The 55,670-nt window shown below is 36.5% G+C and overlaps 3 protein-coding genes across 4 annotated transcripts; 2 read left to right on the top strand and 1 right to left on the bottom strand.

Moving 5' to 3' along the window:
* Window positions 1–718: 718 nt before the first annotated feature.
* Window positions 719–7,568, top strand: fam89a (family with sequence similarity 89 member A). The gene is made up of 2 exons (XM_007229965.4): window positions 719–1,151; window positions 2,465–7,568. Exons 1-2 carry the CDS (start codon window positions 912–914, stop codon window positions 2,738–2,740), a joined length of 516 nt encoding a protein of 171 aa, XP_007230027.1. The 5' UTR covers window positions 719–911; the 3' UTR covers window positions 2,741–7,568.
* An 11,867-nt stretch (window positions 7,569–19,435) lies between these two features.
* arv1 (ARV1 homolog, fatty acid homeostasis modulator) lies at window positions 19,436–24,884 on the bottom strand. The gene is made up of 5 exons (XM_007229964.4): window positions 24,736–24,884; window positions 23,954–24,073; window positions 23,687–23,840; window positions 22,887–23,108; window positions 19,436–20,715 (listed from the first exon to the last, which is right to left on the bottom strand). Exons 1-5 carry the CDS (start codon window positions 24,829–24,831, stop codon window positions 20,582–20,584), a joined length of 726 nt encoding a protein of 241 aa, XP_007230026.1. The 5' UTR covers window positions 24,832–24,884; the 3' UTR covers window positions 19,436–20,581.
* Window positions 24,885–25,083: 199 nt separating this feature from the next.
* ttc13 (tetratricopeptide repeat domain 13) lies at window positions 25,084–52,765 on the top strand. Of its 2 annotated transcripts, none has more exons than XM_007229962.4 (23): window positions 25,084–25,252; window positions 28,752–28,846; window positions 30,914–30,989; window positions 31,090–31,160; window positions 32,714–32,779; window positions 34,662–34,754; window positions 35,469–35,585; window positions 36,470–36,580; window positions 37,516–37,598; window positions 37,693–37,834; window positions 38,910–39,084; window positions 40,265–40,421; window positions 42,062–42,192; window positions 42,816–42,948; window positions 43,067–43,159; window positions 44,172–44,255; window positions 44,397–44,481; window positions 47,605–47,711; window positions 49,302–49,437; window positions 50,178–50,257; window positions 50,837–50,915; window positions 51,242–51,321; window positions 51,630–52,765. In XM_007229962.4, exons 1-23 carry the CDS (start codon window positions 25,084–25,086, stop codon window positions 51,742–51,744), a joined length of 2,478 nt encoding a protein of 825 aa, XP_007230024.1. In that variant the 3' UTR covers window positions 51,745–52,765. The 2 variants fall into 2 exon arrangements, with proteins under 2 accessions (XP_007230024.1, XP_007230023.1); XM_007229961.4 differs by having other exon boundaries at window positions 47,602–47,711.
* The last annotated feature ends 2,905 nt before the right edge of the window (window positions 52,766–55,670 follow it).

Here is a 55,670-nt window from a genome sequence, read left to right as displayed (position 1 = left end):
ATAAAATGCAAATGTTCAACAGAGAGATAACAATAACCTCAGATCACAATTCAATTAAACAGAATTCATGATATTTTTTGTGGCGAACAAATTTACTTATTCATTTATCTAATATGAGTAATCAGTCTAATGATGTTTAAATACTTATTTATTCTGTTTAGAAATTCAGCTTCTTTTTTTATTTTTTGTTATTTTTTATTTTTGCGCATTTATTAATTTATTAATTGACCAAAAATGTGTATTTTTAATTATTTTTGATAATGCTTTTATCCTTAGATTTTAATACGTTTATACATATAAAAGTGGCATTGTTTTTTTTTTTTTTACTTTAAGAAAATATTTTTCTAATTAAAAAAAACAAATGTTTGTTTATTCACATATTTAGTGGAACTTATTTGTTAGATAGAGATATATAACCTGCCTTGTTTAGTTCACAAACATTAAAACATCGTATATATGGTACACTTCGTATTAGGGTTGCCACTTTTTTTTTGTAATGATCTATTTATTTGGTTGGCGTCCCTTATTTTTATTTCTGAAAGGTGGCAACCCTACTTCGTACACTTTGATATGTATTTATGTGTTTATTTATTTGTATTAAAATACCAATAAACAAAGCCAAGTAATAAGTAATAAAAAAAATAAAAACAGTGCAGGTTGATGAATATTCATGAGTTCTGCGTCACGGGCGGCCTGGTGCTCTTAAAGGGGCCGCGGCGGGCAGTGTTGAGGCTCTGGATCTGGATCTGCTCTGATTTGATTTTCAGCTCCTCGGGGGTGGTTTGGTCGGGAGAGCTCGGCTCTTCTGTGCCGTTGTGTTTCAGCCGCTGGGCGTCGGTTGTCCTCCTCCGTGTTTCCGCCTCGGTTAATGTGTGTTTACGGCCTGAACTCGGTGAAGTATCGGAGATAAGATGAACGGGAAATCAGCGAGCGGAACGCCGGCCTGTATCGAGGGTCTCCCGCCGCTGCCGAAGAGCCTGAGCGGCTTGCTGAACTCGAGCGGCGGCTCCTGGAGGGACATGGAGCGGGTCTACGTGAAGAAGACCATGATCCAGGACGACCTGAGCCGAGGCCGGGCCAACGCAGACGGCCTGCTCGCCAACAAACCCGCCAACCTGGACGCCGCCTTGGCTCTCCTCAGAAAGGAAATGGTGAGCCGGGCTGGGTGAACCGTGGAGCTGAACCCGGAGAGAAAAAAGAAAGAAGGGGAAAAAAGAAAGGAAAAAGCAACAGCTGCTGTATATCTCTCCCAGTGTAAACACTGTATACTGTAACTACTAATATTATTACTGCTACCGGTTCAGCTCTAATCTCTCACATAAAACCAGCACTGTCCTCAGGTTTAAACAGCTCTCTATAGACCTGACTACTGAGACAAACCTGTCAGAAAACTGGGATTTACTCTCTCAGGCTGCTCAAAGTATAATTTATTTAATGTTATTATTATTTATATCGCAGCTAAAAGCACCTTCAGACTGTCTTGAAGTGCCCGGTGCATGTAGGTTATTAATTATTGATTCTTCTGTGTCTATCAGAAGTTTTAAATATATGTTAAACGGTATTATAAACACTAGATTGAAGGTATGATATTGTTTTTTTTAATAATTTGCTTTAATTAGAAGAGAATAATGTATATGGTATGTTTTAAGGAGAACAGTTTTTACAAGAAATAAATACAAGTAAAAGAGATTTTAACAGTAATATTGATCTGCTATACAGGTTACTATCTGTATGTAATTTAATTCTAAAAAAAAAAAAAGGAAAAACGTACATGGATATTTTTTTTTTGTGTGTGTAAATTTCTTGTCTTGTTAAAATTTTTCAATAGAAACATTGCAATTAAGAAGCAGCATAATTACTTTATTTCGTCATCTCAAACAACATAACCCACGGCAGTTTGCTGAGTCAGTGTGAAACCATAAAAAGTGCAGTTCTATGTTTTTGTTATTGGAAAATGTATTTGCATACATAGATATTTACTATGTAAATATACAGCATGCTTAGTTTTTGGAGTTGCACATTTTCATACACGCTTTAGCTTTCTACTTTTGTTTAGGCTTTAATTATATCGTATAATCTTCTGTATATCGACCTTTGTCTTCATATCATATATCATATAATTTAAGACGTATCGCCCAGCCCTACTGTGTAACATGTGACTCATTTTAAAATTACTTATTTGTTTGTCTGTATTAGGGGTGGGCAGTGTGGTAAAGAAATTAATCTCTATCCTTTGAATATCAGTGTTTTTTGTTTACAATTTAGATTTAAAGATTTAGAATTACAACTTCAGGTTTTTATATTACAACTTCAGTTTTTTATATATATATATATATATATATTCATTTTCAATTTGAAAAATGAAAATTGTATTAAAACAGTAATTTAATAAACCTCACAGCCCCAGTGTGTGCATATATGTTTATGAATATTCATGTGCTCCTGTTTCTGCCTCTTCTCTTAGGTGGGCTTGCGACAGCAGGATATGTCTTTGCTCTGCCAGCTCTGGTCCCTCCACGAGTCCATCCAGGAGTACAAGGGCAGCTGCCAGGACCTCTCTGCCGGCTCCAGTGCCGACGGCCCGTATGGAATGGAGAACGGCTACTTTGACGAAGATGACGAGTACTACACAGAATCTGGAGTGACCCCCACAGAGACGCCAGAAGGGCCCGAGTTGTCACCCCAGAACGGGACGGCCCAGGGCAAGTGGCTTCACGACTCCCTTCATGTCACAATATGAGAGACTGTGCTGCTTTTCTGGCTGCAACCCGGAGCCGGCTCGGCCACGGCTGAGGCAGGACCCTGCTCTCTTTGAGACAGAGCTGTGACGCTGCTTCTGTTTTGCTGGCTTTTTTTTTTATCTTGTTTTTTTTTTTTTATCTTGCAGAATTTTTTTTCTATAGAAAATATAAATCAAGATTATTTATTATATAATACAGTATAGTTTGTTCTGATTTAATGGACTATTTAATTTTTTTTGTATGACTTGTATACGAGGAGTGAAGCACATCACTTAATCACGTTTACACTAAAAACAGTTAAAATATTCCAAATTGACCTCTCCACACACTGCCCACAAATGCAGTCCTCCACAGCAACTGTGCCACAGTCCTTCCACCTGCCCCCTATTTTCACTTAAATTTTGTATATTTTATGTGACAAATTATTAAAAACTAATGCATAATTGTGAATTTATTCAGAGATTAAATTTACTATTTAAAATTGTTATGCTGGAGTGTCCTGTTGTAGCTTATCAAATTTGGACTGATTAAAAACCAGAATGAATTTGGCACATTTTCAGCCTCTAGTTTTCTCTTTCATTTTTTTAATATTTATACACAAGTTCTGTAAAGCTTGTCCAACCTAGTAACAGTTGCTATAAACTACAGGCGCATTTATGGGCAAAGTGTGGAAGAATCGATTATGCTGTGGGATAGAATTGTGACTGTAGATGGAACAGCAACGGACAAGTCAAATCTGGCGGAGATGCTTGTTGCTATAGTGAATGAAAAATGTGAATGAATTATAATGCTGGAAATGCTACCTATATTTCTCCAGCGTATAATCCAGGGTATGACCCCAAGCAGGCACTCCTCCCTGTACTAGCTTATATATGCCGGAGTTCAGCTATAGTAATCAACGGCTCCTCTGGTCTTATTATATCCAGCAACATTTTTAAAGCTCTTCTTTTCTTGCTACAACCTTTTAGCTGAAACCACAGGAAAGACTATGCTTACAGGTTCTAAACCAGCCAGTCATGTTTTAATGGCATTCCTTACCATGGTGGGAATTATTTATGCAGCCTGCATGTTGAAGGAGTAGTTTGGTCAAAAAAATGGAATAAGTGAGTTATAACTGACCTCAAGAACAGTCGAACAATTTAGACATGTTTGGTACCTAATGTTGCTAACAAACACTGGACTTGGACTGTCCCCAATCTTATCTCTATAAATACAATGTAAAAAATGTACATTAACTTAATCATAATACAGCCTGTTTTAGTTTATTTGAAGAAGTCTGTAAACACAATCTATCGGTTTATGATTTTGAGTTACGCAGACAAGATTGTGTGTGCAAGTCCAGTGTTTATTAGCTTCATTGTTTTGATGCAGAACTCTTGATTTTATATGTATTTTTTTTGCCAAGCTTCACCTTTAAAACAACATGAAATACCCCTGTAATTAATCTTAAAAGCAATGGCAGTAGTATGCACATTAGAATGAGTCATTGTAAACTAAATCAAGCATCAGGGTTTATATTATTACCATGCTATAATATAATATGCATATTAATATGGGTGCTAACATGCAGTCTTCCATTATCTTTTGATTTCCCCTTTATGTTGAGTAATTAGCAAGCTACATTGGACCATAACTTCCCTATTGAGAGGGAGTGTTCTACATTATCATATTTTTCTCTTATTCTGTTCTGTTTCCTACAAACTGATCACTGCTCAGGCACGCAAACCAAAGACACATGCTGTGCTTATATCCTTCATGAAGCTGCATATCAGTTCTACTCATTCAGGAGGTTATGATATCGTAGATGTTTCTTAAGATGACTTTGTTGATTATATTGTTGGACGGTTGGTTGTGTGCTGTGTTTCTCTGGTACTGTTTGAGGTGGACCATGTGTATGGTGAAGCAACTTGGCAGTCCTTGGCATCATGTCTTAAAGCAGAAAGGTTCAGTTAGCTCCAGAAACTGGAGTAGAGTTTATCGCAAGCCGGGTGAGTTGTGTATTTGTTTTGGGTGTCTGATTTATTTGTCAGACTGAGGCAGACCTGGGACATTGAGTTAAATTAGATGTTCTACAGCAAGAAACCCACTAAACTCTGTGCTGGCTGTGGGCCTGCCTGGAATTTGAGAGCTAAAGTTGAAAAATCAGGTTTATGCAGCCCTCTCCCCTCCATCCCAAATATAATCAAACAGCCAATATTTGTTGTGGTGTCTGAATAGTTTTTTTCATTGGTATTTTGTCTATTGTCTCATACATAAAACGTACTAGAAGTTAATACCCCATCAAATATTGGGGATAACTGCATGCCTGATTTGTCACTCGCTTGCATTAAATAAAGTGGGTAACTTTATGTAGCAGAAACCACATAAGCAACTTTATTTAATGGCTTGGACTACGTTCACATTACAAGTTGCATTACATTGTGTTTAAGTAAAGTAATGTTTATCTGCTCCATGAAATTATCCACATGTGCATATCAAAATCAGTAGAGTAATGGGAATTAACTACATGCATCATTAACATCAAACTAACCTGAATCCCAAATGGCTTCCTGCTCCCTAACGTGATTCAGTAGTTATGAGTAATGTAGCACACTAAATGAATCCCACTTTAACCTGGTAATGTGAACGTAGACATAATAATGCAGTTTTGAGCACGCATGTGAAGATTCAGCTGTGCAGTTTGCACAGTATTTAATATTGTTACTTAGCTCCAGTGCACCAGACACCAAGCATGTTTTGGCTGGTTGATTGGGAGAAAATTGTGTAAATCTGAATTTTGGTCCCATTGTTCCTTCAATAGGTACAACACAGGCCAGGAGGGCGAATACCAGGCTACTCTCCATTATGGACCGTGAGGAAATCAACCGGGAGAACTGTTTGTTCTACCTCTGCTCCAAACTGTGTACTGTATCTTTTTGAATAACCTGGTGGCTCATTTCCACACATCAGCAGACAAATGAATGGCTCTTTTGTAAAGGAGACTTCCATCAACTTTTCAAAATTTTAGAACAGTTCAGAATGGTTCAGTTGTTGATGTAATTGTTCATGTGAAATTCAAGTCGGAATTGAATTTTCGATGCATACAAAACCAACTGTGTGAATCTCGCCTAAGTGCCGATTCTAAAACATCAGCTAACATTGACTGACTGATGCTCACTGTGCAGAGTGATGGGGAAGATGAAAGGGCATTCTGCTGAACCAGAGAGAGCGGGTCAGTTCTGCTGTCTTGTGCTCCTGGGTACTGGTGGCTTTGGCATCACCGGGGACCAAAAGTGTGACCTCCAGATGATTGAGCCCAGCTAATTCTGTTTGTGAAGTTGATGGTAAAATGGTGCTACATCTGAAAAGTTTTCTTTGAGGATTTTTTTTTTTGCTGCACAGCGTCTTGCATGTACTCTTTCACCACCAATAGATTATTTTTAAAACATTTTAGGCCAAGGTTTCAGTCAGCATATGTATAAATATTTTGTGTAAATTCTTGTAACATGAATTGAAAATTCTTAATACCAAAATTTCATTCCATTTACCACCATTCTAAACACAAGATTTGTAGCTGTTTATTTTATTTAGTTACAATGAAGCATTTTATACCAAATCATGTTAAATCACTTTGATTAATTCTTTTCTATCTTAGATCTTTTATCTTTAATTTTGAAAAATTCATGGAATTCTTCAGGATTTCTCAGAGAATCAACTCTGCCATATCTTTAAAAACAATGTTGTGCTGCACAAGTTGCAAGTAATGTTGTCTTTTCAGCAAAAAGGATTTCTATCCTTGTTCCACCCACAGATGTGTTCTTTTGTAGCTACTGTTGATGTTGACAGGTTGGACAAGGTTTAAAGATGTAACAAGCTAAAATTTTATTTTTCCCTAATGAGATCCTAATGGGATGTAATATAATATAATGTTGTAAAATAATATAATGATTCCAGTTCAGTATTATTACTCCACTTTGATTCTTAGTAAAGGGGTTGAAGGAAATGTTCGCTAAGATTCTGTGAAAACTCGCCTGACCATGCATATAGTAGCTACAAAATAATTGTATTTTTAAGCACATCTTTACTGGTAAAGAGCGTGTTCAGTGTCCAGATGCTTGCACAGCCATTTAATAATCATCTTTGTGCTAAGATACATTTTCAGGGAAAGCCAGCCCACAACATTGGCCACAATATGTCTGCAGCCAGACTTTGTGTGTTCACCTAAAAACATCACTGACCGTACCTCACGTAGTGCCTTCTTAACAGCCTGGGCCTGAACCCCAGACTTCTTCATCTGTTCTGGATGTGCAGCCGTCTCCGTGAACCATTTCTGATGTCAGTATCTGCATGTACCATGTGTTCAGCTGGTAGAAAGTTCTAGAGAAACATCATGAATGTCTCCTCACCCCATCAACTGTGTTTTATCGTTAATTACTGCTTTTTTTTCTTATTCCTATGTGGAAATCCCATTTTTTCAGAGCGATGTGCAAAAAATAAAAATAAAAACATTGATTGTTGCTTGCGAAGATGTCCATCAGTGTTTGGTCATGAGATGCTTTCCTACATACATTATTTGTGTGCCGTGATGGTAAATGTCTGTTGGATAAATATGCTGGCTGGGTTGGCCATGTGTATGGTGTTTTAGTTCTGTTTATTCCATTTTTTAATCTGTTAAAATCCTATCAAATTTTGTTTTTGAGATCGAACAAAAAGGCTTGTTCAGAGTGATGTTCTTATGTGTGCGTTCTACAGAATGACCTTACTACTGTAAGTTTTGGAAGGATTGTTTTTGTATGCTTTTTTGTATATGTAATAATTATATTAAACGAATAAATCACATCAGTGAAAGACTGAGTCTGAGCTTTTATGTGTAGTCCCCTAAAAATACATCAGACCTATTTATGTAGTGGTTTTTAAATGTTTTTAACAATGAAATTGGGAACTAAATAGCAAGTATATACAGCTCTGAGGGAAAAAAATGAGTCCACTTCAAAATTATAAGTTTCTCTGATTTTGCTATTTATAGGTATATATTTGAGTAAAATTAACATTATTGTTTTATTCTATAAACTAAAAATGTCTCCTAAAATAAAAAAATAAAAAAAAATATATATATATATATATATATATATATACGTATATATATGTATATATATATTGTCATTTAGAGCATTTATTTGCAGATAATATGAAATGTCTGAAATAACAAAAGAGATGCAGAGCTTTCAGACCTCAAATAATGCAAAGAAAACAAGTTCATGTTCATAAAGTTTAAAGAGTTCAGAAATCAAAATTTGGTGGAATAATCCTGCTTTTTAATCACCATTTTCATGCACCTTGGCATGTTCTCCTCCACTAGTCTTACACACTTTCTGGATAACTTTATGCCACTCCTGGTGTAAAACTTCAAGCAGTTTAGCTTGGTTTATTCTATAAACTACTGACATTTACAGCATTTGTTTGCTAAAATTGTCAACAGCTTTAATGCACCTTGCCATGCTCTTCACCAGTTTTTCACACTGCTTTTGGGTGACCTTATGCTGCTTGTGGCAGCTTTGTTTGATGGCTTGTAACCACCCACCTTCCTCTTGATTAGCTACATTCCAGAGGTTTTCAATAGGGTAATATGGATGTACTGATTTCTGAAACAAATATTGTTTCTAAATGAATATGAACTTGTTTTCTTTGCATTATTTGAAGTCTGGAAGCACTGTATTTTTTGTTATTTTAGCCATTTCTCATTTTCTGCAAATAAATGCTTTAAATTACTATTTTTATTTGGAATTTGGGAGAAATGTTGTCCATATTTTCTAGAATTAAACAACAATGTTCAAATATAAACCTATAAATAGCAAAATCAGAGAACTTTTCAGTTTTCTAAAACTGTATTTGAGGTGTTTTCTTGTCTCCAAGGAAGAACTTAGCATAGCCTATTCTCCAGTCAGTGGGCTTGATCACATCAGAGTAATCTGTATTTAAAAATCTACCTTCGACCAGTTTCCAGCTATGTTGGGTGCACTGGTTGTTTATCTTGGACAGGTTGGTCATGCCTGTGAACCATCCGACTAAAACAAAAGCATACCTTAGGCTGGATAACACTTTAGCTTAACTAGCTTGAGCTGGATATGCTGTTTTTTCAGAAGGGTTATACAGAGAGAACACCAAACTCCTCACAGACCATAACTGGTGTGTGGCCTGAACCCATAAACCTTGGCCAGTTATATAAGTGCTCAGAGAGGTAAAAAACACTTTCAGTCTGGTGATGTTGAGCAGTGTAGTCTGTGTTAGAGCTCACATGCTCTGCTGCTGTGCCGTGACATCAGTTCAGTGCACTGTAGCATTAGCTAAAAGCTAGCATTATTATAATTCCGACTCTTAGACAATCTCGGAAGTCAGTGATGTTCAGGAGGAAAATTTACACAGAATAAAACATACAGGGTTCTTAACATATTTATTTACCATACAATGTGACAGGTGAAAAGCCCCTACATTTCAACCATAGACAAGTGCATCTTAGAGATAGAACCCCAAATATGGGCATACGAAGACTACAGAATGACACAAGACTGCAGTGGTCTATGGGAAAGGCGTGAGTGCATCAAAACTGTAACTTGGTCAAATATAATCATGTGAAGTTCAGTAAATTAAAAGCTTAGTTATGTAAAGATCATCAAATATAAAGAATTGTGTGAGGTTTTAGTTTTTCCATCATTTAAAACAAAACTGCAGCCACTGTTAGTTCTCTAAACTACCTGTGTACTGTTTGTGTATCCCTTTTAAAGAGTCTCTACATAAAAAGGCATTATACTGGAAATGATTGCCATGTGTTTTAAAACCTGATACGTAGGCTCCAACTCATTGGCACATTTTTATTTAGTTTGCCATTTGTTAATGGAGGCTTTTTCTTTTTTTTTTTTTAAAGACCACAGCCCATATTTTTTAAAATGTTTTGGAGATGTAAAAATACTGATCCAGGAGTTTTATACTACTTTCCATGAACCAAATCAGGCCAAAACGCATTCACTGTGCATGTCCAAAACATTCTTTGAAATCTAGAAAAACAATAGTGAATTTGACCTCCTATGCTTCAGTCTCTCTTTATACTAGGTATTGGAATATTGCTGTAAATATTAGATTGCTTTCAGGCACATTAATGGATCCCAAATATTTGAATTGGGTTTTCTTCACTCAAGAGAGCACAGTTCCACAGCTCTACAGACCAGTGCTCAGTACTTTAAACAGTTGACATTGGACATGGTGACTTCAGGCAACATGTGTGACCTCTCCAGAGCGTAACATTTTATGGAATAAATGCTTTTTTTGTGTAGACTACACAACCCTGTGAAGATAAACTGACTTATTAAAAAGGATATCTTAAAAAAGTAAATATAAAAAACATTTAATAAACTTTTTACAGGGTATTTAAGGTCTAAACTTCTCCAGCATTTGTCTACAAGCAGCTAAATATACGCCGCAGTGTGTTCAAACACCTGCTGAGGAGATTGGAGTGGATTACAGTAATCTTCACAGAGAAGCAAGGCCACAGTCTGCGTCACAGAGGTGGGGAATTGCGCTGCTCAGTGTGCAACAGGTGTACTTGGTCAGTAAGCTGCTAAAATGCTTCAAACTGTGGCAACGAAACTTCTGACTTCATTCATGCAACACAACTTGTCATGAGAGGCATTAGCTTCAGCTCTTGCAATCAGCAGCTAATACTGACGAATAATTCACCAAGGCCGGTGATTGTTCCACTGTGGTCGTTCTGAAGATCTTTGTTGGGGAGCTGATCCGTAAGCTAACAGCTCTAATCAAAGGAACGCTGGTGTGCTGCTCACTGAGGCCTGTTTAATCTTACAGAGTACATAAATATGTAGAGAAAATGCCACATACTCAGTGCTGCAGTCACTCATTGTGTACAGTCTGTGATGTCTAATTAAATCTCATTATATAATAATTTTTCACAACCAGACGAGTGCCCATAACAGTAAAGGGAAAGGGAACCAAGGGATCCAAAAGTGTAGTCAAAATGAGTCCAGTTTAACAACAGAAGGCAAAAGTACAAAAGAAGGAACATGCCATGAGTAATCAGAGAGTAAGACAATATATATATATATATATATATATATATATATATATATATATATATATATATTTATATATATATATATATATATATATATATATATATATATATATATATATACATAAATGTAGGATAAATAAACAGAGATAAACAAGACAACTACTTTGACAACAACTTTGTATTTTGGGAGAACTACAAACAATACTCGCGAAGGGACACATGACAAGAGCTGCGTTCGGAATCGCTGAAATATTAACTTTTTGAAATATTCATCAGCCATTTTGTAATGTTATTCGAAATCTCATCAGTACATTTTATTCCCTATATATTTCACCATATCATTCACCCATAATATATTGTACAGATAATATATGCAAATATAATATATGGTCGTTCCCTAGACAGTTCAATATATATAGTAGATGCTACATAGCGAATAGTGAATAAGTTAATGAGTGAACCATTTAAAACACAGATAAGGACTGGGTATATATTTAGGGCTGCAACAATAAGTTGCTGTAATCGACAAAGTTGACTATAAAAAAATTAATGCCGCAAAATGTAATTGTTGACGCGTCATGAGAGAGCTCACGTGAGGTAAAAAAGGTGAGAAAGGAAGACACACACACACACACACACACACACACACACACACACACACACACACACACACACACACAGTGAGAGTGGCAAATCCTGAGCATCCTGATTGGCCTCTCCTCATGCTTAGTTGTCCAATGAGGTTTCAGTGTGGGTGGGACTGGCAGCGTGTGAGAGAGCGAGAGCGGGAGAGATTTGCGTACAGTAATGTAATATAACGTTAATTCAAAAGTACTAAATATCAAAAATGCATTGCTATTTAAAATGGTGTAGTTGCACTGTTGTGCTATTATTAAATTAATATGTCATAAATGTCATAAAATAGTCTTAAAATTATAAAAATATTTATTTGTTTGTTTGGTGTTCAAGTATTTTCAAAATTAACATGTTGTTTTAAACAGAGAACATTAAATCCCCCCCTCTTATGGTTGAAAATGATGTTCAATAATATTTAAATTAAAGGTTCTAGATAATTTTAACTTGGACCATACAGGACATAAAGGCACATTAATAATTGGAACCTGTTTCATAGTAAAATGAATTTGGTAATACAACAATAGCCATGCTGTTTTATGTGTGAAGCCCATTTAGTGTTACAATGACTCCTTATCTGGAGCAGTAAAGCCGCTGAACGCACTGAGACACTTAATGAATCTCTTATGTCTGTGATCTGATTAGTCAGGTACAGCAGCTGCTGCGTGATGTTTAATGGCTTACAGACCTGAGCTGCAGATGCTCGTGTTCACTGTACCAATCTAAAACTGCTCGTTCTTCAGTAAAATAGGTTAAGCTGTTTTGCCTAATGCCACAATTTCAAAACCACACTTACATAAGACCTTATGAAACTGTTAACTGTATCAGTTTCAGGTAATTGATGGTATTTGATCCATCCATCCATCTAGAGTTGTGGTCAAACAAATTGTTCTCGCTCTTTATTGACATGACATTATTTTACATTCTATAATTTTTTAAACAGCATAATAAGAATACTACATACAGCTCTGGAAACAATTAAGTTACTACTTTAGTTTCTGAATCAGTTTCCCTGATTTTGCTATTTATAGGTATATATGTTTGAGTAAAATGACCATTGTTGTTTTATTATATAAACTACAGATAACATTTATACCAAATTCCAACTACAAATATTGTCATTTAGAGCATTTATTTGCAGAAAATGAGAAATGGCTGAAAAAATTTAAAAAGATGCAGAGCTTTCAGACCTCAAATAATGCAAAGAAAACAAGTTCATATTCATAAAGTTTTAAGAGTTTAAAAATCAATATTTGGTGGAATAACCCTGTTTTTTAATCACAGTTTTCATGCGTCTTGGCATGTTCTCCTCCACCAGTCTTACACACTGCTTTTGGATAACTTTATTGCGCTCCTGGTGCAAAAAATCAAGCAGTTCAGCTTGGTTTGATGACTAAGATCACCTGTCTTCCTCTTGATTATATTTTAGAGGTTTTCAATTAGGTAAAATCAAAGAAACTCATCATTTTTAAGTGGTCTCTTTTTTCCAGAGCTGTATATATTAAATTTAAACTTAAAACACAAAAACCTTTGTACACCATACGAATTTGGGAGTCATAATTACCAATACAGGGTCAACCAAATATGTTTGGATACTAAGGAAACAAGAACCACTAAGTCCTACCCTGAATGGTAGGTGGATGTATGCTCACATGTCACTGTCTACAGTTGCATGGGTTTTACATGAGAGGCTAGTCTCCAAGAAATAATTGTTTTAAAATCTCAACTTTAAGCTAGACCAATGTTTACAGCTGACTACTACACTAAAAACTGTCAGACAGTTTTGAAGTCAGATTAGCCATTAATATTTTGGCCACAATGGTCAGTGTAATGTTTGAAAGAGTGAAGGCAAAGCATTCAACACAAAGAACACGGTACTCACTTTTAAACATGATGTTGGGAGCATCACTATTTGGGCCTTTTGATGAAAAAGTAAAGTAAAACTACAATGTCAATCCATCCACAAGATTAAACTCTGGAAAAGAGGTCAAATATCCAATTAGATTTTTCGCAGACGGTTACTGATGGTTACTAGAAAAGATGCATGTCTAAAACCAAATATTAGATCTGCTTTGCTTTGTACTTATTCCACCTAGAAAAAAAATAACAATTAACAAAAAAATTCAACAAAGAGTGATCATAAACTTCTAACCCCAACTGCTACTTCTGTCTGTCTGTTCATTAGAACATTTATCTCTCCGACCATCTGTCACATCTATAAACCTAAATAAAAATATATATTAGATAAATCAGGGGCGTCAGGCCCGGCATGCCTCTCCTTAGAAAGAAAACTGTTGCTTGTGTTTACTGGGTAAATTCATTTTATTCTCAATTTGTACTCACATGCTGCTGAGACAATAAGAACTGGAGCCATTTGGGATGTAGACAGAATGCCTGCAGTTTTCTGGAGCAGGCACAGCGTCAGGAAGCTGTGCTAAATACCTGGGAATGGCCTGTGGAATGAAGCTATGTCAAGAGCCTGTCTTAACTTGTGCAAGTCCTGTGGTGTCTTATTTGAGGCAAGCCCTAGACACAAACATGTAGTATTCAGTTTTGCAGTTGTATTTAATAATATTTTCTTGCTATTGATTTTGGCAATAATTAAGAAACATTCGACATTTAAAAGTGGAATTAAATACATATATGTAAAGTGTATTAACAATTATTGAGTACTTTCACATTTTGATGTGAAATGTCTGCAGTTTGGAAAGTGATTTAGAGTAAAAATGACATTTAACACTGAACATTTATTGTCTGCTGGGGGCTTTGAAGTGAAATGTACCCCCAAAAAATAGATTTCACACAGTTATTTTAATAAACAGTAGCCTATGAGCAGGTACACTATGGGGCACTTTGCACAATGGATTAACCCTTTCAGACTAGATTTATGTTGTAGTGATGGTAAAATCTAAAAATAAATCAAATTTATGAAAATATTTAATTGCCTTTTTAAATGTCAATTGCATTGGAAGCCTGTGTTTAACATTTTATATTTGATACTGTCCTTTTTATTTAACAAACGATTCCTAAACATGATAAAAAAAGGTTCTATACCAAATGAAATTAGTAAAATTGAGCTTGCAATTTGTCTCTGGTGCTACTATGTCCTATTGTCAGAGTTGTGTTTTTCCAGTGCAGTGGGCAGGGCTAAGCTACTATTTCAATGCCTTGAAAACTTTTTCATTGGCTTGTTCATGGTCTATTTTGATGGACAACAGGTCTAAATTATTGTTATATACAACAAAACCTCGCAGAAATACAGAGAAAGATTAAATAAACAAGAAACATTACAAGAAGACATTGTCCACCGTAATGGACCCAGGGTCTAAACTTTTACATTACATTTGGCAGACGCTTTTGTCCAAAGCGACTTACAATAGTGAAGTACAAAAGTAATAGAAGTTAAAGGTAAAAAACATTTTTATATAGGGCCTAAAGGAGGTCAAAGGGAAATAATGGAATAGAGGATTGAAGGAGGGGAAGAAGGAAATGAAGTTAGAAGTAGTTTTAGTTTGTTAGAGGTGTTAAGAGAGTAAGTGCTCTTTGAATGCACAACTTCTGTAGTCGCTGTAAAGAAGTACTGCCAATAGACTCTTTGGAGCAGCAAAATATAACATTGACACCCACTGACTCCATTGGGTAAAGTGGTATAATATTTATGCGATGAATTTGAGAATTTGGGATGAGATGACCAACCAAACTCTTTTTTTTATATAGCCTGGAATTTTGCATTGGCTATATCATCAGTGCTAATGCTATTAGCTATCATAACTAGCTTTGTTCTTTTTAACAAGTCGCAGTAAATATTCCCACAGCTTGTGTCTGCACAGCAAAGGTCTGTGCTGTGTATAATCCTTATATTTAGCCTAGTTTTAGCCTGACTCTTAATTTTCCCGCTCCATTTCCTTTGTTTAGGCCTTTAGACAGAGATTTACTCAGAAACCATGTTTTTGATGATGTCTTGTCAACATACAGACTATACTACTGCTAATGACCAGAGAAAAACTGAGAAAGCTGAGCATTACATAACACACTGTATAGCACAACTATTCCCTTGTTCTTGTATTATAACTTATCAAAAAATATTGTTCCCAAGAACATGCAAGTCTTTGGAAGATGTTTGTTTCGGGTGTGTATTTATAAAGATAAGATTGTTGGCCGTCTAAAAATTGTGTTTAAAACTGTGCCCTATTCATTATACATGTCAAAATTCAGATTGCTCTTTATAGCATTTTTATACTGAACATAATTTAAGGCTTGAGAATGATTTCAGACACCTTCTTATGTGTAAGAGTTATGTGTAAGTTATGTCATTGCTGTGCAGCAAACAATTGGAACATCTGTCTTTCTCAAATACTTTAAAACAACACAATTAATTCTGGATATTCCATGTCCATTGTACACTAAACAGTGCATTATGGTATTGTACTGAAAATTTGGACATTTCTGACACCACTACAAAATGTCAGATTTCCAAAGTATTGCACTACATAGTGAAAAGGGCACAGTTTTAGATACAGTTTAAAGGACCATTAAGGATTATATTTCTTGTAATAACATGATCAGGATGTATCCCCAGGTTACTAGGTATAGACAACAGCACACTAACATTGTCTTGCAGCCATGGAAATGGGTAAGCTGGCTACTTTTCTGCTGAACAGGTAATCACTGAGCTTCAGTAATGTGGCTAATGAGGAGTAACTGTTTATTTTACCTTGAGTGTATTGACAAATATCTTTCAATTATGATTACTTAACTTAGTATCTATAATTACATAATCATTGTGTGAAACCTTGTATTTTATATGCATTAACCAATACTCACATTATATTTGATCATTTTTACTCACAGTGTATTTTACACGCATTTATATAGAAGATTAACCAATAATCACAATATATTCTTTACATATATAGTAAAACATTGTTTGATCAGGCATGTGACTAACACAGACTTTATTATGACAAATTAACCCACATGATACATAAGGCGTTTACTAACACATAGGATCTATTGTATGGCGGTCTAACCACGCGCTACTAACACATTAGCATATAACATATGAAATCTATTGTGTGACTTGTGTAGCTCATGCTTGAAGCATTTCGTTCACTGCATGTCTCTGACTAACGGCCATCAATCATCAGCTAGTGCACTCTGTATGAACTAAATTGATACAAAGGAGACTTCGGGACGAACAGTGCGGCCTTTCTCTCTGTGCGTGCAAAGCTCTTCACCTACCAAAGCAGGAGGAGGACGCGTGCACATAGGGAGGGCGGCACTGTCTAATTACTGAAACAATATCACACTGTCTGACTGGACCCAGTCAATTCTTGAAACAATACCACACTGTCAGTCTGGACACAATCAAGGCCAAACACTAGTGGTCCGGTCAGACCTGTGAAACTTGAGCACTAACACGTGAAATTATGCATACTAACATGAGATGATTTTAGCAACGCCTCATCAGCACGTTTCACGTCATTTGGGGTATAAACATGGAGTCAGATCAGAGGGGGGTCAGAACTTATGCTGGGACGGCTAATAACCGTTTTTTGTATGTTCTCCTGGATCCAGTACTTTGTAATAAATACTTGGTTTGCTTTCAACTTCACTCCACCTGTCTACGACTCTCTCTATCAAACGAACACGTAGGGGAGTTGTACCCCGGACGAGAGGTGGGTGTTGACCCACCTTTCATTTTCTTTTCTACAACACTAACCATAGCTGGGTAATTTACCACCACCACTAGCATAGTAGAAATGGGCATTTTGGACACTGAAACATATAGATTCACTAATCAGAGTAAGACTCGTTGTCACTTGCCACTGGGTGTCAGTCTGGTAACCCACATGATCTTTACATCTGGGGCAGAAAACTCTATCCAGTATTTGGGAATTGGTCTACTGTAGCCCTTTCACACATTCACATTTAGTCCAGTGTTAGGTGATGCTAGCAACATCCCCCTAGCATAACCTGTTCTAGACTAAAAGCACACCTGCATCCGGGGTCAGTGATTTCTTCAGTGATCTTGTTCATTCTTCTTTAAAGTGTATCTCTTAAGTGTGTCCTTAGGCAAATTCTGGTGTACGTGTACAATTCCTGAATGAGGATCTGCAAAACAATGTTGGATGGATAACCAGAACAGTAACCCTCAAAACGAGTCAATGAGCTCCAAGTATTTCCAGACACAGATTAAGCTCAGCCAGCAGGGGGGAAAGGGTTTAGAACAGAGGACCCCCTCATACAAACACACTCACACAAAGAAATGAGCAATGTAGTCTAAAAGTAAATTGACTCTGTGTCTACATAGCCAACTACTGCACACGGATTTGTAAATTAAATACTTTGAAAACGTAAATACGTTTAAATTCGTACGCATTCAACTGTGCTACTCATCACAGTTGGATTGCCAAGCATGGCAGAGGTCACTAAATACAAGTGTGTGCAGTCGGCACAGGCCAACATCTGCAGTGTGTTTGGCTAAATGTCTGCAGCTCACTGAAGCTAATTGGCAAGAATTTGACAAATGACCTCAGGAATGTGCAGCAGCCCCTCAGAAAACTCTGTAAACACGAACAGGATCCTGCTCTCTTCCTTCATCGACATATGTAATGCGGCAAGCTGGCACTGTTTTTCTCCCTCCTGCCTGGAACAAAATTACGTAAGTGTTTCAACACACTCATGCAAGCTAAGAGTGGATTCTTTATACTAAACCTCATTGAAATAGAAGAAAAAAAAACTTTAATGCACGTAAAAATAAATCGTTTTGGTCTATTCTTGGTCTAGTTATATGAGATACGACATGTTCACACAAAGTTACGGAGCCCCTTAAGGGACATGGTGTATTTTTTATGTAAAAATTGGTAAGCACCACTTACGAAGTGGTGAGCACCAGATAGTATATTCACTGGTCTGTTCATGACTTCACATACTGCTACTGCTACAATCCTCCATCCAGTTATCAAAATCATATTTATTTAGCTGCCAATTGTGATCTAATGTAGGCTGCTTTTGCAAATATCTAGCTAGCTAACCTAGTGCTAGCTAAGTTAGCTTAGCTTAAAAGGCTTACATTGCTAACTGTACAATATATGGAAGGCTTAGATGAAAGTAGCCACTGGGTGTGTGCTTTTTCTACGAAATGATACCTCCTGCCTTGTGCACGTCTGATAAGAGTTAGCTGGCTATCGTTAGCTTTGGGCTTTTAGCTTCTTTTAGGTAAGTAGCTAAAATATTTCCCACTGAAATAAAGTAGTTAACGTTAGCTAACCTAGCTAGCTAGCAACTTTATTTCACTGTGAAACATCTACCAGTTTAAACTATAGCTTGCTAGCTACCATTATCTGGTGCTTACCACTTAATATGTGGTGCACACTCCTTAGTGTCTGGTGCTCACCACACTTACTATCTGGTGCTCACCACTTTTTACATAAAAAATACATGTACTTTCCTTTCAGGAGCTCCATACAATGTAGAGAAAAGCTGTTTTTTAATGAAATAATAAAGCAATACAGCACAAGAAGCTTCGCATAACAATGATTTTATAATGGGTATAAGCATTCCAGCGGTTTAGAAGGGACCTAAAACCTTGTTTATTGAGGGTTTTAAGATCTCTATGTATGTTGAGGTATATGTATTACGTATGCTACTTTTACAGAATTACTTTTAAAACCCTGTTATTTTCCCACAGAATAAAACCTTTGCTTTACATGGTGGAATCTATGAGCTGGTTTACAACACAGCACATAGCATAGCACAGCATTGCCTTGCATAACCTTTCAAGTCTTTTGTTAGCACTCAGCTAACAAAACTAATTTATGTTCCACAGCCCTTTTCTGCCACTGGAGTGAAATCTTAAATGTCTCCCTACACTTCTTACTGCTTCTTTTTACATATAGTATACATATTGTACAGGTTCCAACATACAGACCGCAGTAAATCCATTACCATTTTCCCCTTTTATGCAACACACTTAAGTATAGTTATATAAAGAGAATGTTTATATGTGAATGTTTATTATTAAGGGAAAACATATGGTGTTTTATGCAAGTACTGATGTTCTTTCATATTTGCACATTTGACATGCCGTTTATTTTTTATTGTACTGCATTTATAGGTATTATCATCTTGAGAGACTGTTTACATTTATAAATATTTTGCTGCGTACAAAGTTTTAAACATTTGTGTTTGGACACCTATTTAAAACAGGGGTCCAGTTTTGCCCAATTGCACTCAGTCTTGCAAAAAGATAAACATGTTGACTTTATTACCATACAAAATCATTCTGAACCAATTTGATAACTTCTTTAAAAGACCCATTTGTTGTCAAGGTGAGGTTGAATAAGGAGATACAGAATTAAACTATGTTTGTCAGTGTTGTTTATCACAGTAACTGACAATTACTGACTAAATAGAAAACACAGCTTTACTTAATATAAAATATTAAATCTACATTTAAGTATCTATTACAGTATGCATAAGACTCTTGCTGACTAAACTGAAATTGTTTTTATACATATATAATTTGATTATTTATGGTTTTTAGTTGTTTGATTTGCTTTTCTGAATTCAGTAAAAAAAAAATACAATATATCAGTCCTGGACAAAATATAGTTTTTGCATCGTTATATTATTAAAAAAAAAAACAATTAGTTAAATGCCAGGACATGTAAAGTGCAATGTCAAATAGAATTTGTTAAAACTTCTTTCATTAATTTTTTCTTTCTTCGTTTTCTTAATTTCCTGTGAGATCTATCTGCCCAATACAGTTAGTTTTATGGGAATCTTGGAAAAACAAGATTATTACTTTTATAAACATCTACAGAAATTGTCCTGGATTACTTGGATTAAATTCTTCAACATCTTAAACATTAAAGTAAACAAAAAAAAAGTCCCTTCTCCTAAAAGAAAAAAAAAATGAGACCGTTAAAATGTTGTAGTTTGTAAAGTTATTCTTCAGACATGCAGTATGTTCTTATGTACAGTAAGTGTGGAGTCCAGAAAATGGTCCTGTTATCATAAAGGATACAGATAAATAAATAAACCTAAAGGCAGACATGTCTTATTGGGCAAAATACTGCAGACTGCTAGTCTTCCCTTAGCTGACACCTGTATATTATATAGTCCCTGTGGTGTGACTGGTTCAGGTGTACAGGTCCGGCAGGTAGTCGTGCGAGTTTAGCTGCAGTTTTTGTAAACCGTTTGACACATATGTCTCTAATAGCAGCCCTCCAAATACAGCAATGATGGACAATCTTCGTCTGCAGTTCAGAATCACTGGAAAACAAGAGAAAGGAGATCACAGAGATGTTTAGAATTACACTCCTAACAGGGACTCACGTCTTCACTGCAGCATGAGATTTTCATGAACAGAATGCAGAACATGTTCATGACAGTTATTTAAATGCACAAGGATTGGAAACATCCTTAGAACAAGGTAAATTGTTACGGATTACCATACCATGAAGCATGTAGTTCATTAAAACAAGTGTTAAAATTGTGCAGATTAAGCTAAAAACAAGTATATTGTTCAGTAAATAAAGAGACACTATACAGATATATATATATATAAGCTCATTCAATTACATTTCAAAGGTGTTCTCCTTCTTTTGTTTGAGTAACAGTATGTACTGTCCAGAGAAGTCTTTCTCCAAGATTGTGGAGCATTAACGAGGTAAGGATATTGGAAGAACATTACCGGACCTCACCCTCAACGCCAAGTGTATACCAAAAGTATCAGTGAAGCACCATAATTCCAGAGAACACAGTTAAAACATCTCCATTCTGAGGACATTTAAGACCCCCCAGCCAAGAGAGTCCTATTCTATTGGCAGTACTTGTCTACAAGGGAGTAGACAATCTGTGTGAAAGTATGTATTTGAACATCTTTGTCAGCAACAGATGCAAAGTAAATTAGCTGAACACAATCATTAGAACAATCTCCAAAGACATTTGGGCATATTAAGACTTTAATTAAAAGAAAACTGATTCAAGTACAATTTCTGTGTAGTAGAAAATATTTTTGAATGAGAGATATCATTCTCACTTGAACACAGAAAAAGGAAGAAAGATATAAGCTCACTGGCGCCATCTGTGGTTGCAGCTTTTGAAATGAGAAATCAATCAATAAACTATTAAAACAAATGGCAGTGGCAAACTACAAAGTCTACTAGAAATTAATGGAGGTCATTACCTTTGACTGCCCTTTTTGTAGAGTATATGTGATTCAGAGGCACATTCAGTAGCATACAAACTGTAATCATTTAACTAAAGCAGCATTGTGTAGCATTTTTCCTTCAGGTAAAATCTTAAGGAATAGTTCAGTGAGCTTACACTGAACTATGGAGAACTTTGGAGAAGGGGGAAAGAAAACTGAGAACTATATGATAGTGTGAAGTCTGAGCAAATTTTGTAATCAAAAATAATTAAACTATAAGGTGCTTTTCAATTCCAGTAATGTTCCAAGCTTGTTCAAAAATACATCCAGATTGATCTTTTTAGGGGTAGCTCCAAGTAGCTCCTAACACTTTCTGAAAAGCACCGCTGTCCAATGAAACTTAATAAATGTATCTCTATTTTTGTTGATTTTTAGTTTAATACATCATTTGAAATTTCATGATGACTTGACCAATAGACAGTCTTTAAAATTACTTGAGAAAAACTGTTTTTACATTGAGTTCTGTTTAAAGTTACAAAGCTATTTTCTTTCTCTTGTAAAGTTGCTGTTTTAGAGATGTTTTTCACTGGCAAAGATATAGGCGATAGATATAGCCCAAAATAAGATTAAAAAAAAAAAATATATATATATACCAATTCTCAAATATTGTTGATTTTTTATACATATTTATGTAATGTAATCTGTAAAATAAATGTGCATTTTCTTGGCTCCCAAGTGGCACATCGGTCTAAGTGATTAGCCTTGATGGCCCTGATGATTGGGTCAAGTTTAATTGCCAGTGGGCCACAGCTGAGAGTCCCAGAGTTAATTACTGGCCTCACTTTCGCTTGGTTGGTAGAATAGCCATCCATCTCCCCAATCACAATGTGGCTGCATGTTAGATGATGCAACAGAACTGGCAGTAGTTCAAAAAGAAGTAAAAGCATTTAGCCTGCTCCCTGCCAGCATCATGTCACAGTGATAGACTATGATTTACCTCAGAGACTAGGTACTGAGTTATGTAATTATATAATTTAGGGTAAGGCCTTAAATCAATTCTGCCCAATAGAATATTTTTAATAAACAATAATTCGTATTTAGGCTTACATTCTGAAAATATTTTGTTTGCAATCAATAGTGAATCTGCCATGGTCTGTGCCTACCTTAAACACCCTGTGTGCTAGAAATATATGTACCAGCTTGTACATGTTTGTCCTGCAGTTTGGATTAGTGTTCTTCCACTGTGTACATGTCCTTTGTTTAATCTGTGTGTGGTTGTGTGTAGGTTTACCCCGTATGGCCTGTGTATTTGAGGTGAGGACGAACAGTCTGATGAGTCTGAAGCAGAGGGGAGAGTAGTCATGTTCCCAGATTACCGCAGGAATCAGCAGCACTTTTCCATAGCAGGAGAGCAGTAGAGCCTTCAGCAGTGGAATCACTTCCACAGAGGACCCGTACAACCACTGCACCGGCCACAACACCGCAAACACACCTACACAGTACACGGCCAACTCTAAAACAAACAAACAAACAAACACACCAATTCACAATTATTAAGATAACTGTCTTCATCTCTTATTTTGAATAGTAAAATATCTATATTGTTTCCTATCAACACCACTGTAAAATATGAGAAATCCAAGTTTTAAGTTTGACTTTACAACAAATCATTTATTCACTCTCAGTGACATAACTTTTTAAATAAAATAAAAATCAGTGGGATTTCCTCCTTAACATCTAGTTAGCTTTGAGGAGAGTGTTTGATGAATTGTGGCCTTTAGATCTCTTAACATGTAGCCACCAGTGCAAACCTAACAAAAAAAAGGATATGTCTACAGAATCATAACACTATCCCTTTTCAAAAAATGAAAAGAGTGCCTCATATGACAAATGAATCTCCAAAATGATGGAATAACAGTCCTCAGAGCATTGTCTCTCTTCAGCAGTTAATATAATTTATTGTGCATTAATTGCAGTTCAGATAATGCTGTGTGTATAATATCCTTAAAACAAGTCATCACTGACTCAAATAACACAAATCTGGCAGTTTATCTTTTTTGCTTTTCATACACAATTGCAATGTGTGGTTACCAAGAGCAGCCAGAGCAAACATCCCATAGAAGTCCCATTCTTTTGTGTATCTGATAATATCAGCAGGATCACTGGTTACTTCTGAACCCTGGAGCTGGGACCACCTCAGATATGCTTCACACAACAAGCAGAAGATGCACAACTTCCAGTGTATCTGGACAAAGACAAAAAATGAGAGTAAATAGCAAATAATTAACAAAAATTTGAAATGGAACCAATAAAAATACAATTAAAGAAACATATAATTTTGACAAAGAACATACTTACCTTTATATCTGTGTTGAATAGAATGTGCCTGAAAGCCTGGATCTTGCATAATATGGCATCTATTAAAATAATGACGGGATCATATTCTATGTACTTGTCCACTGGCTTTGCACAGGATTTCTAAAAAGAAAAAGATTTAATACAGAATGTCAGTCTTTTACAGTCAAACCTGCAAGTCTGCATTGATATAAACACAAAGTTCCTTCATTACATGCAGCTTTACTGTTGTTAGAACATTTGGAATGTATTTTGGTGCTTCAGCTTAAGTTGAAAGACGTAGCAGTAGTCCTGTAGTTGTGAAATAAAAGACTGTGGGTTTTAAAGTCTGGTTTCAGAAGTGTTCATCGGTGTAAACACTCGTGCTGTAAATAAGATAATTTTGGTAATATCCAGGTAACGTTATGAGGCTGAATGTCGCATTTTAGCTAGTTGTAGTCAGGTCGTGTAAAAATATGATAATTAATTGAAAGTACTGTAGTCACTAGCATCCTCGCCAACATAGAACTGTGATAACATTACACAAAGTAAACACACGTGACTGACAACGACCAATACTCAAAAAAGTGTGTCCTGCACCTACAATCATAACACGCTCAAAACACGTGTTTAAATACACTATACGTGTGCACTCCACGAATACAGTGTATTTGTTAGACTAGATAGGTTAGCTAGCATTAGCTAAGTTGCAACTGTAGGCTCCTTCTGCAGTGACTAGGTTACATTTGGGTTAGTTAGCTAGCTGGCTACTCAGGTTAGCAGTATGGTTAACACACATTACTCACACATATCGTTATCTTCAGTATCCCGTTTCTGTAGTCCCTGTGGAGTTCAACTGCGTCTTCATTACACTCAATACATTTAAACGCTAAAGTCTCCATTCTAACAGATACAAATCAGCGAAGTGAGATAGCTTTTGCTAACATAGCTAGGCTAAGCTATGTTTGACAGCGTTTGCCGGTCACAGCGGTTTAAACGCTCGAACTACTTCCGGCATGGTTCGCAGCTACTTCTGGGACTTGTAGTTCTCCTCGGCTTCCTGTTCCAGTGCTGTCACCGGGGTAGAGCAGCTCCACAGAACTACAATACCGAGCTGCCACCGCTGCCTTACCTGAGCGGCCAGCCTCAGAAACATGGCACCTGCTGGCAGGGCTGTTGTTGTGGTAGCGCTGTCGCTGCTGTACCTGAGCCGAGCCATTTTCTCCACGGAGTATTTCTCCACTCTCACTTTCTCCGAGGGGGAGCTGAGCGAGCACGGCTGCGGCCCGCCGTCCGAGTGGGAGGAGTACACGGCGGACTGCGGTAAGAACAGCGGCGGGTTTAATCCCGCACTCACTGCGCTCCTCCGCTGCCACGTCCTCCTAACTCTACTCCTCATTCAGGCTTCATGTTTCCGGATCCGCTGACTGACTGACAGACAGGCGCTGGTTAATGCAACTCCATTTAAGACTTACCTAAACTAGAGTATTCAATTTAAGCCCAGGTTTCTCCGTTAGGAGGCTGTCTGATTCATCTGATACACTGCCTCCTCTCTCTCTTATTCATAAGCTTAAAGTACTTAGCGTTAGTTAACTAGTTTAGTTTACTTTAGTTAGCTGTTAACTAGCTAAGTAACCTAGGTTACTAGCTTAGTTAGCTAGCTAAGCTAGCTTTAACCTAGGTTAATTAACTAGCTGTCCACTTTTTAAGGTCAGAAGTCATTCCAGATTAATAACTCGAAACCACTCCAGGTTCAGTAACATAGCTAAAAGTGTAAATTTACATATTCATATTCTTACACATTCAACACTTTCTTCCAAACTAGCTGTCTTAGGCAGAATCGCGCTAGCTAACGGTAACGTTAGCTAACTTAACTAACTTAACTAACTTAACTAACTAACTTAACTAACTAACTAACTAACTAACTAACTAACTAACTAACCTAGCTGGCTGATGACAAACCTAGTTAGATAGCCAAGCTAAACTAGCTATATTTAACGTTACTCAATTCCACTCCAGTAAGAACTACAGTTACGAGGCGGTCTGTAACGATAAGATCTTTTGCGGACGATTTTGTCCCAGAAATTATTGCAATAAACGATATTATTTTATTTTTAAGACCGTTCAATGCCACTGAGAATGATTTATAGAATATCATAACAAATCAAGTATGACCTGACGTTATATAAAACAACATTTAAATCAACCATAGATTGGGAAATATATATTTTCCCCCTCTTATCTTTTTTCTACTGCTGTCTATACTGGGTATGTCACAAATATTGAAGCGTTGGTGTGGTATTGCATGCCTGGTTAAAATACTGTTTACTGTTACATATGTGAACAAACATATACAAATAAACACAAACAATTTCGCGATTATCAGATATTATAACAGGCCAAGTTACGAGGCAAATAAACAAATCTAGCTTTGGCAGTTTTTTTTGTTAGCACAAGAAGTGGCATGGAGTTATCCAGAAGCAGTGTGTAAGACTGGTGGAGGAGAACATAAAAACAAGGCTAATCCCCCAAATATTGTTTTCTGAAGTCTTATTAGAGGTCTGAAAGATCTGCATCTTTTTCCTTTCAGACATTTCTCATTTTCTGCCAGTAAATGTTTTAAATGACAATATTTTTATTTGGAATTTGCAAGCATTGTTGTCCGTAGTTTATAGAATAAAACGATAGTGTTCATTTTACTCAAACATAAACCTAATAGCAAAATCATAGAAACTGATTCAGAAAGTTGTCTCTTATTTTTTTCCAGAGCTGTATATGTGAACAAACATATTAATATACACATACTAATATACACAATAGACCATATCACCATTATCATATATTATTAAGGTCATAACAGGCCAAGATATGAGGCAGATAAACAAATCAAGCTTTGGCCATGGTGAGGTATGTGACACAGACCCTTTAAAAGCTGTGGGAATTTCCTTACAGCTCTCTGTCCTTTACTTTAACTCATGAAGCCCCTACGTGACATATACTGAACACCCTGGGAACATCACAGGAGTGTGAATCACAGTGTGTGAATGTGTTCATTCATCTTGCCTATTTACTTGGTATATATGTAGGTTTGCTAGGTTAGTGCTGGAGTTAAATCTAGCTCCTTTTAAAAGTGTATTTTAGATTCTAGAGCTCTGATCCAACCAGTTTAAAAATTTGCATGCTTTATGTTTTACGTTCCTTTTAACTAGCTCTGGTGTGCTTGCTGGAACAAACTGTTAAAATATGAAATTGCTGTCATTTATGTTCCACTAAGTTTCAGCAATTCAATATTCAAATATGTTCCCATTGTATGAAAACATGAATGAGCTGCACTAAACCCATGCTTTATTTCGAGCCTGTCCCATATCATATCGTGAATATCATAGGCTCATACAGTTGAACTCTGTGGAACCACAAAAGCTATGCTAATCAAGCTAACCGGTTACTGCATTAGGATTAATAGCTGAACAATGAACCTAATATTCAAAAGCATGCCATGTAGACACTGAAAGCTAGTTTACTACAGTGCATTCTTCTGTTTTCCCCTGTGTCAAGCTTTCGGGGATCTTTCAGTAGATACTGTATTTACCAGAAACAATAATCATCAAACATCCTACTATACTAGCCAAAAGCAATATGACACAGTAACTGAGTGTGTGATGTACATGTATTCCTGGGGGATGACTTATCGCTGGTAATGTTTTGGGCCTTCCTCCACACACACAAAGTAGAGTTGGTTTGTCATTTTCATGCTTTAAATTTCTTGTTTTCTTGTCACAAACCTGTATTTTCTTTCCTGCATCAGAAGACCCCTAATTTCACCATGCACAAGTGGGAAAACACTATATCATGTTTCACCTCCTTCACCCTCTACCTCTAGGCTTATCTGTCATGGAAAGAAAACACCCAGCCCGCTTAGAGACCCTCCCTAACAGTGTGTTTCAGTTTACTACAGTAAAATTAGCTGTTAGTTCTGATTCATGCAGATTCTTTTTTTATATTTAGATTATTTTAGTGGTTTAACCTAATAATTGTAATTTTAAGATGTGCATGAATTTCATGCTACGTTTTTGCTGTATTTATTTAATTCAGTGACATGATGGGTCTTTTCAGCAGTAACTATTTTCATGGTTCTATCAGTTATGTTGCCTGTAAAGCAGTAATGCATCCACACACATAAACACTACCACTTTCCCAACACTGGCCATGCTACTTAAATAAAAAAAATATTTGTATAAGATCTATTTTTTACTTGACTTTTTTTTTGTTTATTGCGTTATACCAGGGTGTGGGGTCTCTCCATGAGTTGAGGAAAACATAATATTATGTTTCACCTCCTCCTTCCACCACCTCTTAGAGACCCTCCCTGATAGTGTGTTTCAGGTTGCTACAGGAAAATGTGCAGTTATTTCTGATTCACAGTGGCTTGTTTTTGGACTTTTTTACTATGTTTGATTAGATGTGAGGATTTAGTAAATGCATTTTCATTCATGTATATGCTTTTTTTTAAGCTAAAAGTGGATGAGCTTAGACGCATTATCTAATTGTAGTGCTACAACTATATCAGTGCTGGCAGATCTTTATGTCCTACACTTACTGATTTGGTTGCTGCTTTTCATTTCTAGTATAGACATGAAATGAACAGCAGTGCAGTAGAAGCAATGCAGCAGTGAAGCTGATAGGCTGGTTTACAGTCTCAGTGAAACCCAGCAATAGTCATTTACTGTTACTGATTGGTGGGTGGGGTCATACTGTTACCTGTTCATCAGGTGGAATATAATTTTGTGTGTGCGTGTGTGTGTTTGTGCTTGTTTTCATGCAGAAACCACAGTCCTCCAGTTGGAAGATCCTGACTGTGAAGAGGGAAGCAGCCCACCCTGCGAGTCAGTTTTCTCTCTAAATGCAGAGAAGATCCTGGTAGGTGTTTAAAAAGAGGTAACAGCATAATGCACTGTCAGCCTGTTTGTCAGTTTGGTGCTGAGACTGCAGACGCTAGTGCTTTCTAGCGTTGTCAGGATGTTTGTTGAATCAGTAAGGGAAGAGTGAAAAGATGGAAATTAGTTTATTTTTTCTTACATCAGCATCATTATAAAAACACAAATATAAAATTATTCCTGCACAAACCTGTCCCAAGAATTTGTTTACTTATTCTTAAGTTACCCGCCTGACTGCTCATAGTGCACATGTTTTACAGCTTTTGGGGCATTAGGGTGTGGGTTCAATTTTCCCTCCAGGGACTATCTGTGAGGAGATTGATGTGCCTCTAATTACCTGTCCTATAAAAGGAACTAGAGAGCCATTTAGCATTTATCTTATCTAAGGGCATTTTCAAACCTGAAAGTCCGGAACATGTTTCTTGTGTTTGATACATTATGCAGTTGGTCTGGTCAGTTTCGGTTTTACACTGCAGTTTACTGAACGGACTAAGGAACTTTGCAAAGTGCAGAGCGTACTGAGATCAACCCTTTTGGTCTTTGGTCCAGACTGTGGTTTGCAGTGCCTTTTCACCTGCTATTTTGGTTGAGACCAAAACATCTGAGGGTTCAGATCAAACAAGGCAGGTGTAAAGCACCATAAGTAACAAAAACAATTCTAGAGATACAGTTGCATGTTAAATATATAAATATAATTTAAAAAAAAGTTACTTGATTTTAGTAATTCAGTTCAAAATGTGAAACTCATATATTATATAGATGTATTACACACAGAGTGATCTATTTTAAGAGTTTATTTCATGTATTGTTAATCATTACGGCTTACAGCCAATGAAAACCCAAAAATCCAGACTCTGGTCCCTTGATTTCCAAATGAAATGCAAAATTTACTGATGGTCAATATTCTAATTTTCTGAGACACTTACTTTTGTGTTTTCATTGGCTGTAAACCATAATCATCTACAATAAAAGAAATAAATGCTTGAAATAGATCACTCTGTGTGTAATACATCTATTTAATACAAGTAAATAAAAGTAACACAAGTAAAATAAAGTAATTTTTCAATGATATTCAAATTTTTGAGATGTACCTGTAGTGTGATCCAATCTTGACAATTGACATAAGGTATGATCTGACTATTCTTTTTAGGGTTGTGTGACCATGAATCAGATATGTATCTGGCCTACCACTATGTAAGAAAGTGGCTCTGAACTGATTTCAAAATCTGATATAACCTGGTAGTGTGAATGCAGCCTTTCATTTGGCAAACTCTGTACACTGTACTCAGTGTGAAAGGAACTAAAATTTTATTTGTGGATACACCCTTTCTCATACAAAGTATTAATACAGTGTATTCAATTTTGTTACAGAATGTAATAAATGTAATGAACATCTGAATAGAGGTCCAGTACACAACAGAGTGAATTCCTGGACCATAGTAAATTACCCCTAAAACTCTCTGCAGGATATGGACAGTTATAGAGACTGTGTTGCTGTTGTGATTAAACATATGAACTCTTGTGATTTGACTCGAGTAGTATTTGAATATCTGTACGTGTACAGTAGAAATCTCTGATTTGTGATTTCATTTGCATGTGTCCACCTGTTGCAATGGTCAGCACTGTGATAACAGCAGGCCATATTTTTGACCACATAAGCAATGATTTTACAGCTGGGAGTGTTATACAGTGTCAGGAACCACAGTGTATTTTAGATTACATGAAGGAGAGTTCTGGCCTATAAACTATGCTATAAACTATGTTTTACCGCCTGAGAAGGGTTTAATGATTTAAGGCACTTTGTCTCTGCTGTAATGATTTATTTGCTTAGAAAAAAAAAAACATAAATAGTTTAATATCTTAAATAGCTGGACTGTGCCTTCTAATGTATAGTTTATTATTTTGTATTAATTTGTATTACTTGTTATACAATTTCAAATGTTTTATTAAATAATACCAGATTCTTATTGGCTAAATCATGCTGAAACCTGAAATGGTCTCCTTTAAAAGCCTCTGTAACAAAAATAAATCTGTGTAACTGTCTTTACAGAGCCAGGCGAGACTGTTTGTCGAGCAGCAGCGTTTCCCATTCCCTGTTGAGGACCACAGCACCAATGAAGAGCTCGGTATTTCCCCTTTGTTTTTTTTTAATGCTGTCTCACAGGAAAATGTATGTTGAGACTCAGTGAAGTGTTGTACTAATGTGGATGTGTTCTGGGTTTGCAGCCATAGGATATGTTCTCATTGGCAACGGGCTCTACGATGAAGCTGTCAAACACTTCTCCCTCTTACTGCAGGTCAGTTTTACATGTACAGTGTGAATACCTGTCTGTTAATGGTCCTTATTAAAGCATGCATGTTAAAATCAACCACAAGTCTGGTTGATCAGGCAAGAAAACGGTATTGTCTGCCATAGTAAAAATGCACTTGCCAATACTAAAAAACAGACCACCCATGTTTTTTGTCACGTCTTTAAAATGCCTCATCAGAAGAGGGTTTATCTATACTGCCTGACCAAAAAAGCTCTCCATATGGATTTAACTAATCAAATAGGTATGAGCCTCTCATTGGATAATTACTGCATGGGTGATTATGTTTCAGCTGGCGACAAGTTATTTGATATTTGATAAACAATAAACAACCATGTGGAAAGACTTATCCTGTGGTTGTGGAAAAGATGTCTGTTTAAGTAGGTCAAATTACAGGGAAAACCTCTAAGGAGATTGAAACAACTAAAATCGGGATAAGAACTGTCCAATGCATTATTAAAAAGTGGAAGGACAGTGGGGAAACATCGTCTTTGAGAATGGAATGTGGTCTTATTAAAAACCTAAATTATTGTGATCAGCGATCACTCAAACTTTTGGTTAAATCAAATCAAATGGAAAAAATACAACACTAGAACCTAATTGGAAATTGACTTTGTGTGTAGTAAAACATGATAAAGCGTATTAACCTTTGATAAATAGCCCACCTACATTCTCCTGCAGCTTTCCAAGATCTAGCAATTTTGTGCAGTTTGTCCAAACATGCTAGAATGGGTTTTAGATAAATCGATTTTTGCACCGTATTCCAGGCTCAAAGTAGCTCCTCACCTCTTTGGTAGAATCCGGAGAGCCCTGACATTTAAAATGAGGCATTAAGAACTTTAAAAGTGCATAAAAAGCTTATTAAAAACCACTGTTTACATCCTGTAGCGTAACCTACATCTCTGGACGCCGCCAACTTAAAGTAAAGTCATGATCAGTACAGTGACGAGCATGTAGTGTTGCAGTCTGGAAAAGGCACACTGTACTGATCATGACTTTACTTTAACTTGGCGGTGCCCAGAGATGTAGGTTATGTTGCAGGGATAAACAGTGTTTTTAAATAAACTTCTTGTGCAGTTTTAAAGTTCTTAATGTCTCGTTTTTTTAAATGTCAGGGCTTTCTGGATTCTGCCAATGAGGTGAAAAGCTACTTTAAGCCTGGATAACGGTGTAAAAAGTGATTTATCTGCAGGGGCAGAAAAATATGCCCTGTTAAAACCCATTCTAGCCTGTTTGGACAAACTGCACAAAATTGCTGGATTTCGGAAAGCTGTAGGATGGTTAATACTCTTCATGTTTTACTACACTCAAAGTAGATATTTACACCGTAGTTCTTTTTTAATAATGAAAATAAAAGCATTTCTACAAACTTTTTTGTTGAAATTGAGATTAAACTAATTGAGATTAGTTAGGATTAGGATTGAGATTAAACTAATGGGTAGCCTTAAAAAAAACACCATATTGGACTCTGAAGCAATGGAAGAAGATCATGTGGTCTGATGATTTGCTCTGCTTATTCAAACGAATGGTTTCTTTTTCAGGGCGATCCAGAGCTGGTTAGTGCCATGTATGGGAGAGGGATAGCCTATGGGAAAAAAAGCCTGCAGGTAAGATTTAAAAAAAGCCTAAAGACACACTCTGTGACCAAGCAATTTATTAGGAACACCCCTGTAAACCTATTAATGCAGATGGTGTGATGGTGTGGGGATTGTTTTTTGGGCACACTATGTTCTCATTATTCCAATAATTTATCACTTGAAAGTTCAAAGTCTGTAGGGAAAAAACATTGTTGCATCCCTTTGTACCTTGTAATTTTTTTTCAGCAGACAATGCACAATGTGACAAAGCAAAAGACTCATAAACTGTTGTTATGAACTAAAGTGTTCTTCAGTGGCCTTCCCAGTAGCTGGGTGTGAGTAGAACCAATAGAAAACCTTTGTGTTATGAATGGGAGATTTATAAGCCTTAGCTTTCTGTAATTGTTTTGAAAGCCTGAAAAATCCAGAAAAGTGTTTTAAACTGCAAACGATCCAAACCATGGTTCAGTTTGATCTGAAATGAGCCACTCTCTTTGGTCAAACCAAATAGTTCAGTGAAAGTCAGGCTTTGCTTTAGCTTTGAACCAAGAGAAGAGCATCCCTGCATTACCTGCTAGATGACATCACCCTGCTGCCCTCTTGTCTGGCTCTGGAGAGTGCTTACCTAAGCGGTTTTAGGACGAGCTCTGATGCCAGTGTGTGAGGAGACAAAGTCGAATCATTGACTCTGTTCCTATAATGCACTCCTGAAACTGTCTGTCAGCAGTAACACACCTGTATAAAGAATGCTAATGGATTAAAGGCAAACGACAGGCTTTTCTAATCCCATTGCCCTTGTGTGTAAAGGTGATGCACATCTGTTCTTCATTTCTTTTTGTCTCTCTCACTATCACTCTCACTCACTCTCCCCTACCTCTCATTCGCTCTTGCTCTCTCAGTGTCTTTTACTTTTCTTTATCTGTTTCTATCATCTGTTACAGCTGTAAGAAAATACTGATACATCATTGTATTGTGATATTTTGTTTTGCAATACAGTATTGATATTTAAAAACACTATTAAATTTGAATTATTAGTTTAAATGTAAATATCAATGTCAGACAGTGTAGGTTTAACCCTTTCAGACCTGAATGCTAGTTCTAGTGTTAAAACAATATTATTAATAATAATAATAAAAATAGTGCTGTTTTTTGTCTGCAGTGCACACAAAGGAAGACTCTAATATTATAATATAAAATCTACATTAACATTTAAATCCAATTAACCAAAACAAGTAACTTTTTTTATGTCTGTTGGATTGGGAGCCTGTGCTTAACATTTTTTATTTTAGATTTGTTATTGATATATATTTGTTCACAAGCCATCCCTTAACAGTAAATAAACATTAAAAAAGTTTTAAATTACATACAATTATTAAAAATGCGCTTTTCTAATTTGCCTCTTTAGCTTTTTTTTTTTCCCAGTGCAGTGGGCGGGGCTAAGCTATTGTTTCATTGGCTTATAAACTTTTTCTTTGGCTACATGATGGTTTATTCTGATTAAAAACAGGTCTCAATTAGTGTTATGTGCAACAAAAAAAAAGAAAGTACATGATGTCTATTATAATGGAAGCAGGTTCTGAAAGGGTTAAGTTACTATAGTGTTGTGTTAAACTCCGCCCACTAGATAGACCACTCTGTGGTAAAATCCCCTAATTTTATTTGCAGAGAAAGTAAGTAACTTTTCTTTTATTCAGATTTTATACATGATAGTTTGTTTTATTACTGTACTGTAGGAGTATTCCTAAAATTTTATTTAAACAATTGCAATATATCACCTTGCTTACATCCTTAAAATATATTGCAACATATTGAGATGTAACCCCGGTATCATGATGTTGTGAATAAATTGCCTTAATCTTGCTAATAGATAGCCCTACTATCTGCCTCTTTCTTTCTTTCTCTCTCTCTGTAGGACATAAAGAATGCAGACTTGGCTCTGTATGAGCTGAGTAGAGTCATCACACTGGAGCCCAACAGGCCTGAGGTGTATGAGCAGAGAGCAGAGGTACCCACACAAACCAAATACACACACTGCTCACTACAGTACTGTATATTTCTTTCAGTAATATGCTTACTGTGCTGCTTTGAGCTCGATTTTGCCTCACTTCTCTGTGTTTTACTGAGATAGGTAGCCTTAAAATAAAGTAACAGTTTAGTTTTATTCATAGCACTGTTATGAGGTATATTTTTTTAATATATTGTATTGACACTGTTAGTGCAAAACATTTGCATGTTTGTTCTTCATTGAAATTTCACAACATGAAAACCTGTATGAAAATGTCATGTTTTTCTTGGCATCCATTGAATTGAGCAATGTCATTGCTTCGTAATGATGCTTTATAACCATGTTATAAATAGAGCTGCTAAAAGTCTGCTAATTAGTTTGGGCCTTAATAAAAGCACAATGACATTCATTTTATTAAATATCTTTTATATATATAATATTTTTTAGGCCAGTGCTGACATAAGATTTTTATGGCTACTCATAGATTGCTTTTAATTATGTTATTCAGTGCTTATGCATGCTTTATGAAGTTCTTGAGTAAATACCCCTAAAATACTTTTTCCAGAATTTACACAGAACAGAAAACAGAATGAATAACAATGTGATGCAGTGTGTATAATAGGCTTGACTATAGTAACAAATGTAGTAATATTTGTGTGTTCTAAGCTGTAGTGTTATTTCACTTGTGTGTGGGTCTATCTGTGATTATTTTAGATCCTCTCTCCTCTGGGACGTATCAGTGAAGCTCTTAGTGACCTCACTAAAGCCATCCAGCTGCAGCCTTCAGCCAGGCTGTACAGACACAGAGGAACACTGCTGTTTATTTCAGAGGTATACATACGCATACACATAAGTCTGGATCCTACTGGTGCATATGCTAGGGGTGGGTATCACCACTGATTTCCCAATTCGATTCGATTCTGATTCACAAGGTCCCGATTTGATTCAAAATCAATGTAATTTACCTTCATTTTTTTCTGCAATTTGTAGTAAATTTGTTTGGAATGTGCAGGGAGGACTATATAGTTAAATGTGATAGTCATGTGACTTGCATGAGAGTGCAGAACACAATTGTTCTCTCAAATTTTACATATGATAGTATATATATATATATATATATATTTTTTTTTTTTTTTAAATAACAAGAAATTGGAGCAGTATTTTATAAAAAAATATATAATATATCCTAAAGTGCCATTATCAGCCCACCGGAAACTACAGACCACTGGAGGGTGTTTCATGGCCCACTGGTGGTCTGTGACCCATAGGTTAAGGAACTCTGATCCAAAGATAGAGACTCAAATATGACTTTTTTTTCTTTTTACTCTTAATTAACAGAAAACAAATAGCTATTTCAGCAGCATTCTGATGTTTTACAACTTATTTCAATTACAGTGATCTAGATGCTGATGGAGTGTGGGTTGCAGTAGGATGACACACACACATCAAACATGCTAGTCGTGAGATTTTACTGCTAAATGAGTTCACTGTAGGCTGTATTAACTACTTCAGGTAGAACTGTAAACTGTTCGTTTTTTCATCCATTATAATAGACTCATACAGTACCATGACTTCCAAACTGCGGAGTGAACTGGATTGTGACTTTTGTGTACAATTACACCCCTAGTAGACGCATACATGTAGTATGTGTTGATGGTTTAAAGAGAGTCTTATGTCTCTGTATCGATGAGCTGTGTCTCTGTTTGCATGTTTAGGACTATATTGCTGCTATGGAGGATTTCCAACAATCTCTGGAGCTGAAGAGGAACCAGCCCATCGCCATGCTGTATAAAGGCCTTACCTTCTTCCACAGGGGACTACTTAAGGTACACACTCCTCGGCATGTGTTATTGTGTATATATATATTAAAAAACATGGTGAAATTTTCAGGTGAAATGTAAGAACTATCCACTGGAAGTATGTAGCCATTTGGCAAAGTTCATTACTAAGCTTTACCACCAGCTTTTAACATGTTTTGTTTAGGAAAATCTGGTTCACAATTATCTGGTTTTTCTTTTTACATATTTTATTTTCCAAAATGACCACTTTGTTGCTGGGTAACACATTTGTAATGTTTGGGCCCTTTTAGTTTGTCCCTTTTCTGTATCTTTCAAAATAGCTGTATAGAAAATTAGAATGCGTAAAATGAATCAATGGTCCACAATAAATGGTGTGGACTTTGGGTGGCCAGGGGAACATCAGGATGTCCATAAGTCAGACATCCCAAGTTGCAAAAATTAATTTTAGAGTGGTACCCTCAGACCTGGACATTAACTTACCTCAACATGGCTTTTGCAATCATTTAGTCCCCTGTAGGCAGTGCTGAAATCAATATTACAAACTGTATGGCGGGCAAGACTTATAATGTTTTACTTTTACCAGACATGGATATAGTTTAAAGTAGTCAGAGGAGAAATGAGTTTTATATTTCCTCTTTTTTTCTGCCTCTGCTATTACTTTTTTTTTTACCAACAGACCAATTTACATGTTTTTCTCTAGTTTCTTTCTTTGGTTGTCCTTTATAAACACGTTTTTGTGCATTTGAGAAGATTAAAATGTGAAGTTAGATCTTACACACATGTAAATCATACGTGGTGGCCCCTATCTGTATTGTCGTGCTCTGTGAGTCTTAGAGTCGCTGTCTCACACAAACTTTCACACAGTCACAGAACATACATAACTATAAAAGCCAAAAAGTGTCAGTAATTGAAGATTGTTTATTGCTGTTTATTAATTTAACCAGCTTTTCTTCTATGTACAGGAGGCCATTGAAACATTTAAAGAAGCACTGAAGTTGAAGTCGGACTTTATTGATGCACATAAAAGCCTGGCTCAGGCCTACAGGTAAGAGGGATTCATGCTGTTTACATCTGTACAGTCATGATCTCTCTGTTTATGTGAATTTAACTGTACTTATTTGTGTGTGTGTATTTTGTAGGGAGTTGGGGGACTTTGACAGTGCCATGGAGAGTTTCCAGAAAGCTCTGATGCTGAACCAGAATCATCTCCAGTCTCTGCAGCTCAGAGGGATGATGCTCTATCACCATGGCAGCCTGAAGGACGCCATTGGCAACTTTAAGGCAAGTGGCAGTTGTGTGTGTTTTAGATCTCCTGATCAAGTTTTTTTTTTATTCCTGGATCTGGTGGGTTTGTTTCATTCCCTACATTCCCTTGTTTACTCACAATGGTGTGATAGAGAAGAAACTTTAACTAAGCTACAGCTCTGCAGATTGAAAAACATTTTTGATGACCGAGGTCTGTAGAGGATGGCAAGACTGATTTAAGTGTAATGATGTTGAAAATATTTTTAAGCACACTTTGAGCCTGAATATTAATATTACCATTTCATGAGTTGTGTATGAATATATATATATATATATAATATTCTTTTTTTTTTTTATCCCATTTTCTCCCCAATTTATAAGGCCAATTAACCAACCCACTCGTTAGGACTCCCCCTATCACTAGTGATGCCCCAGCTCCAGGAGGGTGAAGACTAGCATATGCCTCCTCTGATACACTTAGACTCTTGTCTCTTTTTGAACTGCTGCTGATGAAGCATTGCCGAGTAGCATCACAGTGCACTCAGAGGAAAGCGCGGCGACTCGGTTCTAATACATCAGCTCACAGACTCCCCAACATCACCCTTTTCCTGATCATAGTAACAAGCCTTAGCCTCCTATAGATCTATCACAGAAAATTAGAAAAACGCAAATTTAGTTTTGGTGTAGCTACTGTTCATGATGTAGCCAGATTCTTATTTAATATTGCTCTAAGGAGAGGTAGTCTGCCCTTCCATTTCAAACACAGGCATTCATTACAGTGGGGTTATTGGAGTGCAGCTTCATGAAATGATCAGCAGCATATTGGCCTTTAATATATACAATCCTGACTCATGAAACTCTTAATTAAGCTTTACTTCACCCACTGGACTGTGTCTTGGCATCCCTGCTGTGCATCTTCATGTGTTTTCTACATATGTCTTTATTAATCCTTTTATTTTATGTACATAATGGGGTACAGTGGTGTGCAGTTATCTATAAAAATGATGTAGAGTGTATTCTTTGTAGGACATACTAAGATAAAATCTCATTTCTTGTTCTTGGTGTTGTCGTTTTTTATTTTGACCCTCTTGTTTAACTGTTTCCCCTGCAGAGATGCCTGCAGCTCGAGCCGTATAATGAGGTGTGTCAGTATATGAAGGGCTTGAGCCACGTGGCCATGGGACAGTTCTATGAAGGCATAAAGGCTCAGACTAAAGTCATGCTCAATGACCCTCTGCTGGGCCAGAAAGCCAGTTCGGAATACTTGAAAGTCAAATACCTCAGAGGTGAGACGCTAGAACATTTTCTTTCGCAAGATGAGTCTTCGGTCCAATCCCATTTCTAATTTGTACCCCTACCCATTGTTTTCGAGTGTAATCCTACCCTGATGTGATAGCAGTGAAGTGCTAAAGTTCAGCAACCTAGCTGCTGGTTAACTAGTTAAATTTAGGGCATTGTATGTCTTTAGAAAGGGGGCAGGTGGTGCAGCAATGAGATTATTTTTAGAAAATGGCCATAAAACATAAACATAAAACTATACAGTAACCTCAGGTAATGTAGTATTTAGTGTTATTTTTAGTGTCACTATCTTAACATATGAAAAACAGCTCCGAAACAGCAACTTTACAGGAGATAGAAAAAACCTTGTAAGCTTTCAATGGAAGTCAGTGTAAAAAGAGTTTATTATTTCAGTTAATTTTAAAGAGTTTCTATTGGTCTGTTCATCAAGACATTTTGTCACAGTGTAAGGGACAGTTTGTCTGTAGTAAACTAAAAATTGACAAATGTTTGTAGTAAACTAAAAATGGAGATAAGTGTTTTTTATTGGACAGGGACAATGTGCCCTCAACACTTCCTCCTCCCCCTAAAACTAGTGCTGTGCGGTATACCAGTTCATATGGTATACCGGAAAGAAAATTAGAACCGGTATGCATTTTTCACATATTGCCATACCACTAGAGGCTCTGCGAAGCGCTGTGTAAAACAGGACAGCCAAAAAAACACACTAGCGGCAATAGTCAGTTAGCATAACAAGTTAACAAGCTAAAGGACTCTTTTTAAGGTCTATTATTTTGCAAATAAAATCTGATATCATCCTATATTGTTTAATTTTGTGGGACAAAGTAAACCAAACACAACAGAGGGCTAGGGCTAAGTAGTAGGGTCAAGGGCCTTAAAATGTTTTAACATGGTGACTATTTGCTTAAATACAAATATTTGTTCGAAAAGTTTTTCAGCACTGTTTTTATAATAGCCTGTTCAGATTTTTGTTTCTAACAGTGTTTTGCATTTATCAGTTTTCATTTTTTTCTACACTCCTAAAGTAACTCGTGATTAAATAGATGCTTCAGGTAATCTGAATGAAGGAATCAAGTGGATCTCATTTAGAGCCTCACTTCAGAGCAAACAGCTGTAAATCAACACAGTGAAGTTTTTTTCTTCATTTATTCTTGTTTCTCATTTCAGAATATTCTCGATATTTACACTCCCATCTGGACATCCCTGTAGCAGAATATAATGTGGACCAGGATCTTCCAGGAAATTTCAAAAACCACTGGGCCAAAAATCTGCCTTTTCTAATAGAAGACTATGAAGAACAGCCTGGTCTGCAGCCACACATTAAGTGAGTTTGGTTTGGCTGTTTATTCATTGTTCATTATCTAGGGTTGCACAATATATTATTTCAACATCGTCATCACAATGTGGAAATGTGCAATAGTCACATCTCAGGATACGCAGTGTAGTAATAATAGGCCATATTTTAGTAGATGCTGCAACTTTTTGCAACTTGGTGTAAAATAAAATTTACGGTAAAGTCTTGTATTTTTTTATATTGCAATATATATCACAGAATATTTTTTTTGTGCAGACTTAGTGTAGTTAATTCAGACTCTAATACATTCTGTGTTCATATTAAATGTGTTTCTCTAAGAATGATTAAGAATGGACTAAGAATAACTAATGATTACAAAGAACTAAGAAAAACAGAATCCCAAGAACCCATTCAATTTCATTATTTTATTATGTTAGAATGAAGTATTTTGGTATGATTGAAAATTAATCTAGGCAGTATCAATTTACAGAAATATAATGAAATATAGACAGGAGCAGTATTGGGCACGTTACTTTGAAAAAGTAATTAGTTATAGTTACTCGTTACTTCTCCAAAAAAGTAACTGAGTTACTAACGGAGTTACTCCACTATAAAAGTAACTAGTTACCAGTAAAAGTAACTATTGCATTACTTTTATTATTCGCCCGTCAAAAAAAAAAAGGAAATGAATTATGTATTTACTATTATTAGAAAAATACCAAACGATAATAAACCCAAAATGTTGACAAAAATATAATCTAACGAATTACAAAAAATAAAAACGAAATTCTTCACAGAACCAAAGAAAATTACTAAAACATATAATACTGAAAAAAACGGAAAAAACGGAAAAACGCGTCTGGGGATGGAGTTAAACAAACCAAGCCACACTCAAAGGAAATATGTATATATATAAACAAAACAAAATAATGGACAAAAACAACAATCTAATGACCGTTAAAATGGTATTAATATAACAGTTTCACCAAAAGAGAATAGAGCTTAGATCGGCCCAAAAAATCTGACCCGACCCAGCCTCTCCAGAATCTAAGCTCTAAAAGAGAAAGCAGCAGCACCACAAAAACCGGAGCAGCTAAAAAGAGCTTAACTTCCTTAAATCGGAACTTGGCCTGTCCAGGGCAATCACTGAATTGATTAGAGCAGCAAATCGTCACAATTGTGCCTCACTTCACCACGCCAAACCACAGGCACAGCGGCCAGAAGCTCAAGTTCACCGGAAAGAAGAGGGGTTAACCAGGGCAAAGCAAAGTTACAACAAAAAAAAAGTTCATAGAGGCTAAAGTAACGTGCAGTAACGGGGTGTTCGGAAATGGTAACAGCGTTATAGTTACAGTCAGAGTAATTATTTAGATTACTCGTTACTGAAAAACGTTAGTTTTAACGCCGTTACTCCAAACACTGGACAGGAGTCAGGTCACACAACACAGCTTTTTTTCCTCATACTTTAAAATATGTCCTGAGAATTTTAGTTTGGCCTAAGATCACACTTCTCTTTATTAGTATTTATTGCACAGTAGTTAGTTTAGTTTAAACTCATGAAGTACTTTACATGTAAGAATACAAGGAATATTGAAAAAATAAAATACTGTCATCAACAACAGCACAGTTGCAGTAAGATTCACTCTAACTTCTCTTATTCTCTCCTCTAGAGATGTTCTACCTCAGGATTTTGAGAGTTATTCTCCGGAGGTGCAGAAGTTGATCTGTACGGCGGATCATCTCGGGAGTCTGATGCAGTACAACACATCTGGCTTTTTGCCCAACCTTCGCATACAAAGGGGTCAGTCTACAGTCCTCATCACTTCTGTTCATTTCACTAGTGATCCACCTCAGACTCTCAGAGGGTGAAGTCTTCTATCTGTGAATCTGTACAGCTCATAAATTGAAATGGCTGTTTTTGTGATCTTGCAGAAGCAACTACATTTATTAATAGATTATATAACATATTATGTGTTGTGTAAATAAATCACATTCTCTACAGAGACTCACATTTGCACATCCTAAATCAAATCCAGTTCATATTTTTTAGAACTTAAAAAAATGCATGATAAGTGTTATAAGTTTGGCAATTTATTATAAATTCAACAAAATATGTAGAAAACATATATTTTTTATATTTATAGTAACATAGTCAAGTTTATGGTTTGATGATTTGTCAATAAGAATTAGGTCAGTTAGATTACACTTATGTACCTTTTTGCACCAAACCTTAACAGTTTAGGAATAATGACTGTTCAAAGTTTGCATCCTTTCACATAGCCGTTAAATAAAAATGAGCTCTAAATCTGTTTCTGTACACATTTATTGGTCACAACATTATTCATTCTCTTTCAAATTCTTTCTTTTGTACATTGTGTAAAATCATATTAATGCCGTCTCCCCTCTCTGTCTCTGGTTTAAAAGCTATGGGAATGGCCACCATCGAGGTGATGCAGGCGATGCAGCGGACCTGGAGTAACTCTAAAGTGCGTGTGAATGGTAAAACCAGGCAGCTGCAGTGGAGAGACATGTTTGATATTGCTGTTAAATGGAGGAGGTGAGACACTGCTGAGACAGTGATTTAATGCTTTTAATAGATCAGGTTAAAAAAAAAAAAAAAATACTTGTGTCAAGTCTGTCAGAGATGTATACTGTGTGTGTGTGCGCATGTGTAGAATTGCAGATCCAGACCAGCCTGTTCTGTGGTTGGATCAGATGCCAGCGAGGAGTCTCAGCAGAGGATTCAACAACCATATCAACCTTATTAGGTACGATATCATACACTTTTTCAGCTAATAAATGTAATAAATGTGTCTTGCGCATGTTTTTTTTTTTTTTTTTATCCAGTCATGAATCTATGTTTTGTGTGCTACAGACTTAAACAAAATTACAATTAACCAGACAGCTCTCATATCAAGCTTCACAAGGCAGTTCTCCTTTTTTATTCTTTTTCTGTGTTGCAGATCTATTATTAGCCAGTGTTTTATTTCGGTATATTGTTCACATTGTAAACATTATATTGTAGACATTTGGATACCTGGGATGAACATATCAATGTTGTTTGTTTCCTTGGAAACTCAACATACTCTGACATTTCATGACACAACCACTAATATCACATCCCATGACTTTTGCCATGGGAAGCTAAAGATAGCTGCACTTACCTGTGGGATATGTGTTTGTTACTCCTGCAATGAACATGTGTGGGTGATTTTATTTTTTTTCTCTATAATATTATTTATTTATTAATTTTTTTTTTGAGTAGCATCACAGTGTGCTCGAAGGAAAGCTCAGTGACTCTGTTCTGATACATAAGCTCACAGACGCAATGTGACTTCAACTTCAACCTTTTTAGTGATGTGGGGAGAGAGTGCCATCTACCACCCGGATAGAGCAAGGCCAGTTGTGCTCCCTCAGGGCTCCGGTAGCTGATGGCAAGCTACATGAACAGGAGCCAGCAATTGAACTGATCATAGTGGCAGCGCTTAGGCCGCTGTGCCCCCATGGATGTGATTTCTGCCAGTGTTTCTTGTCTGTTCAGATGGGCAATTCTAACCAGACACCACCAATCACGATCATTACCATACTCTGTGCTGTCCACTGTGGGTGGTAATACCTTCTGTTATGTTCCTGAAGTTGCTCTATCAACAGTGTCATATGATTACTGGGAATACATCCAAGTCCTATCCATCTGGCACCCATTATTAGGCCTTTTAGTCGTCTTATTTCATGTAGTTGACTAAGTGTTTTAAGCTAATGTTATGTTTTTTGTACTTTCAGGGGGCAGATTATAAACATCAGATATATGGAATATTTTGGCAGCATATTAAACTTCATCAAAGAAAGAATATTAGTCTACCATGGGTAAGCAGCTACAGCTTTAACTGTGCTTAATTCATTGGCAGTGTATAAATTAGTTTCATTTTAAAGCTTGTTGGTCTTGTGTTGAGTGTTCACATTTATTAGTAGATTTAATAATTGATTAATCCATTTTGTTTTGCAAAGGGCATATAACCCTCGTGGTCTTCAGGATGTGAAACAGGCTCTAGAGAATGTGAATAAAGTAGAGGATCTGCTTCCTATAATGAAGGTAAAGCAATTTGTCACACCATTAGTTATGAAGGCTAATATGAGATAATTACTGTAGAAGTGCTAAACTCTCAGTTTCTCTGCCAACAGATTAGACATAGACCAGGGGTGCTTAATATTTTGCTTGTGGATGCACTATTGCTAATTAGTAGCATTTGGGCCCCAGATTAAAGACCAAATAAGGCAAGACTAAATGAAAACCCACAACACACAAACAAGTATATACAGTGGTATAAAAACGTTTGAGCACCCTTGATCATTTTCATGATCCTTTTATAAATCATTGGTAGTTTGAATCAGCAACATCAGTTAAATAAATCTTATAGCAGACGAACACAGTGATATTTGAGAAGTGAAATTACGTTTGTAGGATTTACAGAAAGTGTGCAAAAATTCTTTAAACAAAACAGAAAAGTGACTAAACTAAACTTTTGCAGAAATAACGGCCTCTTAACTCTTCTTATATCTTCCAATGAGACTCTGGCTTTTGGTTGAAGGTATTTTGGACCATTCTTCTTTACAAAACCTCTCCAGTTCATTTCAGAACTTTGTACTTGTTCCTCTGCATTAATGCCTTCGTAGAATTTGACCAGTGTTCAGGGTCGTTGTCTTGTTAAAGTATCCAGCCCTGACGCAACTTCAACTTTCTCACTGATTTTTTAAAAATTGTTCTTAATAATCTGCTGATATTGACTGGAATCCATGTGACCCTCAACTTTAACAAGATTCCCAGTACCTCCACTGACCACAGCCCCACAGCATGATAGAACCACCACCAAATTTTACTGTGGGTAGCTTTAAGTGTTTGTCTGAAATTGCTAGGGCTGGACCCGAATATTGAGGTATTCGGATATTCGTTCGTTGAGTAGGTATTCGGTTTTTAATTTTGGTATTCGGATATTCGTTTTTTTTCTCCTTTCCAGAGTTCCACCTCACTCTAACCACTTCTGTTCTCGCGGGTCCCGTCAGAATATCTTGCGCGCGGGACAGAACTGAACTGTTATTGGCTGGAGCGGGAGTTTAATCCAGACGATGTGGGAGCAAATTAATAAATAGTTAAGAAAACTGTAATAATTGTAAAAAAAAAAAACCTAAAGAAAACTCTCAACGCGCAGGATGGACCGACACACACACGCACACACCGATGGTGTTTGGACTGGGGTAAGGAACCACACTATTCAGCGCTGCTGTTTTAATAAATATATAAGTAAATTTGAAGCATTAAATGTAGTTTATTTAATTTATATTAGGAACGTGGGGCGGGAGCGGCAGAAATGTGTATGTGGCGGGCGGGCGCGGGATTAAAAGAAGCAATTTTTTTGCGGAGCGGTAACGAGACAGAAACGCGGGAGCGTGGAAGAGTGGGTTTAAAAATCAGTCTCGCGCAGACCTCTATTATACATGATAAAAAAAAATGCAGGCTCTTCGAAACTGATTTATATAATAAAACGTAAGGGGTAATGTGGCAACAGTAGGGGCTAAATCGGTTACAAAAGCCTGCAAAAATGATGTCTGAACGAATTTCCTCTTATCTAATATAATTTAAAATGGTTTAAAAATATAAAATAATTTCTAAGCAAACGAAATATTTAATATTGAGCTTATAGCCCAAGTGCAAAAATACAAAATCAGTAATACGGCTATGCCCTGCACAATCCTTAAACCGAAATAGACCAAGTACAATAACGTCATTAACAATGACTTTCCTCTACTCTAATATAATTTAACATGGTTTAAAAATATAAAATAATTTCTAAACAAACGAAATATTTAATATTGAGCTTATAGCCCAAGTGCAAAAATACAAAATCAGTAATATGCCCTGCACAATCCTTTAACCGAAATAGACCAAGTACAGTTTACAATGACTGTCCTCTAATATAATTAACAATGTTTAAGAATATAAAATACTTCCTGAACAAACGTTTTTTTTGTTTGTTTTTTTAAGCAAATAGCCTAAGTGTGAAAACACAAACAGCAATTTACTGGGCTGGCTTGCGCAGCGGAGAAACCGTGCAGCAGCAGCCTCGGTGTGGGGCAGCAGAAATTCCGGGATGAAAACACAAAGAAATCTGGGCTAAAAACACAGAAAAAATATGGGGTGAAAACACAAAAATCCGGGATAAAAACACCAAAAATCCGGGGTGAATATGTCTCGTCGGTCAGAGCAAATTGAACATTTGTCAGTGGATTAAAGGGGCCGTGATTTGCTTTTTTTTTTTTTTTTTTTTTTTAACCTCTTTTTTTAAAAACGAATATTCGAATATTCGCTTCGAATCAGTGCCGAATATCCGGAGCTCAAAAAACGCTATTCGGGCCAGCCCTAGAAATTGCTGATCCAAACAACAAATGATTTATAAAGTAAAATCACAAAAATTATCAGGGGTGCCCAAATTTTTCATACTACTGTACTTAGAAGGTAGTAGCTGCTAAATACTTACACCTACTGAGCAGGTGTAAATTGTAGGTAAACCAACAGAAAATTATATATGGCCTGTTTGCAGCTTTGAGCAGGATGACAATTATTTCTGATAACGTAAGATGACGCAAATGTATGTATAATAATTAATTATAAGAAATAATAACGCTAATAATATACCAAACTTAAATATTATTCAATGAGACATACTGTTAAAGCTTTGGTATTTACTGATTTTTTTTTTTTTTTCTTCATAAATTTGTAAATTAAACATCTGTGCATGATCATCATGTTTGTGGCAGCATGTTGACTGACAGGTTATGACTTTTGTTTTAGTCATGTAAATGCAACAATCGGTACCTCTTTATTTTATCTTTGTAACAAAAAAACTTGTATCGCACAACGGCAACTCTAATGAGTGAAACAACAATTAAAATAAAAAATATATAAATATCTTTTAGCCCATTTTTTTAGGTTAAAATGATGTAAAACAGACAAGAACAGCAAATCCTATGTAAATGTTTGTGTGCTTTTGTTCAGATTACATGTAGAAAATACAATAATAATAATAATAATAATAACATTTAATGTGATTTGTGTAAAAGTAATGTGCACCATTGATTTGCATGCACATAACTGTACTTACTCACTTGTTGTCTAAATGGTGTGTATTTGTGTATCTGTGTGTGGGTCTTTTTGAAGCAGTTCAATAGTAAAACGAGGGATGGCTTCACAGTGAACTCGAAGGTACCCAGTACAAAGGATCCTGGGAAAGAATACGATGGCTTCACAATCACCATCACCGGAGACCGGTCAGAAAAAATGCTGTGATAATCTATAACCTTTATACTTATAGAGTCTGTTGACATGATACAGTTCAGTTTGCTCAATCTGCACTGAAGCTTCATTGCCTGTTAGCTACGATAACCTCAGTTTAGCTCCTGTTAAACTGTGTTTACACCATGTGTCCAAATGTTTGTGGGCACCCCTTTTAATGAGTGCATTCAACTACTTTATGTTACACACATTGACAAAGATGACAAAGATGTGCAAATGTACACAACCTGCTCAGCCACTAAAGAGAGTTTTTTTCAAAAGAACAAGACTTTTTAAGAGAAGATGAGCATGAACCTATTGGCACCATGCATAATGCAAAGATTGGAGGGATGTAAACCTCAATAAAATACTTATTATGGCCAGTAAAGACAGTTACCCTCAAAATGAGGGTCAACTTTTGAAACTCCTTGATTTCAGAAAAAGCCTTGAATTAGCATTTTTCCTAATACTTTTGTCATACATAGTGTACCATATTTTTTGCACTATAAGACACACTTAAAATACTTTAATTTTCCACCAAGTCATTGGTGCACCTGTATAAATTTAAGCAGTGAAGCCACTCTGCTGAAATACAGTGTTATACAGGAGTTTTACTTTAATTCTCCAGCAGTATTAGCATTACCCTCTAAGCATAACCCTCTAGCCATTTGGCCGTTCAGAGGTGAGTATTATCAGCCTGTACTCTGCTGTAAACCCCTGCTAGCACTGCTGAAGCAGCATTAGCATTACCCGCTAACTGTGCTAGCCATTTGGCCGTTCAGGGGTGAGTATTATCGGCCTGTATCCTGCGTATTTACTGTGTTAAAACAAGCTATGTGGGACGAACTGCTAGCTAATTTCACCCTGGCTTACCAAAACACTCAGGGTTCCTCATTGTAGCTCTGTCAGGCGGCAGTTAGGCTAACCGCTAATGCTAATGCTTTATTTTTTTAAAGCTTGAATTAAGATGTATATATTATATACATACAAATATATCAGGCTAAGAGTGTGTGACAGGCTTGGAATAGAATATTATTTCTCTGAGAAAGAGTGAGACTAAATCCAACTGAGCTGCAAAACCTTAAAATATTTATATTTAATATTTCATTTTTATTTCTTTATCATGTATCATGTAACATAATTTTGTAGAAATACTACAGAGTCTGCTTTTGCCAGAAAGGATATAATAACATTTGCAGGGTGTTTTGGTGCTAGACTAACATATTACCTATTTTAAGAGCACTTTTATCATATTAGTCACACTTATTTCTGTTGGTTTCTGTTTCTGATTTCTGATTTATTACACATTAGTTATTTTATGTTTAGGTTTTCAGGCTGCTTCTGTGCATTTTGATGTCATTTCACTCCAGAAGGTTGTTGGAAAGTTGTGGAAAACTGATGCTTGCTGGCATAAGTCTTAATAAATGCATATACAGATTTATGTGATTTATCATAAAATGCTTATATAAGTATGCTGTAGCAGTGTATTTCGTTGTGTTTTTATAGATTAGTTGATCTGATATATAAAATTATTTTGTTTCCAAATGGAGGATAATCATGATTTTTGTGTTTGTGTATGTATCCAGTGTGGGGAACATGCTGTTTTCAGTGGAGACGCAGACGACGGAGGAGAGAACGCAGCAGTATCAGTCTGAGATTGAAGCTCTTTATAAAGACCTGACGGCTAAAGGAAAAGCACTCATGCTCTCCTCTGAACTAGGGGTATGTTCACTCACATTCATTCAGAAACATTGTGTTGCCTTGAACTTAATGTGTCATTGTGTTTCTAAGGCATTTAAATCTGTTTCTCAAACAGTAATGTTGGATAGGGATTTTCTTATGCAGTGATTTGGATAGCTTCTACTCTTAAGTAGTGCACTAATGTTATCTGTAAAAATATGGAAAAACTCTATTTTTGTTACTTTTCATGTTACAAACTAAACTAAAGTAAAGTAGACTATGACAAAGAAGCTCTCAATTGAAATCAATCAGATACTCTCAATCGGAAACGACTGTCCGCCCGGAGGTTCTAAGGACCTGATCCAGGATAGGGTGCCAATCCATATCTGGGCACACACTCATACATGCATCCACACACCCACACATGCATACTTACACCCATACATACACATAGACAGCAGGACATTTCAGAGGATCCAATTTTTCTGGGCATTTTTTTGGTGTCCAATGTACCTGACCTCCATAATTTTGGACAGTGGGAGGAAATCCATGCAGACTTAAGGAGAAAATGGAAACTCCATCGTGGTAGGGACTAGAACCCAAGATCCCAGCACTTGGAGGCGAACATGCTAACCTCTAAGCAACCGTGCTCAAAGTGAATGAATGAATGAATGAAAAAAAAAAAAAAATATATATATATATATATATATATATATATATATATTTTTTTTTTTTTTTTTAATGGTTTCACTCACTTACAAATTCACATCCTCTCTCTGCAGGATGCAGATGCGGTGTGTAATCTAATCCTTTCTCTGGTGTATTACTTCTGTAACCTCATGCCCCTGTCCAGAGGCTCCAGGTAAAGGAAATCTTTCTATGCAGTTCACTTAACAATAATAGTAAACAAGTGGTGAACAATTCTTCTTCACTTAGTGACTAAATACTGCAATTATTGTAAACAGTGGTGGCTGTACCGTGTATCATAGCACAGTGCATTTCATGATACCTTTTATAATGTTTCATGATACCTCATGAGTGTGTTTTGGAGCAGTTTTTATTATTCTATAGGGCTTTTATGCTACATGATCATTATATCTAGGTCAGGTCCATACGTGTATTATTTGCTTCTTCATGTCTGTTCCAACCATTTAACCATTCAGACGCTTTAATCAAATGTTTTAAATGAGAAATTTGTTTTGTCATTTGTGTTCTATTTGTTTTACATTTTAACTTGAAAAATCTAGAAATAAACATAAATGAGCTGCTTACTAAATTTATCTGATTTAAATTTTAAATTTAGTATCAGTATTTAGAAATAGGTCAGGGTACCTAGAAGGTGCCCTAACTCTAAAACCTTATTTTAAAGTCTGTCTTTTATCTTCAGCATGATATTAATTTATTTAGGAATAAATTGTCTGTATGTTTTTCTGCCCGGCAGTATTGTGGCCTACTCCGTAGTGATGGGAGCGCTCATGGCCAGTGGTAAAGAGGTGGTAGGCAGAATCCCATCTGGAAAGGTACAGTCAAAACTGCATAAACAAGTCTGTTTTAGTTTGTTAAACAAACCCAAATGGTTTGCATGATGCCTGTTGCATTACCTCTTAACAACATTATTATGATACATTCGGTCAATTTTTAAAACATAAAGAACAAACTTTATTCAATGACTAATAAAACCTACAGCACCTGGGAAAATTTAGTTTATTTGACTCTCAGGTGATTCTTTCTTTAAGCTTAGAACTATCGGTAGATCAAAAATAAAGCTTATAGTAATAATCAGCAGTTTGTTACAGAAGCTTCTTGTTTGTGTGAATGCGATAAATAGATATGATTCATCTTACAGTTGGTGGACTTTGAGGCCATGACCACACCCAGCCTTGATCGCTTCAGTAAAACCACAAAAAGCTGGATGAACCTAAAGAGGTGAGACATTCTTACTGAGCTGTGCTGAAAAGATTTTCTCATATTGCTGGCAAAATTGCTTCTGTCATGATTTCTCAGTTTAAAAAAATAATGATTTATGTCTAAAAATAAATTAGAAAAAGTAAGAATTATATTTGCTAAAGCTAATATATAAACATTTAACAAACAATATACTAATTAGGTATCTCATTATTTAAATGCATGTTAATACGCTCACTAAATGTATCTTTAGTCATTTTTGTCATATTACTGTTACTGGCTGTCCTCTTTACTGTCCATGTCCTCCTTTCTTTTCTCCTTTTCTTCAGTTTGCCAAGTTGGTACCAGAACCTTCCATCTGTAGCGGAGACATTCCAGTTTTCCAGAACCATGATTGAAGTCCTGAACACTGACTCTTCTACTCACTGTCCCAAAAAATCCTAATGAAGCTTCTTCCGGTTCTGAAATGGGCTGCTTCCACTTCCTCCCACCAAACAGGCTGGACTTCTGCTTATCCCTTCTTCCAGTTTAAAAAGGCAGACCTTTTTCCCTTCTGGTCTTAAACTTTCTTTTATTTTCAGAGGGTCTTCACTAACTTTTCTATTTGACTAATAGGCCTATGCATTCGCCCTCCCCAGCTGATGTCCGGAGATTAGATAGTTTATAAGATTGACACAAACAAAGCACACTTAAAACTTTTTAAAATTCAAATTTCTATTTATTTACTTCATGTTTAACATTTTGAGTGACAATCATATTTTAATTTGTAAGTATAAGGCAAAGATGGATAGAGCACAAGTCCCCTCATGGCCTGCATATTGTGGTTTTCCCAATTACACACTCCTTCAGGGGCTTGATAACTCCATGAGCAGGAAAACATGGAAAAATGTGAAAACTTGATCCTGGAAACTAAGGATTACTGATTGATTCCAAATTTTAAATCACAGTCAAAAGAAACAATGGTCTTGGTGATGTTTAGAAGACAACAGTTCGGTTAGGTTGGTTTACTTGCCTTACTTTGATCTCTATTAATTTGGAATGTAAAACCTCCTCTTCTTTTCTTGGTGATAGGTTTTGTATTCAGGTCATTTTATGTCTGTTTGAATGTGAAGGATGACAGAATGCTTTGCTGGATGCTGGGAAGTGAATTATATTTAAAACATAATTGCCACATCCAACCCTTCTGCATTTACTTTGTTTCTCTACTGTGAGCTGGAAAGAACAAAACATGGGTTGAAATTCCTTCTCTGTATTTTATTTGGAAAAGGTGTGCTTGACTTAAACATTTTAATTTGTGTTGTTTTTCTTAAGGTCTTTTTAAATACTGATTTAAAAAAGAGGTTTGAATTGCTTACTCAGTGAGCCATTCTACACTGAAATGAAACTTGACTTTGAAAGTTTTTTTTTTTTTTTTGAAGAACAGTGGGGAACACAAGTGTTAATAAAGATGAGATTTAACAATGAAGCTGCCCTGATTTTGTTTTAATTGTGTTAAACCCGCACCTGGCTTGTTACTCACTCACATTTATGGCTATGGCTCTGAGTCGAAGAACAGTCTAACCAATCAGATTCATGATTTTCACTCCGGGGGCGGGGCCATGGCTGTCTAACCACTTCTCAGCCAGTGTTGCCAACTTAGCGGCTTTGTCGCTATATTTAGCGACTTTTCAGACCCTCTAGCGACTTTTTTTGTAAAAAAGCGACTAGCGACAAATCTTTTGGCGACTCTGAGATGAACACGCGCTCTTCAGTTACTGTCCTCCGCGCTGCAGCGGGCGCTGCCGTGAGCCCCGCCCCACACCACTCACAAGTGCAGTCTGACAGTCAGAGCACACACACACCGCTCCACCAACACAATACAAATGAATCGCGCGTGCCCATAGCCGCCGCTAACTGACCCCGCTCTGTATTTACAGAGCAGAAGTATAAATATTAATGTGTCTTCAGTGTGACACGAAGAGAAATCACTTAATTTAACTCACACAGTATCAGTCATTCACTCACCTCATAGCCTGTCACTCACCTCCTCCACAGTGTCTGCCTCTTTATAAAAAGCTAAATATCTGTTGAACCATTGAACAATTTGTCTATGATAGGTTTAAAAATAAAGAAAATGTAAAAAAAAATAAAACAAAGATAAATACAAAGCTAAAAATAAATAAATAAATAAAACAAAGCTAAATATCTATTGAACCATTGAACAATTTGTCTATGATGGGTTTAAAAATAAAAGAAAACTTAAGAAAACATAAAAATAAAACAAACAAACTAAAAAACAAACAAACTAAAAAACACGTAGAATAACAGTTCCGGCTAACTGCTGCTCTTATAATAACATTTAAGAACATGGCAAAAAACGAATTTATGTAATTCACGTAAAAATGAAGTTACTTTAAAGAAGTGACCTCCTATTTAAAAAGCAACAGAATTTGTTCATTTGTAACATTTCTAACACATTTGTGATGATTTTTACTCACTTTTTTCTCTCCCACAACTCCTAATCCTTTACAGCTTCAAAAACATCATATGTATTATGCAAATTAGGCGATGACATCATTTAGCGACTTTTAGGACAGCCAATAACTACTTTCCTTACTGAGGAGTTGGCAACACTGTTCTCAGCGCTGTGGTGAAGGTGTTACACATTGCTTAGTCATAAACTGAGCTCATACTGGATTAATTCAGTGGTTAGCGAACTATCATGGCTGTTTTGCGGCTGTTAATGAGACCGATATTGTGTCATATTACATTAAAAAGCCTTTTTAAAGACTGTCCTTCAATGTGAAACTAATTCACAATAAAAGGCTGCCTGACTGGTGAGTTTTTGTGTGTACTTAATGTTTAGGCTGCTCTGGTTTACTGGATGTACCATAGACTGTGTATAGCTGGACAGAGCATTGTCTCTCAAAAGTGAAGCCACCACAGGTGGGGCGCCCCCTGCTGTTCGGTTTCAGAAAGCTGTGTAACCCCACCCATCCCCATAGGTTTCAATGGCAAAACAGACAACATTCAATCACGTTTTTTTCCAATTTACTGTAATTCTACCTCCATGATTTAAACGTAACAGCTAGTGTAACCTCTGCTTATATTGTCAACATTTGACATATAAATCCCCACAGAATTCGTTTTTTAAAAGGTTATTCAGCTCTATTCAAAAAGGAGTGGTTATTGTAAAAGGACTGGTTATGGGAGGGACCAGTATCAGACCGTCCGCTCCGCTCCTCTCTGCAGCCTGTGACCTCGAGGCAGCCCTCGAGGTTATTTAAATGAGTAGGCTGTCTCTCCACAGTCTTTCTCCGTCCTCTGGTGCTGAGGGGGTATGGGGGGGGGGGGGGGGGTTGCGGAAGGGGTACCCACTATATTCACTGCACGCCACTGGGCTATATATGGAGTGAATTTTGTGGCAAACGTTTTAAGCAAAAACATACAATCCATAAAATGTAGCAAAAAAATTATATATATATATATATATATATATATATATATATATATATATATATAGAGAGAGAGAGAGAGAGAGAGAGAGAGAGAGAGAGAGAGAAAGAAAGAGAATATAGCATAATACATAATATAAACATCATAATTGTAATAATATGAACATCTCTGCCATGGATAATCTTCATAGGCACACCAAGTGGTAGGGGTGTTCCGATTCTCGTTAGGCTGGAGGGGTAGGTGGAAGGGATAGGGCTTGTTAGTACTTCAAACCAGAGACTGTAAAAAAGATGGACACTGTGTCACCATTCCCATTCATTCAATGAAAATGAAGCCAAAATCTTCCGCCATGTTGGCGATACTGAAACCCGAGTCTGCTCAGTAGAGACCAGAGGAGGGAGAAAGACTGTGGAGAGAGAGCCAACTCATTTAAATAACCCCGCCCCTGAGGGCTGCCTCGCATTCACAGACTGCAGAGCGGAGCGGAGCTGTCGAAAAAAAAAAAATTCTGTGGTGATATAAAAAATTGACAATATAAGCAGAGGTTACATTAGCTGTTACATTTAAATAATGGAGGTAGAATTACAGCATATTAGAAAAAAACGTGATTGAAAGTTGTCTGTTTTGCCATTAAAACCTATGGGGATGGGTGGGGTTACACAGCTTTCTGTAACCGAACAGCAGGGGGCGCCCGACCTGTGGGGGCTTTACTTTTGAGAGACGGTGCTCTGTCCAGCTATGCTTCAAACAGATTTTTCAGAGGCACGCTTCAAACGAAGGGGGATGAGAATCCATACCTGTCAAGTCTCCCGTTTTGGCCAGGAAACTACCGTATTTTACTCCTCTTTCCCGCCCTCCTCCCGTATTAGTATTTTCCCGTAAATTTCCCGTATTATACTAAAATAAAAAAATATATATTATTGAGGAGACAGGGC

Source organism: Astyanax mexicanus, chromosome 1 (genome assembly GCF_023375975.1).
Source record: "Astyanax mexicanus isolate ESR-SI-001 chromosome 1, AstMex3_surface, whole genome shotgun sequence".
Classification (NCBI taxonomy): domain Eukaryota; kingdom Metazoa; phylum Chordata; class Actinopteri; order Characiformes; family Acestrorhamphidae; genus Astyanax; species Astyanax mexicanus.
Note: the sequence above shows the minus strand (reverse complement) of the source record. Positions and strands in the feature narration are given on the sequence as shown.

Bases quoted from the DNA above. Each gene is read 5' to 3' on its own strand.
- ttc13 (XM_007229961.4), top strand. From the start codon at position 25,084: ATGGCACCTGCTGGCAGGGCTGTTGTTGTGGTAGCGCTGTCGCTGCTG. The intron at 37,599-37,692 runs GTAAGAGGGATT...TGTATTTTGTAG, and splicing joins AGCCTGGCTCAGGCCTACAG to GGAGTTGGGGGACTTTGACA. The intron at 51,322-51,629 runs GTGAGACATTCT...CCTTTTCTTCAG, and splicing joins AGCTGGATGAACCTAAAGAG to TTTGCCAAGTTGGTACCAGA.
- fam89a (XM_007229965.4), top strand. From the start codon at position 912: ATGAACGGGAAATCAGCGAGCGGAACGCCGGCCTGTATCGAGGGTCTC. The intron at 1,152-2,464 runs GTGAGCCGGGCT...CTCTTCTCTTAG, and splicing joins CTCTCCTCAGAAAGGAAATG to GTGGGCTTGCGACAGCAGGA.
- arv1 (XM_007229964.4), bottom strand. From the start codon at position 24,831: ATGGAGACTTTAGCGTTTAAATGTATTGAGTGTAATGAAGACGCAGTT. The intron at 23,841-23,953 runs GTAAGTATGTTC...GTCTTTGTCCAG, and splicing joins TATTCAACACAGATATAAAG to ATACACTGGAAGTTGTGCAT. The intron at 23,109-23,686 runs GTAACCACACAT...TGTTTGTTTTAG, and splicing joins GTTTGCTCTGGCTGCTCTTG to AGTTGGCCGTGTACTGTGTA.